The sequence below is a fragment of the Alosa pseudoharengus genome, unplaced genomic scaffold, assembly GCF_046254945.1.
Source record: "Alosa pseudoharengus isolate Yale_2024_CS ecotype anadromous, Long Island Sound unplaced genomic scaffold, YU_APseudo_1.1 YU_APseudo_1.1_scf_10, whole genome shotgun sequence".
Taxonomy (NCBI): Eukaryota; Metazoa; Chordata; class Actinopteri; order Clupeiformes; family Clupeidae; genus Alosa; species Alosa pseudoharengus.
Genome location: NW_027468565.1, coordinates 16,567,909 through 16,639,082, shown reverse-complemented (window position 1 = coordinate 16,639,082; position 71,174 = coordinate 16,567,909). Strand labels below are relative to the sequence as shown.

The following is a 71,174-nucleotide window of genomic DNA, read 5'->3' as shown; positions in this document are numbered from 1 at the left end:
TGGATTTCCTATTGTCCTACGTAATTTAGCACGACCATTAACCGTAGGCTAAGTTATTTGCACACCTATGAAGAAGATCCATTTTTTTGGCCGTATCACACTTATATATTAATTCGCCGAACTCGTTGTGAAGTTTAAATGAACGGCCACGTTGCATCCGAGCTGTAAAATGCAGACGTTCAGAACATGGCAACATTCTAGCATATGACGGAGGTGGCTTTTAGCTAGATGGATGACAGCAGGTTAAAACCATTCAGACCCCACGTCCATTGGAATGGACATGACATATTTTGGGGTCTAAACCAATGAAAATATGTGATTTCACCATTTTTATTATGCTTTGTAACTGATTGGATCCTGATGACCCAATCAGAATGCAGTTAGGGCCTGTAACTTGATCTGAGAGCACTTCAGACATCAGACAAGACAAGCATAGCTCTGAAGCTAGATAGGAACAGGACTAAGCACCTTTTTCCCCTCATAAATATAAATGTATGTTTATGATAGCCTAACCAATTTGCACTCAGTATAATTCTAACCATTGCAGGTGATGATATTTGAAGTTAGTTTGAATATATTTCATAACAGTGTAGTACAGGATTTTTTCAAAGTTTAATGTCCATCCCAATGGACATCAGGTGTTGGGAGATGTTAGCCAACACATTTAATTAGTGTCACCAGGCAAGGTTCTGACATATCCTCAAGACCCAAGCTATAATTTTGAATGCATTTTTTATTTATTTCAGCTATTTTGGATGAATGTGCACTCATTTTACTAAAATGTGTCGTCATTTTTACTAAATCGTGCTCTCATTGTATTAGATTGTGCACTTAATTCAGTCAAATGTGTGCTCGGTTTACTAAATAGTGTGTTCATTTTGCTAAATGGTGGGCTCATTTAGTCAAATTGTGCTATTTTTTGTACAATGAGTGCACATTTTAGTACAATGAGTCCACTATTTATTTGCTCATAGACATATAAACACATTCAGACACATGCAAACATTCAACAGAAAAAAAACAGATCTGAAGGGGCTAAGTAAAATAGCGATGTTTCAAAACTAAGGTTCATCAGAATCTTGGGATACGCCCGCTTGACAACGGGAGAGATAGAGCTAATGACTGGCCTTTGGCCGTAGAACCATCCATTTAGAACTAGTAATGGCAGTTTGTCCTGCAAGTTGAGAAATTAGTTGATATGTGTTGGAAGAAAGTAGTTCTACAAACAAGACAAGTTTTAGCGATCAAACTTTTAAATTGTAACCGGAAATGAGCACAATGCAAGTGGCAACAGTGGAATAAGCGGGATAATGGACTCCACGGTGGTCTGTTCACAGAAGTTAATGCACTTATGAGGTTTAAACGGCCCTCCGCTTCGTGTCGGGGCCGTTTTACAACCTCGACCGTGCATTAACTTCTGTGAACAGACCACCGTGGAGTCCATTATCCCTTATTTAACTTCCAGGAACTATATTTGAGGCTTCCATTAGCTGCCATTGTTGGAAAGAAATGGAACATTAGCGTCAATGGAGTTGTCGCAACTCTCTATGGCTCTGGGAGAAAATAGGAGAAATAAGCAAATGTGGCCAAGAGTAAACACATACCAAATTTCCAAGCTGTAGCTTAACTGGTTCTTGAGTGTAAGTAGTGTAAAAGGCAGAATTTCACAAAACTTGGCTTTTGTCCAAAGGTTGTTGTGATCCTACATGTAAAATTGTCTGCGGTTCACACCTTCTCATCACAAGATACTGGCACCCGATTTTTGCATTTATGTTTTTCACTAGGTGGCACTACACCACAAATGAGTAGTTATGAGCTGGGTTGATGCACCTCATTGAAACCGCACAAATACCACAAAAAATGTGTAATCTCAGGTGCGGTTTTGCGATTATTCCAAGAAAAATACTTTCAATCTTCCTAGCTTTCAGGGGCTAGGGTATGTGGTCCCCAGGACCTGCAGCTTCTATCAGCCTAGTGGGGCTACATGCCCACCGCATTCTATCAGCCTAATGGGGCTACATGCCCACCGCGTACATGCCCACCACGTTCTATCAGCCTAGTGGGGCTACATGCCCACCGCGTACATGCCCACCACGTTCTATCAGCCTAGTGGGGCTACATGCCCACCACGTTCTATCAGCCTAGTGGGGCTACATGCCCACCACGTACATGCCGACCACGTTCTATCAGCCTAGTGGGACTACATGCCCACCACGCTCTATCAGCCTAGTGGGGCTACATGCCCACCACGTACATGCCCACCGCGTTCTATCAGCCTAGTGGGACTACTGTACATGCCCACCACGTTCCCCCGTGTTTCAGTGTCCCAGGCAGGAATCATCAACCAGAATTCAGTGAAAGAAAAAAGAGGGAAAAAAGAAACAAATCTTTATGACATGCATAACTATTTCCCCTGACAATGAAGAGGTAATTAAGACATAGATTCAATGGCAGTGGCACCTCCAATATCAGAAATCACATGAAAAGACACCTGTAGATGCTAGCCACACCTGTTGGACAGGGACTAAGATTTATTGTCAGGATGTCTGTTGTGCTCTCCAAAGAACTGACATGAGGACAGCTCCCCAAAAGCTCAATGTGTACTTCTTTATAGAACACCTGCTGCTGCCAGTTTTCAAAGCTTGGCGATTTATTTATTTATGAAAATATAAATAATGCATTTATTTATTTGCTCTTACTTTTAATACCTGATTTTTTATTTTTTATCAAAGATTCAGACTGTATGTTAAATAATTGACATCCAAGGTTTGCGGTTTTTACCCCACGCTGGTTTAGAGTGAAAACATTGCCCAGGTACTTCTCTTCCTGAAGGCCATCTCCTGAAGTTCCTTGAAGGCCAAGTATAAATGGAACTCTGCGCCTTTGTGGTCTGCCATGTTCTCAGAGAAGCACTTAGCCAAAGCAAGCACACATGGGATTACTTGATAGTTTATGACACACCATTTATTACAGTGTGATCTATGGAAATGATGTGAAATTCAAATCAAGCCCAAAGATAGAGCAGTGGCAGCAGAAGTCTCCCCTCTCTGGCAGGTAATGAGTTCCTGACGTCTTTACAGAGGTTTGCTTCGAGGAAGAGCATGCAGTGTCACGGGCATAAGGACGATTATGTCATGTAAGGACATGACTCCACTCTCTGCCTTTCTATGTGTCCCGAGCTTTGTCATTGACGCTGCTGCTAGGCCTTTGGAGGCGGTAATTTGATTGCGGAGCCCAAAGTTACAGTCATTGTTCGGGTTGATTAACCAAATTCTGTCACACACCTCAGACACAAGCAGCACAGATGAAATATAGAGCTAAGACTTCTGACGCATAGACTCAGCATTAGTCTAGTGTTGCATACATCATTGACACAGGAAGAAAGACATTTAGAAAGAAATTGAAGTTGCGTTTGTTTGTGTTTATGTTTAAATTTATTAGCGTTTTTTGTGCAAAAAAACGTACATAATATTTTAACCAAGGACCAAACAAAACTTCAGTATTGCCAGAGCAATTCCAGGCAGAGTTTTGTTTTTGTTTAGGGGGCAGGCTGTTCCTACTTTGTTTGTTTCCAGTTTTCAGAGCCTGGGCTGCCTACAGAGAGCTGTTTTATTTACAGTGTAATCACGGAATGGGCACCCAGTAGCAGTCGTGAGGAGATGATTGCTGAATATGACAAAAAATGTTATGGACTTGAAATCGCTTAAAATCCCTGACTGCACCTGTAAGGTGGGAGATACAGACATAACAAATGAATATGTGAGGGAGACAGATGGAGACAGATGAAGAGAGAAGGAGGGAGGCATTAGGTGGTCTGTATAGGCAATCACAAGAACAGAGTCCCCACCACAAAGCTGAAGGTGGTGTCATGAAATGTGAGCCTAAAATACAACACAGACTTAGACCTCCATCTGTAACAAATCTCTTCTTCAAAAACTGGCTGGCGCCGGGGGCTGAGGGAGACAGCAGTGGATCCCTGGTGGACAGTGTTTATGAGGGGGATGAGCGACACAGGACAGAGCAGACAGCAGACACGCTTCCTTAACCAGTCTCCCTCTCAGCCTCTTGGTCTCCTGCGGGCTACGCAGTCTGACAGCGACATGACACTGAGCTCAATCCCCTTTTCGTGCCCATTTTTTAATTTCCATGTTTTGACAGTCTTTCCTTTGAAAAGCTCAGTAATATTGATATGCATATTGTGGTCCAATGCAAATTGCAAATGCAATTGTGAACATTGTAGGCTACTGAGTCCTACTCAGAGACTGAGGCAGGCCATTGCTGTGCACCTGCTCAGGCAGATGGGAATGAGTGCCTGTTGCAATGTCTTTGGTCTTAGCCTGTGAGCTTTGACAAGAGGCATCACGTTGCTGTCAGCAGAGGCAGCCATGTGTGGACAGTATCTTAATGCACTGTAATAAGAAGTTCAGATTAGTCTGTGACAGTGGTTCAAAGTCTCTCCTGGGTATTAACCAATTATGTACAGGAAATAGCTTTTCCCAACAACCCCACCACAATCTACAAATAAATTGGATGCTTGATAGCTCATAACTGGCGTCCATGATCAGACATTTGCTTTATGTCTGTTGTGTAGTGGCACATCTCTTAATTTTTTGCTCAGTTTGACAGTGTTCTGGAGGATGTGAGGAAGATTGAACTCACTCAAAGAACTTAAAACTCCAATGGAGAAGTTCAAACAATCACAGATAACAGTATATCAACACACCGCATCTTTCAGATAGCAGAATGAGACATCATTTCACTGGAAAATATTTCTACAATTTCCTTGCTTAATAATAGGGCATTAAGACATCAGCATGTCTCAGAAATAATAACATAAATAGGCTTCCTAGGCTTTCATGTCAAACACCACAAGCATTATTTAATTATGACTTCCGTCACATACGGACATTCCTGAAATGAAAGTGTACATGGTAATAGCCCTACCAAGGGCACTTGATAGTTGATAATGGCATTTTAATGAGTGGAATGGCACTCTTGGTGAACTTTCAGATGGAAGTGATTTACATTAACAATGGAAGCCTGAGAGCTTGAAAAGCAGGTGGGCAGACTGAGCTCTGCTGGGCTCCAGGGAGGCTAGGCGGTTTCAACTCGGTGATAAAAGACTGCATCCGAGGACTACATGAAGAGCCGCTGCTTATGAAAACAAACAAGCCACTTCCTTGCATTTCTTTATTTAGATTAAAGCAATTTGCACAATCGATTAGAGCATGTTCTCAGTACATGCATATCCACGGCTCAGACGTTTAGAAATTGAACTTCATTTGAATTGCTTTGTCTATTTTTGCATATATGTACCACTGGTTTCTGCTTTCAGACGGTGTTGTGACAGGTAGCATTAAGAATGTAAGCATCTTAATAGACCTGCCATTTCCTTTAGACTGGTAAATGAAAGGTCTGTCATCTGTTTTCAGAATGTGAGTAGGAGGTAGATGAAATGTTTCCTATTTCAGCATCCATAGACCAGATGAATCTAGAGGAGAGAAAGATCCTTTATTATCAGGTTTAATTCAAGTATATATACTCTTTTGATCCCGTGAGGGAAATTTCAGAGAGGAAGCAAAGAGATATGATGAGAATATTTTCTATTACAACATAACATGACTGTCCGAGATGTTCTTGATTTGCTCCTGCTGTTCAGGTCACAATGCATGTATGGAGACCTTGGGCCTCTGTGATGTAATCTCCTCTTTTCCTCGCTGGGGCTTAGGAAATGTTTCTCAATTCAACCGAGTGAGCACTCCTGTCAAAAAGCTGTCGGGGTTGATCAGAGGGAATGCGCTTGCACACATGCCTTTCGGAGAGCACAGGCCATGAGAACTCCACCCGGCCAGTGGTGGCCGTGGATAAACAGGAAGCCAGGAGAGGGGGTGAGAGCGGGCACGCGTCCCGGGCAGTGGGGGTCACTGGCGCTTTACGGCTCTAATTGGGAGGAGCAGCGGGGGTCTCCTTGTGCAAAGTCACGGCCTCCGGTTCTGCAGGGGGAAAGGGGAGAGGTGCTGGCTCCGAGCGTGGTTATCAGTGACAGATGGAGCCCTGGGCTGGAACAACAGCCTGGCCGTGGCAGCGCGGCGTTCATTAGGAGCACTCGGAGCTCGAGAGGAGGGATGTGGAGCGGTGGCGACACAGAAGCGCTTCTCAGAAAGCACCACAGAGACTAACAATTAATGGGTAAAAATAGATTTGTTATTCAAGGTTTTATGACAGTTTGTGACAGTCTCTCTTAAGGCATGGCTTCTGATGTGTCTACCTTAGAGCAGGGTAGGGACCTTGTATATCAAGCAGTAGAAATAGAAACAGGTAACAGGCACAAAATGGACACTCTGATGTTTATTATGCAATTCCTTTATGCGTCATGTGTGGGAACGGCAAACAGAATGAGAAAATAATAGTGAGGACATTTCGCCAGTACATTTTATGTTGCTCTGTAAGCCGTGATCTTCTTCAAAAGAGCTAATATTGAATACAATTTCACACTCACCATCATATGATTTAAAGGACATTCACAAAAGAAAAAATGAAAGAGAGGCTTTCACACCCATCAATTTAGTTTGGCTTTCTCTGTTTATCAGAGAAATGGAAACTCTTTCATGTTCTGCACGCCTGACAGAGTTTGTTCACATCTTCTCCAGCTATTTGAGTGGATCAAAATGTTCTATGGCAAAATCCACTTTCAGAGAGCCAGTAAAAAAAACGGAGCACTGAGCAAAATGATATTCTTCGGACAAGGACAAGTGTCATGTAAAGCCTTAATTATATACATAAGAAATGCATATACTGAATAACAAGGTCAAAAGTATAACTCTACAGAGCCCCCTCTCCTTGACAATCTATACTTGCAATAAACACAAGATTCAAACAATTAGCTAAAAAATCATACTTCAATGACATAAATGTGTGTTCTAACATCTATGTTCTAGGAATCAGAATGCAGAATACAGAAAAGAGTTAATAAAAGAGAATCTCCATATGCAAGGAATGCATCTCCATATAGTTGTATGGAGTTATATTATAGTACTGAATCATGTCAATAACGTTGACAAATAAAAGGCCACTTATGAAATTCCACTGTTTTTCTCCCACTTCGTTGTTCCATTTCTAACTCTAATATGATCTCTGGTGGTCACTTACAGACATTTCCAGTTACTGTCTGAGACTTGCTGTCTAGTTCAATAGTATCATGAATACTTTTGTATCGAAAAGTAACCAGTGATGTCAATATGACACTTCCTGCAACATTGTCTGGTGACAACCACCCGGTACCTCCACAAATATGACTCCAACTATCCGTTTTGGGGAATTATGTGGTTGGATAGGGGACACGAGCAGAGGTAACCTGGAGGCAGAAGATAAGCGCACACCTGTCATTCCTAATGACAGCCTCCCACTTTATTCAGAGGATTAAAACTGTCACTACATGCTGCACAGCACAGGAAGGCAACTCTACCAACAAAACAGTTTCATTTTGATTTACTAGACACTAACAGATGTCTTGTCACAGAGCAGGTCTTGATCACATTACAAGACGTATCTTTCTTAAATGAGTTCATGTTGAAACCAGTAGAGCAGTAAAAAAGACTGACCTCATCATCATAACTTCCCTTCCAGTGTCATAATCACATTTTCTTAAAAGCTGCTGGGAAACAGAGCACATTTTGTCCATTTTCAATTCAGTCAAGTCCAAACTTGACCTCTCATCCTTGCACAGAGGCTACTTTGTTAATCCTATTATTGATCAGAGTAATGATTCTAAAAGCATACTTTGCAACACATCTGGGCCTGATAAGCCAATAACTTCTCCTTGATATATTTAGTGTTTGGATCCATTAGAGACCCAGTGGTACAATCCAGGCAAAAAATGTGTACAAACAGGAAAACAAAATGGCTTACAGAACACCATTAGGACTAGTGGAGCCTAGAAGCATGGGGAGCTGCTCCGTAAAGAAGCTACAAAGAATGCACATGTGACATAAACACACACACACACATCCGATGTTGCTATCTAATGTAATATATGTGCGCTATCAAATGTGTATGGCAAACTCACATAAGACCATGTTTGCATTGAGATTTGTGCACATGTATCTTAGTGTGTTAGTTTTATATACAGATTACTAACTACACATTTGCTGTTATCTATGCTATTATTCAGCATGCATCTCCATGTTCTTTTTCACAATGGAAAATTCTAAATTGTCCTCATAGACTAGAACCTTGTCGTTGAAAACACCCATGTACTAAATAAAATAAAATGTTAAACATTTCAAAAGATAATTAAATCCACATACTTTTCTTCCAAAAATAGACTAATAGGTACCTCCTGGGAACAATTCATCAGTGCTTATCAGCGTCTCCCAAACCACCCAGTACCCACCCAGAGGCTGCTGCCGATGTAGCCCAATGAGAGCAGATGTGTGTTGGACTCACTCGGATGTGTGCTACATTCCGCCGCGCAGTGCGTCAGCTGGGCTCAGGTGGGATGGGACCCCACATGTTTGTGCGGTGTGCACATCTCAGTGTGGTTAACTGGGCTGGAAATCCCTGTGAAGCTCCCGCCAGTAGGGTTCCTGGCTCAACGCCAGCTCTCTGGTCTCCCACATCTATGGCTGGGGAAATTGGATGAGTGAGAACTGCCCCTCCCATGTGCTGCCACTGGGCTGTCATCCTCTCTCTGACTGTCTGTCGATCTGCCTTTTATTCTTTGTTGCCTGTCTCTTGTTCCCGCAACAACAGTTGTGGAAGATGCACTGAGGGTGCTAACACACATAAACTGGGAACTTTATTTAATATTTCATTGCTCATGAGATTGGAGATTGTTCCATTTTATTTGCACATCCCCTATGGATTGCATATAGTCTCATGAATGATAGTTGTCATGTCTGTCTGAATCAACTGTGGGCTTTAGTGGTTTAATTCGAACAGAAATATACACACTTTCATTCTTGCCTCTTAGATGTGAAGCAGCAACTGTGGGAAAGATGTTGATCAGAGAGCTCTGTTTTCTGGCCTGCTATACAGTGGCTAATTAACTTTCACTGTTTTGGCACATCAATTGGTCTTTTTATTTTGCTCATGTCTGAGGCCAGCACAGTGAAGGATTGAGGCCCTTAAAAGAATGGGATGTGATTGAAGCTCCTCTGAATGTGGTCGATCACCTTCTCATGGACCGAAAAGCCCCAAAAGTGTACTAATCAATTAAGCAAGCAGCACTGATACTTCAGATGGGATTACCACCGAAAGAGACACTGGGCAATGGTTCGGCCTAATTAGTGGTCGTAGTTTGAGCTTGTAGTTCTTTGAAGGCAGCTCTGACTTAACAGGGTCAGTAGAGCCATGCACACTTGCATCAGGGCTCAGAGTTTGCCATTGTTGCCACAGTCAAAGTCGATTTTTTTAATTCTATTTCAGGGTGTGGGAAGGAACTATCAAGGAGTTCTATCTTGAGATAACATTGGGAACATAGGAATACCAGTAAGCTATTAAAGCTGCCCTAAAGAGGTTTCAGTGAATATGATCAAAACAATCTTGCCAACTGCAGCTTTAAAATAACATTTCCGATATCATTGCATGTCTATGCTACTGGGTCTCTGCAAACAAACTGAACATTTCTCACTTTTCTAAGTGTTTAAAAAAGGCTATAAAAATGACTGTTTACAGTCAGTGCATTACCTTGCTCTTCTTCAGGTCGCTGCCATCTTGTGAGAGGAAAATCTGGAAGTCGATTTTAGCCTATTTAAAGGCTATGCTATATGCTCTTCAGTTGTAAATCCATAGTGTTACTCACTACGCCAATTGACACTGTTATGGTCCCAAATGAAAATATACACTTGTTACCATTCAAAAATATACTAATGTATATACTGATATATATAATATATACTAATATAAAATACCATTCAAAAATATACTAGGACCAGAAATCCCCTTTTTAAAAAACCCAAGGTTATGAAGTAAGACTACTGAGAATGAATAAATGCCCATTTAAATTCTAATCCACTTCTTAATTACAACAAACATTTGTGGTGAAACTGTCAACCGTTTCTACGGTTTTAACAAATAATTTCACTAACTTAATTCATCATTGCTCACTCGGTCTCGGTGCAAATGGTGTGTATAATTTCTCATGGCAGAAGAAAACCACAAAAACAAACTAAAAGTTTGTGTCCACAAGACTAAAGCATTAATCATGTCCACTCTGAATTGGCCATTCCATCAAAGTATCAACACTGCTTTTTTAGTTACCCTACTTTCTGTGAATTTGACTTGTTCTGATGAATTGGTGGACCAATGTGAGTGGTGTTCATTAAACAGGTGACACTACATGATGGATCCTCGAGTGGGGATCATCAATCGACCACACAGTTCTGTCCTTCACCATGCAGTTTGCCACACTCCAATATTGGGGATGCGCTCCTTTAAACAGTCCATGAAAGAGTGCAAAGCCTTCAGGCCCTGTCATAACAGACCTTCTGATTATATTTATGGAATTCAATTATTCTGACACAGACAGATGGTGTGAATGCCATGAAGGACATTCATCATTTGTTTGTGCAGCAGCGGACGTGTCAGGTGGGAGAGGGCCAGTGGGGACTCAGTAGCACAGCGCGGCTAGGAGCACAAAGAGTATGGATGGAGATGAGAGATGGAGGAATGAGACCATAAGACCGAGGAGGAAGAGGGGGAAGGAGGGAGGAATGCAGGGTGATGCAGAGGAGAGGAAGACAACAGGCTGCAAAAAGCCTTTAGAACAAACAAATGGCAAGGTACATGAAGAGAGAGAACAAAAGAATAGAGAACAGTAATTTGTAATAGAAAAAAGGAAAGTTAGACAAAGGAGGGTCTGAGTGCAGGCTACTGTGATGAGCTACTGAGTCACCGTGAATGATGCTCATCCACTGTGTGTCAGTGGTCAGTGTTGAAGGATGAAGAGATCACAATGCTCAGAAAAGTGGGAGAGGAGAGCAAGGACATAGTGTAGAGAGAAAGAAAGAGAGAGAGGGAGAATGAGAGAGATGAAAAAGTATGAACAATAGAAAGTGCACGAGAGTAGGTAGGCAAGGTAAGTAAAGCTTTTTTTTGAAGGAGCTCTCTATTGACAGTGTGCCTCAGTGAAGGAAATCATTTTAATGGTGGCCCACTGACAAGGTTTATGAGCACTGCTCTATTGATGTGCTGATGAATGTGGAACCAAATCTCCCTCTCGTTTTTTTTTCTCCTCGTCAATTACCCACCCACCTGTCCTCTGTCCTCATCCTTCGTTTTCATCTCCCTCTCCCTATTTTCTGTCCACTTGTAGACTATTTCAAATGAACCAAGTGGTAAGTGTAATTGAGGGGTTTCAGCCTGTCAGGTTGGTTGTGGTGTGTTTGGCTGGGTGCTGATTCTGGATGTGAATAATGGATGAGCATTCTCTCTGAAGATGAGAGCGAGCTAGAATTCATCCTGGAATTGCTGACAGTTCGGGTGCACCTTGATCCAAGGGGGAAGAAAGATAATAAGGGGGAAAAAGAGAAGGGAATCTAAACCTTTTCTCTTTAACTCTTTATATGGGTGGAGATGTTCTGTTGCAAGCACAAGGTAAAACGGTTGGGAAGAACTAACACCAGGGTTCTTAAAGGGAAAATGTACACCTTCTTGAAGGCATCATAACATACTTTTCAAAGATTTGGAAACTAACAACAGTAGAGGCAGACACTGTCCACAACAGCAGGAGCTAAGGGGAAGATGATGTAGGATGGCTGAGAGTGGGGTGGGGTGGGAGGGTGTTTATTTTGGAAAGGGTTGAGGAATTTCATAAATTGAGGAATACTCATGTCTCCATACTGTATGAACAGAGCACTAAACAAATCAAACATTGATTTTCTGTTTTTTAAAGAAACAATCATTTGTTGTTCTCAGTGGTATGACTGATAGATGAGAGCTATTATGTGTAAGCAAATGAAAAAATAAATCTTTGTAAACATTACATCACTTCTAAGCCATATATAAACCAACCAAATGTTGCATGTCTTGGCAGCTTGCCTTTGTCTCTGAAACATGGCCAGTTCTTGCAGATGTGCAGACAATATGTCTCTATTATTACCAAGTTATCCATCGCGCTGTTAATGCCCTGCTACCACTAGCTCCAGACTTAATGGTTGAATATTTAGTTTTGGGCCCAAGCTTCACTGCTGAATATAAAATGTTCAGATAAGATGTTTCTTGGGCTTTTAATATGCATGTGCTCTCATAGGTTTTCTCCATAGGCAGTCCCTCGCTGAATGTAAAACCCGTGCTAGCTCCGGGCTCAACGGTGTCTAAAAATAGACTACCTCCCTCCAGAATAATAATGTAACTATACAAAATAAGGTTTTATGACGCCATTACTTCAAACTGTAATATGCCTAATTACCCAGTGCAGTATCAGTCATTTAGCCATCAGTTTATGCTCTCATCACGTACGGTGCAGCCACATGGCCTCTGAAGGGGGGTCAATTGCTGGTTTAATTATTCTAATTACGCCTACCTCTAATTTACCTTCTGATGACTGCTGAGCTGAGGCTGATGATGCTTTTGTTGGCATGTGGTCCCTCACCTGCCAGTACCCGGAATGCTTCAGGGTCTGTTTTCCATATTTAGGTGTGTATGTGTTTAGTGGGTTTCCTGATACATGGAAAACTTTTCTCTTTAGACTCATTGGTTCTACCCTATGCATTTGGACACAGTTCCAAATAAATGAGAGAGAGAGAGAGAGAAAGAGAGAGAGAGAGAGAGAGAGAGAGAAAGAAAGAGAGTGTAAGATTCTATTGGGAGATTTTTTTTGTAAAAGGTCTCCCATGACCTGAGCTCTTTTCTGAAGACTTCTATGTAAGTGGCGGGCGTACATTATGAGAGTCTTAAGAGCGCTGTGACCTCGGAGAGCTGTTTTTGGGAGAAGAACATTGTTTGCCCTCTTGTTGCCTGTGTGGCCGAGACCCAAGACGAACACTGCCAGAGAGGATGCACTCCACACAAACGTCCCTAATCCGCCGTAAACGAACTTAGAGAGCTGGGAGGACGCATGCCAAGTGTGAGTGCTCTCCAAACAACAGGGGACATCAAATAAACATTATTGCTTTTTCATAACAAGATCTTCACTAGATTTACATGTCCAAAAAGTCTCCTCAAAGCCAGGAAACACAAGCAGCACTTCGTACTGATCAAACACATGGCAGGAACATGTGCAGCACATGCAGGCTCCTGGGGAGACATCACAGCATGGTGCCTCATCCTGGTGTGTTCAAATGGCACTCCAGCAGCTTTCCCAAGTTTTAACTGCAACGTCAATAGCTTTCCTTTTCACGGCAGTCTCGGCGACCTTTTTTGTGATCGATGTTTCCTTGGAGGATTGAGGTCTTTAAGCATAATACTGATCATTTTCTCCCTGTTGTTTGCTGCTAAGTTATGGCAAACGCATGCACACACACAGACACACACACACACACACACACACACACACACCTCAGCCTTAACAAACAAAACTCAGAACCAACAGTTTCTTCCTGTGTGACTTTCTGTTGTCAGCAAATGTTAGTTTTCTGGATGAATCTTTGTAATGTTATGGAATGGTTAGACCAGGGGTCTCAAACTCAAATGAGCTGGGGGCCAAATCTGCCAACGTCATCTGATTGGAGGGCCGGCCATTTCTGAAAATGCAATGTTCTTTTTTTCAAATACCACACAAAACTGCAAACAGAAAGTGCAAGTGTTTTTATCTAGTTTTAGACACCTGTGCAAGCAACCTTAGCTTATAAATAAAAATATTTTAACATTTTTAAACCTGGCAAACTAAGAAAGCAACACCATTGGATTTTTATAACAAAATTTCAAAAGCCCATTGCTTGAAAGTGGTCAGAGATAAGGTCCTACTGTAAATGTAAAAATCTTTGAGTAAAACTAAATTTACCCATCTAATTTGCCACTGGATGGCAAGCACCTCAAATTATGCACCTTTCAGTAAATACTGGATGAACATATTTGAGCAGGTTTACTTTCCTTTTTTCATATTACCCACATAACAAATTAACAGGAAAACATCTAAGATGTATACCAACACCTAAGATGTATATGGTTTCTTAACCACAAGGCCTACAATAAAGTATTCTGGTCAAATCAGTTCCTATCGCGGGTAATCTGAGTACCCAGAAGTTCGCATCATATTGCGGGTGACTTTGTAGTTTAGAGCCCTATTTCTACTAGCCCTGCTGTCTGTACCACGTCCATTACGGACACTATCCTCACGATTACCACTGCAACCTCCAAGCTATGTTGGGCAGAGGGTCGAAATAAGCATGAATGCTTAGTGGACACCGTCGTATAGGCTACACGCAGACGCACCTCCATTCAATAGACGATGGATTATGTAATCTCCAAAAGGATATTCTTCTTCAGATTTAAAATAGGTGAATAACATAGCATACCTAAGACTTCATCACACGTAAACGTTTTTCAGCATTTGGTGTAGGCCTATTTCTGCTTAATTTCTGCTTCAATTTATGCAACACTATGGCCTGCATCGCTTCCGCGTCATTACAAATGCACGTCTTTGTGTTTCTCGCGTGTAGCCTAAGTGTTTCCTGAAAACTTTGCGCAGCGATTTTGGGTTTGAATGAGGCTCTGGATGTCTAGCACATAGTGGAGCAGAGTACAAATGAGATTTGTCACCGTACTTGGAACTATCGTCTATTTTAATCAGTATCGTTGTTTGTCGCAATTAAAAATAGTCTCAAGGGCCGGATTACGTTATTATTTTGACATACGTCGCGGGCCGGAATTGGGCCGGGCGCGGGCCGGATTTGGCCCGCGGGCCGGGTGTTTGAGACCACTGGGTTAGACTAATGTGATGAGCTAACGATGCTAAATGGGAGGATCCAAGAGAGATGAAGTTAGCTAGGGCCTCCTGTCTGTGTATGTGAAAGTTAGTGTTAGATATTAGCTCAGGAGATGTTTGCCCTCTCTGCACACTGGGTATCCAAACAAATGAGGACTAGCTCTGAGATTTCTTTTAGATCAATTTGGTTTTAGTTTCTAGTTGGACAACCCATCCATAAACAGTATTCAGTAACAGTAACATGTCATAGCTCATTGGACTTGTGAATGATAAAATCAGGGCCACTAAAGAAGCAACTCACACACATGATTTGTCCCATCAGTTCCTCTGTGTAGGGACAGTCATGTGCCAGAGGGGGAGAGTGCTGAGAGGGCAAGATGGGAGAGGGACTGGACATGGAGCCACGAGCAGTGAGCAGGGTGGCTGAGTCAGGACTCTGCCTCCGAGTGTGTTTGTGTGTGTGTGTGTGTGTGTGTGTCAGGCACAGGCCGGGCTGGGGGAAGAAAAAAAAACAATGAAACCCCTTTCATCAGGCGTCATAAACTCTGCTTTATTGCCAGTTTGTGTAGCCTTGCAGATTAAGTTCAAAGAAAGATGGCTCCCGTTTCTCTGCCTGTCTTAAATCCTACTTCTATTGAGTTTCCTCCGTAGATAGATTCTCCTGGCCAGCGTGGAATATCCCCCGAGTCAGCAGCCGTGGGCTGGAGAGTGATTGGACAGCCAGCAGATTATCCCCACCGGCCCTCGATTTAACCCTTTCAGCACTGGCGGGGAAGTACACAAACCACAGGCTTAATGAGCTTGTAGGGGTGATCAATGGGGCATCCTTCCTTTCAAATGCTGGACTCAAAGCACAGACCTTGAGACTCATAATGCTTCCAGTACCATGGATTGCTCAATGTAATGGTGAGTAACGAAGCAACAGAGCTGAGCTGGGACATGTCTCTTTCTCTTGATAACATTTCATATTGTTTTATGGTGTGGAAGATTTTAAACATGCCTATATCTTATGGGGTTGATTTTGAAATGCATTGGCCTGTGAGAATTGCAAAAACTGTAATTTCTCCAGCTGTCATTGTTCAACTGCAGGAAGAGGCTGGGAGTGGTGGACATTTTCACAGATCGTATTTCACCAGTGGTTCTGTGAGGCCAAGAATGTCAAAGCTGGACTAAAGATTTACTCCATGACTGTCAATGCAGGGAATTAGGTTTAGCTGATAAAATGGCAAGGCTGCATAGGATGAGTCTCTGTTTCTCCTCTACTCCAACGCCTCCCCCAGCCCATGTCTCACAGAGATTTTCATTTATTCATCATTCATATTTCTGCTCTCAAATTGCTTTTGTAACCTTGGAAACGAAAGCTTGGAAACTAGTCCTACCACTTGCACTGGAAGTACCCACCCAATTATGAACACCATTTGGAGACTGGATCTGCCTCCGACTAGTCTTTAGGTGTCAAAGGCAGTTACACGACGATGTTATTGCTCTCCCTAATTTTATGTGATATGTTCCCACATCGTCCCACTTCAATTTCACCCGCCTTAAAATCTCACCTCTCCCATGGGCTCCAAGACGTAAGTGCTTGTTTTCATTTCCACATCAACAAAGAAAATCTGGGGGCTTTTGTTAGAGGGCTGTCCCAGATCAACTGGAATGCATTCAAATCTAGTCACTGAATTAGGACAACAGCTTTGGTTCCCAGATGCATTTAAAAAGACAAACACGATTATCGTTTGCCCATCTGTTTTGTTTTATGGCACATTTATTTGTTTTTCCAAGTATAAAGACACTGCAGAAGTACACACACTCCCACTTGACAAACCCACTCAACATGTCGAGACATGTCCTATGACACAAATCACAAAGACTCTTGAGGTTGCAAAAGAAATTGATTTTGACATTCAATTGCCAGTCTTCACCCCTTAACAAAATGCTACACTGTTCTTGATTTGGATCATATAACGCAGTTCTGATTTAATTATACAGTTTGAGCTTGGAATGTTTATTGGATGATGGTGTTATATTGATCAATCAGTCTTTTCCCAAACAAAATTGCATGCATTGTGTGTTCCACCAATTGTTTCCCTTCAACCAATTCAATTTCATTAGCCTGCCAGCGGATTCACTGAGCACACAATACATATGACCTGGCTTTAGAAGCGGCTTGTTCAATGCTGGCAGTGCACAGGGGAGAGATGTTGTCAAGCACTGGCAGCGTCTACACACAATGACAGCGCGGCAATCAGAGTGAGAAGAAAGCATCCATTAGGATTAAGACATGGCCAGAGTGGCCTGCAGCCAATTCACTTTTCCAATAAGCCATTCATTCCCGCACCCACCTGCCTGCCTCCCCCCACCCCACCCTCTGATGCTGGACCTATCTCTGCCCCCAACCACCCAACCACCAGCCACCCCCACCTCCCACTGATGCTGCACCCATCTCATCCTCCAAACCCCCCCCCCCCCCAGCTGTCCTTTGTTTCCTTCTGTAAACACTCAAAACGGATAGACAACATGAAAACAAATGAGATACAGCTTCAAGCTGTATGGCCATTATCTGCGTCTGATCTTGGCTTTGATGCACGTTTTTATGCTGACGTTCAGGTTTGCAGCATACAGTACATGAGAAACGGTCAGCACTTCACCCATAACTCCCAGCTCAGCACAACAAGCCCGCTGGGTCTTGGAGGATGAAATACAACATTCAACCCCTGACCACAACGATCCTGAGACTCTCCCCTTCGCCTTCTTAAACATGTCAGCAGAAAAAGAATAAATAAATAAATAAATACATAAATAAACAAACAAATCATGAACGTACAACAAATAAATTTAACAAATCGTTGAACGGCTTTGTCAACCCCTTTTAAGGGAGAATAAAACAGCATCTTTGAAAAGATTCACGGTTGTGTAAACAGGCAGACTATTTCAATAGTTCCACACTGTGCTCCTTCAAAGCTCATCTTAAATGCAGATCATTGAATTACAGACTACATGAAACACAAGACACAAAGCTTCCCGCATGTCGATTCCTTGCAATCACGACTCCCGTCAGCTGCGTGGGTGTTTCACGCCCCTGAGCTGTCTAATTTGTTGTTTAGCTCACGATCATTAAAACTTACCCCGGGCACAGACACCGACTGAAGCTAAATCACAGACAAATTAGCCAGAGCCTTTGCCTTCAGCACCTTTACCAGCAAATTAAAACAAGCTTTATGGATAAACCTTAACCTATCAACTGACTTACACTGAGGCACAGTGTCTTTTCGATGCTTAATCACTAGGTATGAAACATTTGCGATGACTAAATAAATTCTGAATCTGAACTTGAGTAAAAACATGGGAATGACTAAAAGAAATAGTCAGTATATCTTTTCTGTTTTAACTTTCAGTTCCTTGGCAATGATATTTGTTCATGTTTTGGTTTGTAGCCAAGCCCAACACTGCTCAAAAGTAACGTGACAAGTCTTGTGTTCCGAACAATCAATCAACTGTGGAGGACTCCCGCCCAGTGCCAGAGCAGCAGCTGGGATCAAAGGGCCGGCTGAAAAGTCCTGGGCTCCACCAGGCTGTGGGAGAGGTTCCTGAGCTCCTCCACGCTCTGCACCTGCTTGTAGCCCAGCAGGGCCAGTGTGCTGTTGCACAGGCTTTGCACCGCCTGCACGATGCTGAAGTGCAGCCGCAGCCTCCAGCTCTCGGCCGCCGCCTTGGAGTCGCGCGCCGTCGAGTACTTGTAGTGCCACTCGGCGGGCGCGTTGGTCACGTTGGTGTTGTGGGCGATCCAGCGGAGGACGCGCGGGTGCACGCCGTCCAGGCCCAGGAAGCGGTAGATGTCGCGGGCCTTGTCCTCGGGCCGCAGGGCCAGGTCCTCGTAGCGCAGCAGCAGGTAGCGGCCGCGCAGCCAGCCTGGACGCTGCAGCAGGCCCGTGTCGGCCGACGCCTCCATGTCGCGGCACGTGTGGCCGATCTGGGCCAGGTCCACATAGCGCGGCTGGCGGCCCGTGGCGTTCCAGATGCGCCAGGCGCGGAACCCCGAGAACACGCCCATGCGGGAGGCGAGGACGGCACGGGGGTCGCGTACCAGATGGACAATGCGAAGGTCCAGCCGCGGGTCCTCGCTCAGGGTGCGCAGGTCGGCCACGCGCGGCACGCGCACCGCCTTAATGGCCACGTGCCCACGCTGCCGACACGCCTCCGACGCCACTGTCAGGTTGAGCGCGCGGCACTTCTTGTGGCACCAGGCCTCCTCCGGCTGGCTCGCCGAGAGGCTCAAGTCGACCCCGCCCGCCTCAGGACAGACGGGTGGCGAGCACAGGGCGAGGCTGGAGCTGCTTCGGAAGAGGGCGGCCGTCACGTGGTCCTGCGGCGGCGGGTGGATGTAGCTCTCCAGGAAGCCGAGGCGGCAGGTGAAGAGGTTGAGCAGGAGGTCGCGGTAGGCCCCCAGCAGCTCGCGCCTCTCCGGCGCCCTCCGGTGGCAGCAGCTGCCGTTGGTGAAGGACTGCCACACGTGGAAGAGCGGCTCGTAGACGTAGAAGATGTCCGGGTGCTGGTTGAGGAGCTGGCCCGTGAACGAGGAGCCGCTGCGCGTGGCCGCAAACAGCAAGATGTGCCGGCGTCCCGGGACCGCGCCCGTCCCCACTGTCTCCACGGGAACCGAACTCTCATCGCACGCGGATCTCCACCAGGACTCTGGGGAGGGGGACAGAGAAGGAGACACGCTGACACAATGGGACCAGGCCTCAGTGGGCGGACATACTGGACCCAAACCACCCAATTAGTATCTGTCTGCTGGGCACATGTGCTGCCACCATTACCGGAGCTCTGCTTGATCAGCTCTCGTGATAGACAGACCCAAGGCTCAAGCATCACAGTGGCCCAACACAAGGTCACATCTGAGGTCTTTGTTTGGAAGAAGAAATCACCCCCTCACCGCAACACACACAACAGGCTCGTACATTCACTCATAATTACACATCTATTATTCATGACTCACTTACATTAGGAATTTTCATTTTTTCATTCCTCTCAAAAAAACAAAAAACAAATTAAACTGGCAACATAAAAGCCCGGGAAATCAGTTTGCAGGCAACCCCTGAGAATAAACATAATCTGTTTACATGCAAAGTAACGGAGTGTGTAAGCATGCATGAGAAATGGGGGGAGGGGTCAGTCTCATCCCACAACAGAGCAGCTCTTAAACATTAATCACCTCTACATTGAGTGCAGAGAGAGAAACATATCTAGTGCAATTACTGCTGATGAGCATTTGATTGCACATGGGATATTAGGGTGTGTTTTACTGTGTCTCTCTGTGTGTGTGTGTGTGTGTGTGTGTGTGTGTGTGTGTGTGTGTGTGTGTGTGAAAGGCGGGGGTTTGGGAGAGAGATTGCCTTTTCCACGCAGATCCGTCGGTTGAAATTGCTAACAGCTGCTCTATGAGACCTGAACCCTCCAGATAAATGATCCCATCTCTTCCTTTGGCTCTCCACAGTGAGGAGGGGTATTCCCCAGCTGAGTGGTTATCAATCCTCACCGCAATCTCCGTTGCCCGAGCACTGCCTAATGCACCGCCTTTTCAACACAATTAACCTGCTGGAGGACCACTTACAGGAAGATTAGAATATCTGCACACATATATGGAGTCGGATATTCCGTATCTGATTCGGTGCCTGGTGTATTGGCTCTCTGATGGAATTTTAGATACCGTGTGCAGACCTGTTCCTGAAATCGTGGCGCTTCTTTACAACTCACTCCACTGCACCCTCTACTGTCTGATTCACACAAGAAGTGAATCTTCCGTCTGCATGTGTGATGGTCAACAGATCTCATGTAAAGCCTTCAGACATGACCAGACATGTAATATGAGGATATAATCAACAAGCCCTTCCAAATGCTGAGGATTACAGCCATGGAACCAATTTCCAAGGCAATGCATCCGTGTGTCTTGATAGGAATTCTTCCTTCGAATTCTTCCTTTTTGTTCAATCCTTTGTTCATTTTAATGGACTGCTTATTATTATGTCCTCATTACAAAATGATTATTTATTGTGTACAGATGTACAACAGGTGGGCACTGGTGTGGGTGAGAGCTGGAGGCGGCACCAACCTTTAGCCTGGCGCTCCAGGCAGTGGGAGTTCCCCTGGCAGGAGCTGGGCAGGGACTCCCTGAAGGAGCGGATGGCGATGTACTGCACCACCAGCGACGCACACACCAGGAGCAGCAGGGTCTTCCAGGAGCACTCCATCCCTCTGCACCAGCCTACATCCTCAACACCGCACACACTGAGAGGAGAGACACCAGACAGACAGTCACAGAGAGAAAGAGTGTCGTTATTTCTGTCATTTCTATAATTCTGAATGCTGATTTGCACAGTAAAGCTGATTAATGTTGAGTTATTTTTTCTCTTTCAAGTGGACATTGCTTTAATTTACTCAGACATATGGAAACACAGTGTGTGTATGCAACGTACTGCACAACTACACACTACACTACACTCTTCTCACACACAAGCACACACACATACACACATTTGCATTATCCCTCTCCCATTTCTGTCTCTTGGGAACACAGTCAACCTAATTTGATCAGACCTGACCTATAGGGGAGTTTAACGGATAGCTGCACCAATTAAATGACTGTAAATGATGTCTTGTTGGGCACTGCATGAGTACTGCATCAGATGTAAAGACAGTTGAATGCATCTGATTGCAATGTAGTCTCCAATGAAAACAAATCAAAGACTGTGGGCCAACTCCGAACAACAAACATGATATAAATTGACAATAAAAGAATAAAATAAGAACAGATAAAATGTCTGCCATCAGTCTGCACCGACATGCCATGGACCAACATATATTATAGCTAACAACGGAACCTTCACACACACATACACACATTGCCACAAACTATACAAACCATATGTCATCCAGCCTTGACCCTGAATCTCTCACCTCTCTCTCTCTTTCTCTCCCTTTCACACACAGGCACAGACACACACAAGAAAGTAATGCATCAGAACATCACCTGGCACACACACAATGAGCTCTCTGCCCGTCGCCCCCTGCCTTATTTCCTAAAGGGGCTCCAGCCACCTGTCTCTAAGCAGACCTGAGAGGAAGCGCTGTGCCGCCTACATATGAGCGACTTCTGCATCCACTAAATACAGCTGATTTAGAGCGGATTCAGACACAGGTGGCTGGAGAGCCCCTATTACTGGCCCTCATCAGCCATCACGCACTGACTGCAGGCAGCAGAGAGGCAGCTCTCCTCCTGGCTTTGTCCCCGAAATAAGTGCAGGAAAATGGACCGCTGCAATCAGAGCTCCAGTTGTGTCAGACCTGTTACAAATTACAGAGTGAGACTACTGTCGACTCGTTCACAGCGCATCGCTTCACTATTCGTGGCCTGTCTCTGTTCCGCTCTGAATTCACACCGGCCTTTCAGCCCTGTTCACACATGGAGTGCAGCACTTAAGTAGTGGCAGGTCAATATCCCAGGAGATGTAAGTGACAGCTGAATGACTTTTCTCCCCTTCACAACTCTAAACAGAAAGGCCCCATTCATGCAATGGAAACAGTGAGTAGAAAGAGAAGCCGCACATCACCCGTGTCCAGTGCACTGTTCCAAGGCAACACTCTGTTGCACTGGTTGTTGTGATTACAATTGCACACAATTGTTGTGGTCCACAGTGGGAGTCTGCTTTCATTGTGGAGTAATAATCACCATCACCACCATTTCCCCTACCCCCCGCCACCACCGTCTCGGAAAAAGCAGCAGATGCCAAATCTGTGGATTAGAGCCATTAGATTTGGAGCCGTGCATCTTCTTCCTTACCTTTCCTATTCCGGGAACGGTCCCAAAGGTTCAATATCTCAGCCACCAGATGGAATCAGCCTCAAATTGTTCTCGGAGCATGCCGCCTATCCTTTATTATTTAAGCAAGTTAAAGAGCACAGATTGCTTTGGAATTTGCCATGAAATAAATCCCCCTTGTGCTGCTTGAAGAGTGGGTGCGCTCAACTTTAGAGAGAAATGGTGTGCAGACTTCCATCACACACACTCAGAGGAGATGAAAGGCAAAGTTGTACTTCCCTGACACTTAAATCTATTTCAATTTTTGACATTTGTGAAGAAAAATGTCTGAATAAAATCAAGCAGGAACACTTATTTAGGGCAGCCTCTGTCTCCCTCTCTTTCTCTCATTCCCCTCACTCCTCTCATTTGCCCTTTTACAAGGCTTACATCTATATTTTAGCGAGTGAAAGTTTAAACACCGCTAATCACATTTCCCTTTTGTATAACCCTCCATAGTTGTCAGGTTCTTTTCTCCTTTGTCTGTCCATGTATTCCTCTCCTCCTTTGTGCCGCTCCATATCTAACTAGTGACCTGGGCAACAGAACACAGCAAAGCACCCCACAGCGAGACAGATAAGCAGACAAGGAGAAGGAGACATGTAGGATGTAAATGTTCACAGTGAGGAAGACAAAACTGCTGTTTTTGCCCTTACTGCCTCTTCTATTCCTGAGGAGATGCACTTATCTGTGTGTCTTTCCTTTACCGTCACTTTCACATAAGAGGAGCCAGCTTTTTGTAAACGGAATGGTCAGTGCTTTCCACATCTACACAAGTCTAAAACAACTTGGCTGTCATGTTTCAGGTGCGTTTTATAGCATTTTTTGAGTTCTGTTAGAGGACAAAATGTAGCCAAAAATGTGGACAAAACAGATTTGTTCAACAAGTAAAACGTGCAATATCCACAAGAATTAGAAGTTATGTTTACATAATTTTATCAGTTAAAACATAGAACGACAGTACAGAAGCATCTTTGTTAAATGTCAGACAATGCGATGAAAAAATCTTTCCACTCTTTATGACAAAATTTCGCCGTTCGTGTCTAATGTCCCCAGTTTACACTCATTTGACGTTACCATTTCTACGACTGAACAATGAGTATTTTGAGTTGTAACATCGATATTGCATAAGACAGAACAAAACACTACTCTATTACTTGTTTCAGCCAAGAGCAAAGCGATACGACGAATGCGTTTAATGACCACCGGACAACATGCAACATGAATATCTTACCCTGAACACACGATGAGCAACGGTCTTTCCAAATTGTCACGATAGGTCAAAACACAACCTCATTCTACCTCAGAGGCGAGGACAAACACCGGGCTTTCTCCGACGGCAGTAGAGAGGGATAAGCATCCCTCCCGTGTCTGTTCATACAGCCCTCCACCGAGTCAGGAGTGAGGGACCAACAGTGGGCACTGTGCTTTGGGAGTCAGTGGGCAGGCACTCTCTGTGGTCTCGCTTTACCTGAGTAGCCTACTTCACATGGCTCGAGACGCGTACTCGCGTACGGTTTGCACGCAAGCGCATAACTTAAACACAAATTAAGTTATTCATTTTTTTTATCACTACAGTGTCTTATAGATACTTGGTGTGTTCATGGGTATTTGCATGCAATTGAACTTTGACAATATTAGGAACAACAGTTATATTAGTAGTCTATAATAATATGTAGCCTAATGGATAACGTGGTGGTCCAACACCTTCTGCACAACAGCCTATTGTCAAAGCAACTTATTTTTTGTGCAGAATGTCTGTGTATGACCTACATGAATCTGATCTATAATTTCACTATAGCGCCAGCACCTCAGAAAGAAGCACTGATCCATAACAAAGGATCTCCAAAAAAGATGAATTATCTCTCCACAGCAGAAAATTTGACTAACGAACCAAATCCAGATTAAATATTAGAATGCTGCCAGGTCTTGGGAAGATAACCAAACTGTGTTTATTTTTTACAAGCTCATAAAAAATATATATCTAAGCGTGAGTGCTACAGAATATGCATGAAAGGCAGTTGATGAAAAGCAGATCACTTGGCTTGGAAATCAAGACACTGGCGAATAGAATTTCTGGATCAAGGTTTTACTAAAAGCTGACGAGGTTTAAACCTATTTCAATTTATGAGAAATATTAGCCAGGATGAGTGCATCAGAAAACCCAATGATTTTAACTGTCACATTTTAATCTCTGTTAAAACTGTCACGGTGAGATGAGATCTCATGAAGAATGCAACTGGTTATTGGAATCTGTTGTCCTCACTAAATCAGTAAAATATCAATTCTGATCAAGACTTTTGAAACCCATCCATCAAGGTTAATATATGTACAGTATGGCACAAGACTTTTATCAGCCCAAGATTTAAACCTGTAATTCTGTGTTTCAAATCTGTAAACCTCTGAAGTAGGCTACATCATTTGTCTTGCTAGGGTCTTTTTTTACTTTCTCGAGGTCAAAACACATTCAGCCCTAATTTGAATGGTGCAAGGTGCAAAGTCTGTCAACAAGTGTCTTGTGCATGAAGTACTGCTATTGTGTGCCATTTGGGAGCACTGACCTGGTTCATCGATTTTTGTGCCTGACTTTACCCAAGCTGTTAAATTTAGTGCATTTATTTAGTCTGCTTATGAAATTCGCTGTGGTTACACTTACATTCAAATTAGGCCTGAGGATCTCTGGAGTCCTCATACAACCACAATTTCCTTCATTCTGGAGAAAAGCACCCGGTCACCTGTTTTGTTTCTCAACATTGTCAAATTACCGACGTCCTGCACTGGCTCAAACTTGCATCCTTCAACATAAAGGATAAACAGTTTCATTATTTTATTTGAGATAAGACATAATACCTTTGTATCTGGTGACAGAAGGATGAAATGGTCAAACAATTTCTGTAAAGCCTGTTGAATCATTCACATGTTAACCTTTGATGTTGTGATTAAACAAATATAATGTTAATGTAGAATTTCACAGTGCATTTTTCCATAATCTTTGAGTTTATGTCACCATACTTAACACAGTCAAATATTTAAAGACAGGAGAACTGTCAGTATACAGGAGACCTGGGAGAAACCTTTCTACCTTATACATAGTGCCTCTGCTCTGCATTAATACTGAAAGCAATTTAATGCTAATAGCTGACCTTGGAGCCCAAATCAGCCAACCAAAGCAAGGTACAAGTCAGTGTACCAAAATATTTTTCAAGAGTAGTGCCTGCCTCACCTTGTACGCAGGGGCACACATTAAAGGAGAATTCCGGTGTGATATTGACCTAAAGTGTATTGAAACATGATACCGAGTGTGAACTTATGTCTCATAGCCCATCTCGGCTTGTCCCCTGCACTACAAAATCTGGCGCTAGTTAGCCGATGCTACCAACAGCTTTTTCAATGGTGGTGCTTCGGCATCGGGCTAGTCATGCAAATAAATCACTGTTTTACACCATTTACGAGGCTCAATGTATCTCCACACTTCATTGGTAGACTTCAGAGGGCCCTGACATTTAAAACGAGACATTGAGAACTTTGAAAAAGCACTGGTAGTTTACTTACAAGACGATTTATACAGACAGTATCTTCACGAAGTTTAGCGTTTGCAGCCATCTTGAATTTAGTCACGATAAGTCGAGCGTCGAGTAAGAATGAACAGGTATGATAAGGGATCAGATTCCAAAAATAATTCAGTGGAAATGCATGGATTCAGTTGCTTCCAGTAGCAGCAACTAGAATCCATGCATGTTTACGGAATTATTTTTGGAATCTGATCCCTTATCAGACCTGTTTGTTCGTACTCGTCGCTCGACTTATCGTGACTTAATTCAAGATGGCGTCGAACGGTAAAATTCCTTAAGGTACTGTCTGTATAAATCGTCTTGTAAATAAACTACCAGTGCTTTTTCAAAGTTCTCCATGTCTCGTTTTAAATGTCAAGGCCCTCGGAAGTCTACCAATGAAGAATGGAGCTACTTTGAGCCTCGTAAATGGTGTAAAACAGTGATTTATTTGCATGGCTAGGCCGATGCCTGAGGCACCACAACGAAACACTATGTTGGTAGCATTGGCTAACTAGCGCCAGATTTCTGAGTGCAGGGGACAAGCCGAGGTGAGCTATGAGACATACGTTCACACTCGGTATCATGTTTCAACACACTTTAGGTCCAAATCACAACGGAATTATCCTTTAAGTCATATGTAAATTCAAACCTATAAATAAAATTGAAAACAAGGCCTTCTATGCTAGAATGTTAGAATGCTAAATTATGTAAAACGGGCAAAACTACTATATAAAGTAGGATGACTGAGTGGTGTCAGAATTGAAGGAGTCAAAATGAGATGCTACCTTGCTTTTATTCATGGCATGGACTCATGGGAATTTAGTGCTCTCCTCATGGTGCTGTGCAGCTATCTAAATCATATTGCAACGGAGAGGGACCCCTTACCGAAAATTGTTGAAGTAAGTTGAAGTATGGTCTTGTCAGAAGAAGAGGATGCTGGCAGTGGATCCAAGAGGAAGGAAATATACAGTGTACATCAGCAGTCGAGACTTCACCTAATAAAACAATCTGGAAAGATAAAAAGACAAGCCACTCTACCATGAGAACTGAATGTGAAGTGTATTTCCATACCACAAATCTGTAAGCCACAGTTTGCAATGCTTGAACTGCAGTTTTATAAAACCATTGTTATTACCCTTTTATCTTTAGTGTAAGTGAGGAATAAAGTTGTTACATTATGTGCTGTGAACACTCAAAGGGACCAATGCATTCTTCTTTCCTTCTTTTAGAGAAACCTTGCGCACAGACATGTCATCTATTTAAGAGAACACAGCCACTGACTACATTCCTTACAGCATGTAGATCAATGCATTGACCCTATTTTTAAGACAATTATTTTGGGAAGTGGCATGAAATCAGTTTTAGGGAATTCTGTCCCAACAACTGCAACTCTCCAACAAGTGAGTTACAGTATTTCATGGTCAAAAAGTCACTAAAATCAAAAATTATATAAAATGATGGTAATGTATAGTTTTGTGAAGATTTTCCATTGATTTAAGAAGTGCATTCAACACCATACAACCCCACCTGCGGGTGGGCAAACTGGTGGATCTTGGAATAAATCCGAGGCTTATTTTACAGATTAATGACTTTCTCCTAGACCAGACCAGTCAGATTTAATTCAGCTACTTCTACCCCCAAGTCTATAAACACTGGGACCCCACAGGGAACCGTTCTGTCTCCCATACTGTACTGTATACACTCCAAACTGATGAGTGTCGAGCTCTTGCTCCCACACACACACGTTTTTTAGTATGCAGAGGTTGGTTTCGAGAAAGAAGATGGGAACTTAATTAAATGGTGCTTAGACAACTTCCTGGCTGTTAATGCGACCGAAGCAAAATAAACAGTCATCGATTTTAGATGTAGCAGGGAAGAAGCAGGCTACCTACTCTATTGTTAGCAACAGATGCATAGAAAGAGTTAACAGTACTTAGGAATTGAAATTGACCATCAGCTGAAGTCTGATAAATGAGCTACTGCTATGGTTAGAAAGCTGCAACAGCTAATGGTTTTGCTGAGGAAACTGAATAGCTTTTATGTCGACCATCATGTCTTACAGCTGTTTTTATAAAGGTGTCCTTCAGATCATCCTGTGCTTTGGTTTGATTTGTGTTTTTGGTAATATACACAAGCAAGACCGCAGAAAAAAGCTGCAGCGCATGAAGATGGCAAGTAGAGGCATCGGATGCAAATCAGACGTCAGCAGCTCAGTTGTGAAAATATCTTCTTTTGAGCAAGACTGAGCGCATCCTCTGTGACCCTATTCATCCTCTACACAATGGTTCCAAAGTGGCATGGGAAAGATAGTCCAAAGAAAAAAAAAACCTGCATGTTTATTCCCTGAGCAATTAGATTTTTAGATTAAAGAGACAAACCTGCTAGAGACCGTTCAAAACAAAGGATTTGATGCCCTATTTCTATGCAATATCGGGATGAATCCTTTTTGGGATAATAAAGTTGACTTTGACCTTGATGACTGGCTGACATTCTAAGAGGCCTTTCTGGATGAATGGAAAGGTTTTCTGGGTGGATTAGATCATCACTTAACTTGAACCTTGATCATCAGATTTTGCAAATGGATTCAACAGTTTCATGTCCAGTGTGTTAGGTAATTGCATCCAGCTTGGCTGAAGCTATTTTGTTTTCAAATCTACACAGGAAATTACACCTTTAATGAGAGTTAAAAAGCAACACCTTTCTACCTTGGTGGCCGAGACTATCTCCAGGAGTACCCACCTATTCAAACATTTCACATCTATGCAACTGCTGGAAGCATTGATTGAGTATGAATGTGGACTGCTACTGTTACTAAAATGTTGACACTATAAGTCTTATGAGTGTTCAGGGGCTTCAGAAAAGATTAAAGGGGAGATGTTACCTTATGTTAAAAAGCCTAATGCCCAGATGTTTTGATAATGTACTGCAAAGGGCCACCACAGCTTGTGGAGCCAGGATGCATGTATGATGCTAACCCAAAAAGATGGGATAAATGTATTCAGTGGAGCCAGGATGCATGTATGATGCTAACCCAAAAAGATGGGATAAATGTATTCAGTCCAGCTGCAGAAAGTGTGGGACGGTCTGAGGGGGAGCAGACAGGATGCTATGCTTCAGCAGGATTGGAAACAGAGCAGGGTGGGCAGATTGCACAACTGTGTACCTGTTTGATCTCATCACCACCAATTCACTCAGCACCAGAAAGGTTTCCAGCTGCTGGGAAGACGTTTCTGAAGCACACACTTTATTTCCTTCATTTCCTGGGTTTCAAAATCCTGCTGGCAGCACAAGTGATTTCTCAAGCCCAGAAAGGGCTCTCCGCTCCAGATGGGATAGGACCAAGAGGATCTCCACCATACTCACACAAGCCACCATCTCATTACTCATGTGCTCATGGAAGTGCTTAAAAGCATAATGTCAAGAGTAGACAAGAGCCATATATGTGTGACATCATGTGAGGAAAACATGCCAGAGAACGTCCAAATGGGTTCAACCTAATTCAACTACTGAAGTTCAACATCGAAATGAGTCACCAGTCAGGATTGTATCTGCACAAAGCTAGAAACATGAACTGAGAAGAGAAGTGACTGCTGGTGGGGACAGGATGATATCCCATGGTGTCATCGTAGTGTCATCATCATGTCATCATCACTTGTGAGCCGGCTTATACATGGAGGTTGATAGAACGATTGGGATGCTCAGGGTATTGGACCTGACAGGCTAATCCTGCTGAAGAAACTAGTGACCCTCTGGTTCAGCCTTGTCACTCATCAGATGAAGTACTGCCTATATATTATTAAAAAAAAACTTTACAGAGACCTATGGGGGTGATGAAGTGCTTGCCTTTTTTCCTCAGACATCTGTCAACACCAAGTTCTGTGAGAGAGCCAACCATGCCAAGCCCATTCAGTGGTATTCCAGTTATCAAAGGATGATGTCTGTAAATCTGTACATGGTACAACTGTTTAAGTTCAGCCTAACTATTAATCAATTTCCAATTGCAAAATAGGCATTCCATGAGTAGGGATATCCTTTACTAACATTTACTAACCTTGCTTAAATATCTTGTATATATTGAGGATGTATACCAAGATGGCGACGGGGGAAAGGAACACTTGGTCTTTAACAGGAAGAGACCTTGAGCAGAACAAACAGAACAGTATCCCACGGGACGGTGTGTGTGTATGTATGTGGGTGTGTGTGTGTGTGGGGGGGGGGGGGGGGGGGGGGCAAAGAATATCAATCATACACACAAGGAAAGGGAGACAATGAGAATAACAGGTAATGAGGTCACCTCATCAGTATCATTGGCTTAGCATAATATGATATGTAAAGACAAGGGAGAGGCTATCTGGCATGGTGTGTATGGATGTTAGTTATACAAGAATAGAAAGGGTAGCAGGATACAACAATTTGCAACTGACTGGTGAGAGATGCACACCACACACACACCACATGTTGGATCCTTAAAGACGCTCCTTTTGTGATACATGTGCTATCTATAGCATGTAGCCACAACTGCTTGACATGACAGGCATTAAATATGGGCTGAAGGGTGCTGGGTTTGATGTATTATTCTTATCTATAGAGTCTGCTAAAGAAGAATGCTAGATTTAAAGATGGAATGGTGCATGGAGGCAGAAAGATTGTTCCATGGGCTCAGTAGTAGAAGGCTCTACCTGCTATTGTGCTTTTTGATATTCTTTGAATGGTAAGAAAAGGACTTTTCAAACAAAATTAAATCAAGAACATTAAATTCTCAAGAAACATTCCCTGAGGATTATCTAAGACCTCATGACCTCTACCGTCTCCAGAGGGCAAACACAGGGCCTGCCATTCCCACAGGCTGTCAGCCTAACCATTGTTTCTCCCTCTCTCTCTCTCTCTGTGTGTGTGTGTGTGTGTGTGAGAGAGAGAGAGAGGGGGGGGAGAGAGAGAGAGAGCAAGAGAGAGAGAATGAGAGAGAGAGAGATCAGCTGACACTGTTTATACTTTTACTCTTGGTTGTTTATCCCTGCTAATGCGATTTTTTCCTTCAATATCAATTCATATCTGTAATCCTGACATTAAATATGTACATTCAATGAATGGACAACTATCAGTTTCAAGGGTTTCAAGGTTGTTAATCTGTCTTGTGCACAAATGTCTTAAAATATTAGTCCCTCTTAAATGGAATCACTTAAATTTGGCAAGTTAACACTGAGCCTACACACTTGAATCAAATGCAGTCATCTCTCTAGTATTGTTAGCCTAGAAATCTAGACGCACCTGCTGCCAGGGCTAGTCTAACAACTCTCCGTTGGCTTGTGAGCTCGAAAAATTAAACTTCTATCAGGCCAATCAAATTGTGTATAGAGTCGTTAGGCGGGCTTAACATAATGATTGATGGCAGAGTTGCAACAGTTTGGCTTGAATTCCCTGCTACTTGAAAACAAATAAGATGGATGTTGCTGTTGGTGAACAGTGTGACACGAGTTAAGCTTTTATTAAGTTGGCAAAAGTTTGAACTAGCCAACTAGCTCCACATAGGACTCATAGCGCTGTCCTATTGCGTGCAGAAGGAATTTGAAAGACAACCGAATATCCCGCCCCTCGGACTGAGCACTGCGAACGGTAAGCGCCCAGACCCTACATTTTAATGTGGGTCTAGCTCGTCAGGCTATAGTATTGTTGCTGTAGCCTACCTCTTAAAAATAATTAAATGCTAATTTGTCAGACCTGACAAATTGACAACTTTCCCTATTGATCGCAATTTCTCTTCATCTTGTCAATTAATTTCAATTATATCATGTTCACATCCTCCATCCACAGGGAGACTTTATTCATTCTAGTGGTTTCATGGCTCTCACGTGGACTGCTGAATTCAGTGAGTTCTAGAAGGCTGAGTGAGTGACAGGTCTGAGAGTCCCAGTGCCCGCTGGCTCCTGTCTCGCGATTAATGCACAATGTGGATGCACCATATACCCTTCATCTGTGCACAGGAAATATTCTTCTCTCAGGTTCAGATATTCAAGGTTACCATCAAACGGGGCTTTGGAAAAACCAGCAACCGAAAAACCCTCAGCTGTCACAGATTTGTAGTTCAGGTTTGAGACTCCAGGTGCCACTGTGTGCCACTGTAAATTCGACCGCAATTACTGGAGTATTGAGGCTGAGTCACTATCACTGGCATAGTGAACCATTAACAGAGCGGGGCGATGAACTGTTTTTCTCCCAGCAGCAATCGAAAGTCTCAACCTGCATGTTCACAACATGAAAGGTATAACCATGACTAGGGTGCCTTTGTGAGACCTTGCTGTCATAATCCAGAAAGAGATTAAAAGACAGAGGAGCTCCATTATCATCTAGTCTGGTGCTTTTTATGCCACTAGGACAGAGGCTAACACAAGGATTAGCCATTTTTCTTTCGGAGGCACCTGCTAGACACTATACCTTCAAGTCCTTACATGGGAACATGATATAGCTACGCAGCATTCAACATGCTTGTGTTTTGCCTGTCAGATGTGACAAGAGAAGAAAGTCTTGTTCTTCGCATTATGACAGATGCCCCAGGGCGACAGAACCACCCTGGCAGTTACGGGTGTCTGATGACAGCGGTTATAGGTGGGCAGAGGCGTGCTCTTGTCAGCGCCTCTGCCCCAGCAGACTTATCGTCATTCTCGCGTTCGCGGATTTGATTAAGTGATCTTTAATGACTCATCGCGCCTCACACAATAGGAAAGAAAAACATTTGGCACCTTCACCAGCTTTGGCATTTCTGCAGCACCGTTGTCTCGTGTCACGCCATGTCACGCTAACGAGTGCACACGCAATGTACACATGCACTATCCAGAGATAAACAATTCTCAAGAATGAAAAGAACTGGTCATGCAGGCAAGAGGGAGATTTTCCAAAACGTTCTTTGAAGTGTGAAGATATAGGTGTGAAACCTTTATCAGTGTTTGGTGTCAGTACGTGGCATACAGAAAGCTTCATGAGCTGTGAGAAATGCAGGTTGTGGTCTGTGTGACTGCCCACATATCTGCTGAGCTGAGCTCCCCAGTGGCTGAGGCGAATTTGTGAAGTTGGGGCAATTTCTATGTCTGTCAGTGCTCCTCTCTCACATGGCACAGAGGGACTGTTTTTCGTGCATAATTTGGCCCATCAGGGCTATGAGTTGCTCTCCAAATACCAACGAGTGGAGCTCTCCCTCACCCTTCCCTTCCCTTCCCACACACTGCCTTGTTTATCTGTCCCCCTGTCTCAACATGAAAAGATCTAAACCTGCTATAAGACTTCGTCTAAACTTTATCTGCCCACACAGTACGTCATAACTGTTTCTAGTCAAAACGCAGGCACAAACACGTTGAAGTCAGACCACCACGTGCAGATGTGCATATCCCACTCCTCATCTCTTCTCTAACCATCTCTTGCTCAATTCACTCCTATTTTCTCTCCCCTGTGCATGGCTGGACTGCTACGCCTTCAAAACAGCCAGACTGCTCAGAATAATGGGTCTGGTGCACAGCACCGCTCTACCAAATCACCAGGGAGACAGCTAAACTGTAAATATTGTTCACCAGTAAATATTGAAGGGTCATAAATGCAAGGGCAAAGTGGCCAAGGAAGTGAAGGCCATTCTCATGATACGGTCCATTTTGGAGTGGTGAGTCATGAGAAGGGATGTTTGAATACTGGTGTTCTGGTCATGCTCAGTCTCTCTGCAGATCAGCGATAGGGGCAGTTGGGGGGAGAACGGAGACTGGGGATAGGCGTAAAGTTGCCCCAGGGTTCAATTCAGCTTAGTGTTTAGGTACAGTTGATAGCAGTTCACAGCAGGTCATGCACAGCGCCTCATTCATTTACTGCTTTAAAGCACTAATAAAGCAGCACAACATATCAACGTGTTATCAGCAGAACCGTTTACCTTGATTACCTCAGGTTACACTATTACTATGAAGAGAAAACAACAGCAACTAACATTGTGTTAATTACACTTCTACTTCTAATACCCCTCCCACTAGTATTATTGATGATAACATTATTTACAGCTGACTGTAAGAAAAAAATAACATTCTTAAGAAGAATCTTTTATTGGTTTTGATGTACGAACACCACCCTTTACAAGCATGAATCAAAGATTTGACAGTGAAGAAAATCCAGCTGGTTCAGTCATCACTCTCGGAGGCAGTGTGGCAAAAAGCCAGGAGCTGTTTCTCATTACTTTCATATTATCCTTTACATGCTGTGTGTGACTAGAGTTCAAATCTCTCTCGGATACCGTCTATGCCCCAGATAGCTTCTAAACATAAAAGATTAATAAACACAGCGTGGGAAAAAGGCATTAAACGATTGGTTTGTTTATATGTGGCTTCGATTTTGTTTTAGTTTTAGGTTTCTCACAACATTGTCATGAGTGCACCTCTCTGGGAGTTATGCCTCTGTTACAGTGCATAGCAAAGATCCACTCTGGTCAACCTTTATTATTATTTCCTCATTCCAACACTGTTCTTTGTCTCCCAGAAACTATTTGCAGTTGATAGGTTCATGGGCAAAGTGGAAAGTATGCAGGTTGTCCTGTGCTGTACTTTGGTATAAAAGTACACCACCTCAGATGTCCTTAAGCAGTGCAAACAGTGCTAAAAACAGAAAAAAATGTGTCTTTACAGTCAAGGTCTGTTCTTCTCGGGCGCAAGCCCAGCGACCTCCCCCTTTTCTATTGAGCATTCCACTTTCCCAGCCTGCTCATGCTTCTTCTTTGCACGCATTTTAAACACTATCGCAATGACAGCCCCCACAATGATCAAGCCAATGACTCCACCTGCAACGGCGAACACGAGTGGGTTGGTGGTGGCCTCTGGCTCTGGCTCTGGACCAGGCTGAAAAGGATCAGGACCAGGACTAGGCAATGACCTGCCCTTGTCAGGCCCATCCTTGTCAAAGCCCTTGCCAGAGCCACCCTTGCCAGAGCCGCCGGTGGGGTCTAGAGAGGCCTTGTATACCAAGTGGATCACTCGCCTTGAGAGGCATTTATCCTCCTCTTCCAACGTGTTGCCAAACTCGCCAGATTCTCCAGCAACGTAGTCATCACTATCAACTTCAGTATCAACTTCAGCATCATCCTCATTGCCCTCAACGCTGACATCAGTGTAGTCTTCGTCCGGAAATACTATCTCTTCCAGAACAACGCACCAGTATGTCCTGTTATCCTTAGGGGTGAGGCGGGAAATTGTGAGTGTGAATTTTTCCTCCGAAAAAGCGGCCCTATCCTGCAGGTCTTGAGGGAAATCGATGGATGGATCGCCCGAGTCCGATAACAAGGTCTCCTCGTGAGACCCATTCTGTCGATACCACTGGACACTGAATTGCCCCTCCTGCAGCATACATTCCAGCACCACCTCACCCCCCTCAGAAAACTCCACTTCAGTGGTTTCGTGCTTTGGGCAAACCGTCACAGCATAATCTGCCACCAGCAAGGGAGCGAAGCATTTATAATCCCCCGCGGAATTCTCAGTGAGTATGGATATGAGCAGTGAGTACTCCCCTGCCCTCTGCCCCTCCAGCACGCTGATGTGATTCCCCTCCGTCGTCTCCATGGGGACGCTTGACTCCACCATGCCGAACGGCGTCTCCCAGAACCTCTTCTTCTGCTCAGGGTGCTTCATGGGGCAGGTCAGCTGCACGCTCTCCCCCTCCGAGCGGAAGACGGTCTTCACGTCAGGTTCCTCGCTCTCGGGGAGCTCGATGTTCTGGAAGGCCAAGCACTGACCGCTCCGCAGCACCAGGCAGTGGAAGTTGCGGCTGTCCTTCATGACCTCAGATGGGATGTGGAGGCTCGCGCCCCCGTCTCTCACCTGGATCTGGTCCTTGAGCTCCGGCTGGACAGGGGTCAGCGACTGCTCTGTGTCCAGGAACAGCGTCGCCTTGTATTTGGGGTAAACTTCACGGAACCACAGTATGCTGGAGCCTGGGAGTCCGGTGCTGCTGGTGTTGCAGGCGAAATCTGCCCCTCCGTCTGGGGACACAAAGATCTCTTGAACGCCGGCCTCCTCCCCGCACACGTACAGGTAGTGCTTCTGCTGGTTCATCAGCTGGTGGTCCCTCCAGCACTCCCTCAAGTAGACCCCGGAGTCGGCCGACGTCAGGTTGGTGATCTCCAAACCCAGGAGGGACGCCAGGTGGTTGGTGACGCTCACCCGTCCGCTCAGCAGTCCCCTGGGCGACTCGCTGGAGGAGTTCCCCACCAGTTGCCGCTTCTCGCCCACCAACTTGTAGCCCACGATGTAATCCACCCCGAAGCAGAAGCCCATCTCCATGGAGTCGCCCACGGCCTTGAGCACCGGCTCCAGCTCCTCAGCGCAGCGGGCAGAACCGAGGAGGAGCAGGGCCAACAGAAGCGCCAGGTCCCTGAGTGTGTCCATGCCTGTTCCTGTGCCTGTGGAGCAGCAGCAGCAGCAGCAGCAGCAGCACTTCTTCCTGGAGGCTCTATTGCATACTGCGGCTGTTGTGTGTGTGCTCCGCTTGCATTGCCGTCGTCTGACACTAACCTGTTTCTGGATGGGCCGGCACTGCGGGTCCGCCCCCTTTCTCACCCTCCTGTGCACTTTCGCTCGTACCTTCTCTCGCTCTCAAGATACAAATCCCACTCTTACAGCGAGAGCCAGCAGTGGAAATGGGTGAATACTTTTTGTTTTTTTCTTTCTGCAGAGGAAGAAAATATGCAAAGAAAGTTTATATCTCTGGGAGAATCCAAACAAATACAGAAAGTAACAGTCATGATATGCATGTGACTGTGCTGTGGTGCTGTGAAAATGTGTGGTTTGACTAGTTTCCTTGCCAACAGTGCTGAAGTAAGTGGCTTGTGTGTGTGCGTATGTGCGTGCTTCTAATAGAATGATCTACTCAGTGGAAATGTGTCTGTGAGTAGCAGAGAATGTTTGCCTCTGTGTGTGTGTGTGTGTGTGTGTGTGTGTTTGAAAGTGCACAATCACATGGCCACAAACTTTCTTATTGTGCAAGCCAGAAGTATCACTGTTGTAACTCATCAGCCTAGAATGTGTCTCAATCTTGGTCTCAATCTTGTCCCAGCTGAATGAAGATCCTTTGTGTTTGTGTAGATCTCTCACATCATATTTCCACTGTATGGTAAATCTAAGACACAGAAGGCACAAGGAATTATTTCCCTGTGCAATGGGAATGTATTTCCTGTTAAAAAAAACAATAACAATAGTGTTTAAAATTCCCCTTTGCTAAACACGCAAACAATGTTATGTATGTGACGTCAGAAGCCATGCTTCATTCCCTCTGACTAGGTAAAAGTGTACCTAGGAGTCCAAGTAAACATCCTTCTTCAGCGTAACTTGAGTATGCCGGGGCAAAGTCTAATATTACCAGGAGGAAGAACAGAAATGCTGATAAGAATTTAACAAAATTATACCACTCCCTTTGCACATTTTACAAGTCATCAAAATACATATAAAAGACCATGTTTTCATCTAGGCTTTAGTTTCTTTTCTTTGTGTTGTTGCAGTCTTGATGTGGATTTCAGTGGGCTGGTGCTGTTTTTGAAGCCCATGCAAAACGCTGCCAGCACATGTGTGCAGTCATCTCTGGAGGAATAAAGAACAACTGAATTCAAAATTCTTCCCAACCCTGCCTCAATTTTTCAAATCCCAAAGCAAGAAGTGCATCATGGGTATGAAATATGTAAAATATCATCTGACTGCTGACCCTTCTCTCACTCTCTCTCTCTGACTTTGAATTGGGAAACTAGATGCACCCCACTGTGAAATACACACTTAGGGTCATGGCCATAATACGCTTGGACTAGAACATTTTTGGAGTCCATCCTCAGTTTTGTTCTCTGCATTTTTGTTGTATAATAGCCAAGGCAGCGCTAGAATCAAATCCTCACTCTGAATAAGACGTCCTTGGAGCCATACAATTGGAAAGCAACACATTCTGTCCAAACTCACTGTGTAATTGTGTTAATTGGAGTTAAGTTCATTCTTTAAGAGGACCAAGCACGCACTTTCTCATCGGTGGTTAACATAGAGTTCTAATGGGCTCTGGCAGAAGAAACTCTCACTGGGAACACAGCACACTTTTCAGACACTTTTCTGTGCCTTAAAGACTTAATTTGACCAATTGAAAGTCATTGACTAGGATAAGAATCAAATGAGATGTAATTGGCCTCAATGAGACAACAGCCTGATAGCCACCACACCCGGCCCATCCACTCCCCCACAACAGTATGCACTGTACTGTGTACATACAGCACATCATTTGACTATACGGATTCAACCTAAACAACATTACTGTCACACAGGGCACACACTGTCTTCTGTTCTACCCTGAGCATTGTGTATTCAGCATTTTGAACACATAAACGGAAGTGAGCAATGGAGTTTGATGGAGGTCATTGGCCAAAACAATGGTGCACTAGTGTAGTGACAGACTTCCGTTTTTGTCTTGTGGTGGGCAAACCCATTTCCTGGTTGTTGTCGCTGTTAAAAAGCACCTGAAGATGAGTGCTTTACCAAAACGTGCACTCAGACACCGAAAATCATGCCCTCCTTATTTTGTGCCGCCACTGTGTACGTAGGCTGGCATTTTTAGGAAAAAGCTAAAATCGTTTTTTATATCGACTGGAAACCGAGCAGTAGCACACAGCAGTGCTCCCTAGAGCCGCCCACGGTTTTAAGAAGCTTAAAACACTTGCATACATTGTATTTCTTTCGGTACAACTTACTTTTGGTACAACTTCATCTTTAGGTGCTTGTTGTCAACAAACAGGAAACTGGTTTGCCAACCTCAAGACAGAAGTGGAAGTACATCACAACGCTAGTGCACAGAGCCAATAGGCTTGAGACAGTACTGAGCGTGTACGGGGTGAAGAGGCAGCTGGCTGTGTGAGCAGCTTTAAGGAGGCAAGATGGGAGCCAAAGCTGCCAATAGGCTCCCACTCAGGGGCCATTTTCCACCTCATACTAAACTAATTACAACCCACACTGATTACTGTGCTCACAGCCACTTGCACATGGTCGGTCTGGTTGGATTTGGCAAAGTATTGCAATTACATTAAGTGTAAGTACACACACACACACACACACACACACACACACACACACACACACACACACACACACAGAGTTGGTGTGGGATAGCCAATAAGAAACATCCAAGCTCAGGTAACTTATAGAAAACAGATGTTAGATATTAACTTTAAGACATGACATGAGACATTTTAAAATGTTTCTCTCTGTTGCTCATGTGAATACGGAGCCCAGGAGGTGTCATTGCAAGATATTTTGTGTATCGATAGAATGTGCGCTCATTTTACTAAATCATGCACACGTTTTACTAAATTGTGCACTCATTTTACGAAATTGTGCTCTCAATTTAGTAAAACGTGGGCACGATTTAGTAAATTGTGTGCACGTTTTATTATATTGTGCGCATGTTTTACTAAATTGTGCACTCAATTTACAACAATTAAAATGAGAGCACAATTTAGTAAAAATGAGTGCACTATTTAGTAAAACGTGCGTACAATTTACTAAATCGTGTGCACGTTTTACTAAATCGTGAGGACGATTTACTAAATTGACAGCACAATTTAGTAAAATGAGTGCACCATTTAGGAAAATGTGTGCACGATTTAGTAAAACATGCGCACGATTTAGTAAAATGCACACAATTTAGAAAAATGAGCGCACGTTTTCTGGATATATATATATATATATATAAACAAATCGAGCATCTATTTTATATATCTATCTATTTTATATATCTATATCTATATATCTATATATATATCCACTGGCAGCACAGCAGTTGTTCAACATGCAGATAAAATAGATGCTCGATCTATATATATATATATATATCCACTGGCAGCACAGCAGTTGTTCAACATGCAGATAAAATAAATGCTCAATTTGTTTTCATGCAGTTAGGTTTCTTTGAAAATATGAACTATATCAGATAGCGTTCTTTTGTCATGATTTCCCCCTACTCCTATTCTGGTTCGATCTGTTCATGTTCACTCCTCTACTCGCGAGGGCAGTAGAGAGTAGGATAAGACATTTGCAAATTATTCAATTTGAGAGAAGAAGACCATCTTGCCAGTTTCATAACATGACATGAAGTTGACCGCTAATCTTTGAAGGTAATGTCTCACCAAACTATATTATTTATGTTGTGTTTTAGGATTTGCAACTTCCGTGTTCATTATGATGAAATTGCTATGTGCACCTCGTTGACACATTTATTATAACCTAGTTAAACTGAATCAAATGTGCAAATGCTATCCGCTAATGCTAACAGTGTACAAGTGCGTTCCCGAATCCCGAAAAAACATTGCGTGCAATATGTATCTATAACAACCAAAGATTCTAGAGCGGAGCAGGAGCTGTTCTAGAATCTTTGATAACAACAATGCTGTCTATGCAAAATCGGATATTTATCTAGTTTTCACACTCATCCAGTTCTTCTTACTTTTGTGCATAAAGGAAATATTTGAAAGACTCATTGATTAATTGACCATGGCATGTTTTAAATGTTAGATTGGGGGTTGAAAGATTTACATTTCGGTTCGTTCTGAGCAAAAAACATTATTTTTTCATTCCTGTACCAGTGTTCCAAGGCCTCTCCTTAGAGCTTTTAAACACAAATTATGACTATCAACTGGTCTTTGCAATGCATTTCTGCACAGAATTACTCGCATCAAGGGGGGGAAATCCCTTCTATTTTCTAGCTGGGTCACTGTTGCAGTGTGGTTCAAGCCTGAGAGACCTGAAAGACTTGATGCTAATATTGACAATACTAATTTTAAATCCTCAAATATCGAACTCGGTATCGGTCCTTAAAATCCCATATCGTTCAGCCTGTACTACATACAAAGACAATGAGATAGTGTTGGATATGAAAATCCTTTTTTTTATCAATTAGTAGTTCTAGCCTATTATATAGGGGGGACACTGATTCATACAATTAGACTAAATTCATCCTATATAATATAATCATCCTAATTCATCCTAATATAATATTCATCCTATATAATATTCAAACAAAGGTTAATAGCAATGATAAATACTATTATTAACCGGTTATCTAAAATGTAATAACGTTTTCACTCTGAAACAAGTGAAATTGCTTTTGTTCCCGTTTTCGGTTACGTTCATCCAAAAATTGTGTTCGTTTTCGTTCTTTGAACCCTTTCTAATTCCTGGGTATTATTATAACTTTTTACTAAAATAGGTTTTTTTTATATGTGTATGTCCATTTCCTAGGCAACAGCCATTGTTTGAGTGTGACAACATGTTGCGACTCATTGCAGCTTCGTGTTTTTATTGCCGGCGGGGACAGATGATCCCTCCTCTCCAGGCCAGGCCCTGTTCCAGCCTCACGCAGAAGGAGAATCAGCAGACAGTGGACGCCCTCTACAACCTGTCCGTGGACATCCGCAAAGTGCGCAAGCTGAAGGGCTGGGTGCTTCACCAGAATCCGGCGTACGTGAGCGAAGCGGAGTCGCTCCTGCGCGGCCTGGGGGCCGAGGGCCCAGCGATCGCTCGTATCCTGGAGCAGCACCCTGAGGCGGTGCTGTGTAGCCCAGATCAGATGCACGCTCAGAGGGAGCTGTGGGGCTCCATCTGCCCCAACAACCGCGACCTGGTGGGCATCATCGAGAAGTTCCCGGCCTCCTTCTTCACGTCGGCCTGCCACCACAACAACCAGCGCGAGAACATCCTATTCTTCCAGAGCCTGCGCCTCAACAAGCGCATCATCAGCAAGCTGATGGCCGGTGCCCCACAGAGCTTCAGCCGGCCTGTAGAGGACAACCGGCGTATGGTCCAGACGCTGCAGGAGGCCTACCTCAGCCTGGGCGGCCAGGAGGACAACATGAAGATCTGGCTTCAGAAGCTGCTCAGCCAGAACCCCTACGTGCTGCTCAAGTCGCCCGAGGCCCTGCGGGAGAACCTGCTGTTCCTGCGCGACCAGGGCTTCACCAGCGCCCAGCTCCTCCAGCTGCTGGCCAAGCTCAGGGGCTTTGTGACGGAGCTGAACCCCGCGAGCATGCGCCTCACACTGGACTACTCGCGCGAGACCATGGGCTGCTCGCAGGGCCAGCTGCTGGAGATGGTGCTCAAGTGCCCGGCGCTGCTCTACTACTCCGTGGCCGTGCTCAGCGAGCGGCTCCAGGGCCTGCGCTCGGCTGGCGTGGGCCTGGAGCAGATCGTGGAGACGCCCACCGTGCTGGAGCTCACCACGCAGATCGTCAGCTACCGCATCCAGAGACTGAGAGCCTACGGCTACGACATCCGGACTGGCAGCCTGGACGCCCTCAACGGCACCAAGAAGGACTTTGAGGCTAGCCACGGGAAGCTGCAGCTGCGGAGAGAGCGGCCACTCTTCAACCCCGTGGCTCCGCTAAAGGCAGAGGAGTGAGTGCGAAGCTGGTAATGTTGATTAACCTGTTGACCAGTGAGACCAGTGGGACTACAGTGGAACAGTACAGTACAGTGAATAAATGTTGTAAGAGTGGTTTTTGTTTAAGATGTGTCCACTGGTGGAAGCCTAGGTAACTGTGGAACCACCTAGGTAGCCATGGAGCCAGCTAGCTATGCTTCTGTTGGTATTATATGATGGAACTGATGGCTGCTGCACAACAACGATTATTTTTGTGGGTCGTTGATACAGATATGCAGCAGCATTCTCTAGATTTATCATGTGCAGCCTATTCAACCAAGGCTAAAACAAATCTGCAATCAGCTTAGCCTGATTTCTTAACTTTGGGGCCATGCCCAACAAATCTCCATCTGGGCACAGACTATTACATTGTAACATACTGAGTATCAGTGAGCAACAACTTGTTTTTGTGAACGCAGATAACCCCAACCCTTGCACATAGTTAGCACAGTAACTATAGTATCAATATGCTGTGATTCAACATCACTCAGTATGTTACATTGTTCTGAAGAATGCAATTGTTTTTCAGAGAGGGCCCTCATGGGGAGAGTTTCTCCCATACAGGTCTAAGCTAAAGGGCCCTAATTGTAATGGTGGGAAAATGTCTAATGTCTAACTTATTTAATTCAATAATGAGGCAAAGTAATGTCTAACTTGTTTGATTTAATAACGAGGCAAAATCTATTCGCTAATTTAATAGCATGAGCAAGATCCTAAGCTGAAACATTGGTGGATCAGCTCAGTGCTCTCACAAGCCACACAATGGCTTTACGTCATGCATTCACTTTGCACAGTGAGTGACTTTACTATTTGCCTCTCGTTTAAATTAGGGCCCAAAGTCTTAAAGTGTAAAGGTGCCAAAACAGAGCTTTATGCTTGTTTTTGAACTGTATGCATTTAATGGCACTGCACAGCAGAATTGGATTTCAATATAATCAACAGTATTGCACAGACGTGGCATTACTTGAAAACAATGGAATGGGACTTTTAAAATGGTGATGAAATTGTATTCTGATTTTTCCTGATGTGAAATGAGGTAACTCCCAGTCAAACCGTGGAACAGCACTCCTCAGTTCCCTCGAAGCTGTTCCCTCGTGCTTGCTAGGGAGTTGCACTGTAAAAAAATTTCTCCCCCAAGCCATTTGGTGCCAGTCTTGGGTGGAACATTTTGTTACAGGTATTTCATATCACAGGCTGTCTTGACACTTGAAAGGCTGCTATTGTGTGAATGAGGGCACTGAAGGAATACCTGAGCATGGACTGAGCCAAAGCAAAGGCTCCACTGAATATAAATGGAGCGAGAGACTGGTGTATATTACAAATCATTTTGTGTTCTATTTATTAAATTATTCACACACATTTCACTGTGGAATCAGCAGATTTGTGCAGTTTCATTTCTTGGAGTGTCTATTCTGCAAACTGAATAGTCACTATAGATCAGAGCCCTAAGTTGGTCTCAGTTTCAATAATAGCCTTAATTAGCATGTCGGCTGGTGTAATGTTGATTGAGTGAGATTTTCATAATGTTCAGGCCAACAGGGGCCCTTAGACAGGGTGTGTGCACCAGGCTCTTGAAAACCACTGAGCTTAAACTGTCTGCTGAAACCTTCTCGCCCCAAGCGTCATGTTGTGGGGAATATCTGATGAAAACAAAACACCAACTGTGAACGCTTAGCCACTAACAACCCAGCTCCCCACCAGCCGCACAGCTCAGCGCTGTGGACTCCTTCAGTGCTTTATCAACCATGACTGAAAACAGCTGTAGGGCAAATCAAAATGCAAAACATCATACAGGGTGATGGGCACCACAGATGAAGGGGATTTGAAGTCTGGTGGAAAGCAGAACACATGGCTCTATGTTTAAAAGATTTCACCATTTTGCTATTAGACAGAGAATTTAGCTTTCAATCAAATAATCACAGATATATTAATATCTAAATATATAAATATCTTGATATATTACATTACAAATAATATCATAATGCAAAATTGCCAAACAGAAAACCCTTTTAATGGATTGATACACTTGACAGCAGAGGTAGGACCAAGTCACTGTTTGGCAAGTCACAAGTAAAGTCAAGTCTAAGTCCCAATCTTTTTCAAGTCATCATGTACTCTTCACTTAATAATGCCATTATTGGACTATCGATCATAATTTTTCACATATCAATTTAATCTACAATATTTTTTTATAAATACAGATTAAAAGATGTTGAATGTTTCTGTCTTGAAATCTTTTACGATATACGCATGCACCCACCTTAAAAGGATCGTGTGTTGTCTCAAAGAAGAAGTGAGAGTGAATGGGGGGGGGTAATTGTATTAGCACGGAAAGCACCACTGTGACCCTAAAATTGGTAAAGCGCCTTGACTAGTATGAGCATGAGCTGTGTGGATGCCTGAAAGCAGTGCTTGAGTGGATGTCAGTTAGGCTACAGTATGTTACCTTTAATCACAATGAGACTTAATATTTCAATAAAACAATGTTTAATATGTATTACAAAACTACATTACAAAAACAGCAGAGTTGAAAGAAAAATAGGGGCAGTTATTTTACATTTTGCAGCGTTCACAACGGGACATGCAACTTTGCAAATAACGTGACTGGGAAAGGCTGGCAAGCAAGCCGCAGACAGATCAAGGGATTCACTTCCCTGTTTGGTAGGCCTAGGCTAAGCCAGCAACACGCGCTGGAGAGATGCGTGTAGACATCAAACCATGGAATGAATACAAGTTTACCCTACTGCTGTTCCCGCTGTTCATTCTCATGAGGTTTCTTCCGTTTTACATGCCCTAAATGCTAGTTCGGTTTCATGTTCATCTTCCTAATGTATGAGGCACTGTCGCTATAACTGTATGTCTGTTTTTGACTCGAGACATGTCAAGTCATTACAAGTCAAAGAGGCAAAGTCCGAGTCAAGTCTCGCGTGAATAGTATTCAAGTCCAAGCCGAGTCGCAAGTCATGCCGAATTTTATCAAGTCGAGTCTGAAGTCATTAAAATCATGACTCGAATCTGACTCAAGTCCAAGTCATGTGACTCGAGTCCACATGTCTGATTGACAGGTAGGCTACTCGCTATTGTTATGGACAGCTTTTAGAGGACCTTGGCCAACTCCTTACAAAACGCTGATTACTTTGTACTTAGGTGCCTACACTCAAAACAGTGACCCCCACGCTTGGGCAGTTGTCCATGAGGCTCTATAGAATCAGCGTGTTTGGCTCAGAACTGTTTAGCTGGTGGCCTCCTCTCTGCTACTTCTGTCCTCAACTCTTTCGCCTGCTCTGCCTGGTTGTGTGGAGGTGATGGGCAGTGACTGGGCCTGGTGGGGCGGACGGATCAGGATAAGTGTCCCGGTGACGTCCCCCACACCTGCAGCTGGCTGATGAAAGCAGTGTGAGTTATACCCCAACGCGGTGCAGGTTAATGAGAAGGGATATAAATAGGGCTGTTTTATTTGAAATGTGACACTGGGTATTATTAGCCTGCGCTACATGCTGGTGTTATGGGACATAACTCAGGGAATGTAGGAAAATAGATGACATGCAATCAAAGGCTTTAAAGTCCAGCTGCGACACCAGGAGGAGGGCACATGAGGCCATTAATACCCCATGCCCAGAGATCATACGGAGCATGGAATGGAAAAATGGCTTGGGGGTGAGAGATTGTTTATTTCTTTATTTAATAAAATAATGTTGCCGATTTGGGACGCACAAGGAGAATTCAATCAAGCACAAAGGTCTTGGCATCACATTCAGCAACTGGGGCAGGATGGTAAAACATTAAGCCCTGTCCTTTCGTAATGTTTGATTCAATTCACCAAAACAGGTTTATTATTATTTTATAATTTTCCCTAGGATACAACCTACAGAGCACTGGGATAAATTTGTGTGTAGTTGTCCTCACACAAAAACAACAAAAGGAGTGAGGAGAAGACTATGCCTTTACATGATCTTAAGTCCTTCATGAATTAATTCAGTAGACTCATGCTTCTCCGTGCTATTCTTAGCTCAAATTCACTCTTGTGTGAAATATGCTTTTCTAATGACACCTTCACCCAACCTCTGGCTACTTTTACAGAGGAAGTCTTACCCTCCCACTCCCCCTAGTGGACCAACACAAGCCCTACAGGATGAACTTGAGAAGGCCTTCCTCTTTGATCATCATTCTAGGACACAGAGTATCCTGCCTTATTAGTGTACAGCTCTTGTCCTCTGGCAAGCCTGTTAGCCTCTGATTGACTCAGTGTTCCCATGGCCTGGCAGAAACAGGAGCGGCATCTGCCGTGTGGGAAAACAGAACACCCCCCTACGCCTCCCTTCTCCCAGCATGAGTCACGGCGCCCAGCGCTTACTCGCTACAGTAGCCTGTGTGACTCAACCAGCGATGGCGTCCGACGGAGAAGGGACATGGCAGACCAGGATAGGGAGGCACATGAGACATGAGGTGCTGCCTTCGCACCGCACCATCCATCTGCCGATTGCCTCCGCGGCGCCTGCGAGAATCTTACGCATGCTGGCTGGCCGCCGGCTCACGCTGTCCCCACGCTGTCAGTGGTCCTCAGCCGCAGTGACAGTACGGAAGGGGAAACTCTGATGACTGAGTGCGGTAGCCTTGCTATGGTCGTGCCCAGCTTATTCTGTCGTGCTATGTAATCACCAGCATTGGTGCTGCTGCTGATGAGTCATGTGCTGAGGTGAGGCAGATGGCCTCTGGTACTTGAATCATTTCAAATAATAATGAGACAACTGACTGATGCCTTTGCTTTCTCTGTGTGTACAGGTGCAGGTTTCTTTTGGAATTACTATCAAATCTTTACTTCGATCATACATTTATAAAGATATTCATGTACAAAGGCAGTAAAACAATTTGTGATATTTCATTTCATTTGGGATTTCATTAGGGTCCAGGTTTATAGTCCCACAGGGTGGCCTGTGTGGTGGGTAAATGTAGGATATCATACATCACGTCCAGTTTTTATTAGGTGGTCCACTGTCCTCCATCTTACAGGTCAGGTCTTCTTGAAAACTTGGAACTGAAACTTCACACCATTCTCCTCTTGAATTTCACGTCCAGTTTTTATTAGGTGGTCCACTGTCCTCCATCTTACAGGTCAGGTCTTCTTGAAAACTTGGAACTGAAACTTCACACCATTCTCCTCTTGAATTTCATGTGGCACGCCAGGAAATCTGATTTTCAAACACAAAGAGGAGTGGCGTTTTCAGACCCTTAAGGACGGTTAGGGTTACAGCAGTGTAGACTAGGGTGCATGATCTAAATATATGGATTAATCTATTGTCCATTAGGGGAGATGCATTATCTGCCAATTAGGCTACTACATCATCTATGGCTCGTTTCCACTGAGTGGTACGGTTCAGTTCGGTACAGTACGGTATGCAATTATTTGCGTTTCCATGGTCAGAATTTGTGAAGGGTACCGAAAAATCGTATCATACCAGTTTTCTGGCACACTTCCGTTGGGGTACCAACAATGATGGTACGGTATGGGTGGAGCTAGACCAGGCTGGATCCACTGCAGACGTGAATGGTTGACAGAAAATGTCCTAGCATTTCCTAGCGTTTTCCTATGACATTGACATTAGCTTTGTGTTGTAGCCTAAACATGGTTATTAATTATCCTAAATCAGTAGCCCGTACAAAACCTACCGAAACCTTGTGATCAGTGCTGGATGGTAGATAATTGCATCCGTTTTTGATTCTGATTCCATACCTGACTTGTTTCCTATACACATTGCGGTCAAAATCGGGGAAAAAAACATCACAGTCAAACTCAGCCATGATGTCTGTGAGGTAGATCAAGTCACACCAGGGGTGCTCCATGGCCTCCTGTTCAGAGATAAAAAAAAGAATGGCTGAACATCCAGTATTCAGAATGCTCATGCTTTAGCCAAAGTGATTCAGGCCAAATGTTTGACACATCTTGACAGTATCCTGTTTTTGAAATGCAGTTCCCTCTCCTTCAAACAAGCAGTGACGCCTAATTCCCTGAAATCCTGTGCTCTGAAGGTAGAATGAATGAGGATCCTACGTTTCATGCAGGTTTGAGCTCGGCCTGGGACATTTCACAACCTACTCTAGATGACCCTGAACATTGAGCATGGGCCGATGCAAACGTACAGTATGTCATCTCTACGCCAGGGCTGCACAATTCATCACATGAAATCACACATTTGAACTATTGCAATCAAAGGCTGCAATTAATCGCGCAACTCTGTCTCAATGGTTCATGTTGTGACATCTATGATTTTTGTGCTGTGTGTGCCTTTCTTGCACTTGGCATGCTCACCAGTCAGAAGTGGTCCAACTTTATTTGGAATATTGAACTGAAGCTTGACTTTGAAGAAGTCTATCAAAAATGAAATCACAATATCTGTCACAATTAAATATTTTCCCAAAATTGTGCAGCCCTGGTTTACGCTGTGTCAGTTGCACTGCTCTGAAACAAATTGGAGGTCATTCTATCCTAGTGAAGTGAAACTTATGTCTTGTGAGAGAGTATCTTTTGAGAGAAAGCATTGTAGACAGCCTCACCCTGTAAACAGAGGGTCCTCCCAGGATCCAGATGGTCTCCACCAGATCAGCCACAGTGCCCTGCGAGGCCAGCTGCATGGCGCTGCCGAAGTCATGGCACAGGTAGTGTGCTCCCTCTGGCACAGAGCTACAAGTCAACAGAACAGGGACACAGTAGCCTGAACAATGCCTACTGCTGCAAGAAAAGAGTCCAATAGCACTGCTGGTTGCATAGCCTACGTATCATTCATTCGCCCATTGTTTAGTATATTTCTCTATTTCTAATACATTTCTCTCTATTCGCCTATAAAAAAGTATTCACCCCTTGAATATTTCACCTTTTACTGTTTTTATAAACGGAATCTTGATCAACTTAATTCTGCCTTTTTTTATACAATTATTTACAAAACGCCCCTCTTTAATGTGAAAGTAAAAGCAAATTTCTACAATGTAGTGTTAATTAATTAAAAACATGTAATGCAAAATAAGTGATTGCATAGGCACTGTAATGTAACACAACAGTGAACAGCTAATCTTTTATATATTTGCACAGTAGTCTAGTTCTCCATTGACCTTTTGTAATCTTCTAAAAAGCCAAAGACCAAAGGTGAGCTCACCTCAGTACTCTGCTCAGTACCACGTGAATGGTGTTGGGAATAGGGAACACTTTCTCTGGGCAGGAGAACCAGCATACTCTACCCCAAATCAACATATTCTTCTTCCCTGTAATCCAAAAATTATCTAGGCTTAGTTTACTGATATTTATTGTGACATATATATTTCCTATTATGGCTGCAGTAACCTAATCTTGAACTAATCACATTAGTATGGTTCTGCGTTCTATGTTTCATGGATTTGGGTAGCCTAAGAAGAATTCACAATTACCTGGTGTAGAAACAGTTGAAATTGTGTCCAACAAAAACTGAAATTCTTTCCTAGAGAAACAGAGTCCACTGATGCATTAAATTTGCCTCTAAGGGTTACAGTTTACTCTTAACTGCATATTTAGCACGAATAGCCTATAACAGCAAAAAAGATAGTAGGCTAATCATGGGCTGCATTATTATGGGACCAGTAATGTCGTGCGTGCACAACCCCACAAACCAACCGAAGATAGATGCCTTACTGTAAATCCCACGGAAGATGTCCGTCTTTTCCTATACCCATGTCACTGCACGCTGCCGCTATCAGGCGTATGGGTTTCATCTGGATTTGCGTTCTTGTTTTCATCGTTTTCAACCACACCTCGTCTCTTAATAGGTACGCACTCCCTAAAGACACTGAGCTGAACATATAATTAGCCGATTCTTCGAAATGATCACAATCTAAAATAGGCTATATCAGATTGATATATGTTTACACGGATTGCTATCGATTCGCTCAATGATGACTGAAAAAACCTGGAAACGATTATCATGGTATAGCACGTGAGAAGTCTTTCCAGCCAATTCCAGGCAAAACGTGACCATCTCACCGAAACGACAAATAAACATCCTCTCTCCTGTAAGAAAGACCTATGCGTACATCAGACCACTGGTTTACAGTTTTCAATCGCTAAGCGCTTAACCATAGCCTACTTCAGATACTTTTTCTAAACTCTTAACACAGACTCACACCTACAAAACACAATTGGCCAAATGGATAATTTTCTTCTCAAAAACACATTTAGTTAAATATATAGCCTGCTAACTCTTCATTTCAAAACAACACATCTTTCTCTGCACACATTAACTTTACCAAAACACTGGAATGATTATTCTGTCAAAGAATAACACTTGTTTTCACTTCACAAGGTAGGCTACATGCAGTCAATCAATGTACACCAGGTTTCAAAATACTGGCTATTGTTGACATTACAAAAACTGCATAGACTTTTATGTTTCAGTTTTACAGGTATTTGAATGCAAAACATGCTATCCACCGTTTTTACACTAAATGTCTTGGTTGGGAACTGTAGGCTATGTCCACATGTTCACATTCAAAAGCATTCCAGTAAAAAGTTTTTTTCCCTTTACTGTTTACTACAGGAGGTAAAGTAGAAATACTGTTTACAGTATGATAGAACAAAAAAAGTTTTATTGCTTACAGTGAACAAAATATCCATGAAACACACAAGAGTATTCTGAACAAAAAACAACAGCAAAAAGCCTAGATAAAAAAAAAAAGGGGGGGGGGGGCTAAAAAAGCACAAAATTACTGTACATCTAATCTCTGCAATCTTCAGAGTTAGGCCACATGTTTTCATCAACATCGCATCTGATATTACAGTATCCAAGGCACCTGGGATAAAACCATTTGGTAGAAGAAGCAGACCTGAAGCAGAGGTTTTTATACTGTATCTAAGGTTTGGAATTTTGTGTTTGCACAAAATGTTGGATGTTGTGGGATGTTGTGTGTTAACATTCGTAAATACTACAAAAACAATCCATAGTTTTGTTGGGAGGTATAGCTTGTCTGTTAAGAAAATGTAAGCATTGTGGAAATGTGTTCACTGACTGCATATTGTGTGAAAACAATATGAAATATGTGAATGGTATGGCCACAAAAGACCGATGCTGTGCTAATTGTGTTTTGAAAATGTGACAACTGGTTAGACAAATGCTTGTTAGCGACAGATATGTGGCAGGACTTTTAGGCTACTTCCTGAAGCTGGAGTTTTCCACCTCTGGCGTAGGCTCCTGGGTGAACGAACGAGTTGTTAGAAATGTAACAACTCTATTAATCGGAAAATGGGTTAAATGAAATGCAATAAATAGTGTCATTAATAATTTCATGAGTTTCTTTATTTTCAAAAATGCAGCTATTGGCTGTAGTAATAACATTACATTTTAGGGGCATATTACACAAATATCAGCTTCTGCAATACAAAAAATTGGCAGATAATGCAGCAGGTCAAACTACAGCAAATCACAGAGAGATATTTGAAATATACAGTTGAACAGATATTGTTTATATATACATATATTGATATAGATGAAATTTATTTTACTTATGTACACTTTAGGATGTGTTTCCCGTCACAGTTAAGAACAGTTAACTACAATATAATAAAAAAATGTTTTCAGTCATATACAAAGCTGTAAAAAAAGTCAACATCAAACTAATCTAGGAAAAAAACAATAACTTTTTTCATAGAAAAACTGCTGGTTGTCTGCACTTGTCCTTAAGTCCTGGTCAAGCAAATCCTACTTTTTTTTTCCAACCAATGTCATCGATTCAACATGAGAATTATAACCATCAATCCCTTCCCCCAAACATCTAAAAACACAGAGAAGGTTTAGATTTGTTATGAAAAACAAAAATGTTTCTAGACCTACAACAGAGGAGCAATTTAGTGGAACAGAGTTGTCCATTATACTCCTACCCATTTTGTGCATCCTGAGTTTTTGCTGTGTATTGTTCAGGCAATTTTCCAGAGCCATAACAATACAAAGACATACAACACAAGGCCAAAAACTGATGAACAACAAACATAAAATGCACAGGAATATTGGAAAAAGCTTCCTTTACCAAACCTTAATAATGATATTTTGTAGGTCGACACATTTTTATTTCTAAAAGAAACGACTTCCTCTGCACTTTTACTTCAGAATCAAATCTATAATTTCAGAATGAATTGTACAAAACATACAGGACTAAGTTCCCTGACAGAGAACAGGGCCAGTACTGAACAATAGTACTTTCTGAAGAAGCCCCTCAGGAGACTGATTGCGTGTAAGATCAGAACTAGGGTTAACCACCATTATGGATACACATGTACAATAATTACATGGTCATAAATACAGTATTTTCTCATATGTACGGTGGATTCTGTGTTAATGTTAGGGATGACTCAATAATTGTACCAAAGTGACAGAGAGACACTTGCACTGTGTGGGTGTGGTGGTGTGGTTAGTGGCTGTTCTGCCTCTGGACCTTCGACCTGCTGGAGGCAAAGTCCTCATTGCGTCTTTTTATTGTGCCCGTGGTGCCCCGCCCTGCAGAAACAGGCAAGAGATTACAAAAACAGTCTTAGAAACTTTTCAAAATAGCTGAACAATGAGAATAATAAGTTATGATGTGCACCAGGTAGGAACTATGAGGACCATTTACCTCTTTGTAATGTTGCAAGTTGGGCCTGTTGTCTGTGAGATGTAGTGGCTTCTCCCATTGTAAACCCTTCAAAAACAATACACTTGTTGTGAGTGGACACTAAGGCACATGAACTTCACAATCAACTATAGGCACTCATTAATCTGACACATTCTGAATATCAACTGGCATAAACCAGGAACAGTTACCAGAGTAAGAAGAGATAATGCAACTGCAACAATCAAAGGTGACATTTTATTCCTGTTGATCAAATTCGAGCAACAAATTTCATTAATAGCTCTGGTTGAGCAGTAGGCAGACATTTCTGGCATGGATGTCATAATAACAGGAGATGTGCTGTACAATTCAGAATACTGGCTTTAGTGTGGGTGATAATTACGGGAACGATGGCTGTGTGTGGCATCAGCGATGGTGTTCAATAGCGTGTAGGTTTGGGTTGTGCATGGGAAGCTTGTGCATGGGATGCTGAGTGCACTGGGTTAGTGGGTGTTGCGGGGGTGTGATGGCTAATTGTGATCCTCATTGAGTCACTGAGCAGCAGATCTGTTGGTCTGGTGTCTGATGTAACTGGTCTAAGCGTGTGTTGGTATGCGTGTGTTGGCGACCGTGTGGTGAGTAACGGGGGGGGAGAGAGCCAGCACTCACCCTGCTGCTGCTGGTGGTGGTGGTGGTGGTGGTGGCTTGTCTCAGCATGGCACGGTTCGCCATGGGCACCCGCTGGTGTGCCCACCTGCCCCTCCCTTTGGTGCGCCATCAGAGATCCACCTGTGTAACGCCACACCACTAATCAGTCTTAACTCAACCAAGATAAATGAAGGCTGTAACAGAACAATAGAGTACTGAGACCATGACGTGGCGTTGCCAAGGTAGTAATTTTACTGGATCTAAACAAATCAATCTAACCATAGTGGCGACCATAGCGGTGGATTTCTTAATCTATTTAAATTATTTGACAACGTTTCTATGACGTTTGTGTTTATAATCCTTAAATTCACTGACGTGTCTTGGCTTTAGTTTTGAGACAGAAATCGTCAGGCATAACAGCTGCAAGCCTTTGATAAGACGTGAGATATCCACTGGGATTTTGTTTCTTAGTATTACACCTGACAGGGAATCTGTATTATGTGGCTAAACTGCTTCCTAACAGGTAAAACATGTGTAAACGGCTATAAGCTACATTTATTGTAACATCATGTACCTGATGTTGACGCGCCCTCTTGAGTGCCGTCTCCAGAGGATGGTCCTGCTGCCATGCCCTCTGCAGCATTGCTGGAGTTGGATGGCACTGTGGCAAGCAGTCCTGTGGGAAACACATGGTGCAAGAGATGTAGAAGATTACTCTCTGTTCTTACCATTCCGATTGCTGGGTGACCGATGGGAAACAGTCAAATCACGAGTGGGCAGCCGTGGCCTACTGGTTAGCACTTCGGAATTGTAACCGGAGGGTTGTCGGTTTGAACCCCGACCAGTAGGCACGGCAGAAGTGTCCTTGAGCAAGGCACCTCACCCCTCACTGCTCCCCAAGCGCCGCTGTTGTTGCAGGCAGCTCACTGCGCCGGGATTAGTGTATGCTTCACCTCACTGTGTGTTCACTGTGTGCTGAGTGTGTTTCACTAATTCACGGATTGGGATAAATGCAGAGACCAAATTTCCCTCACTGGATCAAAAGAGTATATATACTATATACATACTATACTTATACTATATATATATATACGATGCATCACAATATCTCTTTAATGCTACAAGCTTTGTGTTGATGTGTAAAAAGAGCCTATTGTTTCCTGCAGAGTCCAACAGTACTGACCTAGTCCCCTGTAGCAGGACAGCTGCTGGTAGATCTGCTTCATGCGCTCAATGTTGACCCTGCTGGCCTCCGCGTGGTTGACCATTGGCTTGGGGTAGTGCACGCCGATGATACACTTAGCTGCCTTTTGCACTCCCTCTGGAGCGTTCCAGGGCTCATAGATGTATTTGGCTGGAAAACCCCTGAGTATTGGTAAGTAGCGCCTGAGAGGGGAGAAGAGGGGCACACCAAGTGAGTCAGAGACTGGGATAAGGGTAGTAGGAATAGAGTTGTTTGATTATATATTACAACACTGTATATAAATATATAATGGAATATATAACAATATATACAATATATAACATAATAAACCACCAGGTGTAGATCTTAAAGTAAACCAGGGAAGTCATCCAGAAATGAACTGAACCTATTCAAGAACTAAGCATCTACGCAGCCTCCAAAGCCTACTGAGAGAAAATGGAATTGAACATTATGTCCAATACTTTAATATGTTGGTTTAATGTGCAGCATTGGGCCCAATATTCAGTATGTGGTTTAATGTTCTGCATTTCTCACTAGTGGGTCATTTTGACACTAAAAGTATGATTCTACGTCTGCATCATGACCCTGTGTGATATCTGTAATGTTCTTTTAAACATGATAATGTAAGGCGCCAGAGTGGATATCACTTGCTGTTGTCTATTCTGCGTCAACAGTCATTTCTCCTGGCGTTGCCACATTCACTGTATGATTATCTATTTCTTACTGTTGGGTACTTAAACCCTGGATGATTCTGTGTCAAGGCAGAGACGCATATTCTGGAGTACGCTGTGCTACGGGTGTGCCTCTCTCCTGTATACAGCCTAATAAACCTTGCATCTTGATTTGTACTTCTACGTGACTGGATCTCATATTTCACTTCGGTACATAATATTTTTACCAACACTACGAAGCCTCATTAAAGCCAAAATATCTGGTAAAAGATGTGCTCCTCCAACGTGTATGAGGGAGGAGGAGTGAGGAGTGGAGCTCTGTGTTAACCCATTTACTCCTGAAATGCCTGCTAAAAACGCCTATAGAATCCTATGGCATTCTAGACTAAATAACCTTATTTCCTGAGGGTTTTCTGAAAACATACAAAAAATTGTCAACGTCTACCAAAATGTAATATCTAAGCCTCTGTAGCACCTAGAAACATGAAATAAAAAGCATGCTGCGCTACGCAGCATCCAGCGGGAGGGTCAATGTTGCGTCATGCAGCATCCAGCGCGAATGGGTTAAGGTGTGTACCTGATGTAGTCTCCGTTGGGGTCGGTGCGGCGGCCGAAGCCCACGGGGCAGTAGCAGTGGAAGAACTGCTGGAAGAAGGAGCTGCAGGAGAGCCACATCCAGCTGCCCGCGTTCACACTCCAGTCAGCGTCCAGCAGCAGCTCCTCAAACACCTGCAGAGTGACACAGAAACACACACACACACACACACACTGTTTAATACAGAAACAGAGGTATGGGATTATGTGCTCATAATATGAAACCCATGTTCTAGACTTGTGGAGCCATGAAAATGAAATGTAGTCACTCTCCTTTGTTTACACCAAACTGTATATTAAGGATCTTTGACCAAACCCACTTCCCAAAGTTCTCACCAATCATATTCTACAATAAGTACAATACACAGGAGTTCCTTTAAGTTGACCCATGTTCCTTGAGTTTAAACATGAGCTAACCTTCATTCCCTCCTCCCAGCTGATCCACAGGTCTCCTCTGGTCAGGAAGCAGGCCACGGCGTGCCGGGCCAGGTGGTGGATCCAGCCCTCCTGGCGCAGCTGGGTCATGATGGCGTCGATCCAGGGGAAGCCCGTCCGGCCCTCGGCCCACTTGGCCAGCGCCTCTGGGTTCCTGTCCCAGGGGATCTGCACGCAGATGGGGTTGCCCTCCATCTTGTCGAACCGTGGGTTATTGGTGGCCGTCGTGTAGAAGAACTCCCGCCACAGCAGCTGGCCGTAGAGAGAGAGCGGAGGAGCGCTGTTCTTCTTCACCTGTAGTCAGACACAGGGCAAGTCTAGAGCATGAGCAGTCTGTGGGTGGCAAGCCTTACAAGTCCTCTGTGAGGAATATTGAATGCCAATGCTGTAAAAGCCACTAAGTCAAGAATTAAAGTCCATTTAAATGTCACCATGGCTTGTTGGTGAAAATCAATCCTTCTAAATCGCACAAGACAGTTGTGTCCCCTTAAACTTCTACAAGTACATGTCTAAGCATAAATATGACCTTTCTTTGATTTTTGAGTATATATATTCATCTTTCAGAGACATTGTAGAGGTGTCAATGTAAACCTCTATCCAGCCATGCTGGTAAACCTTTCTGTAGCATTATGGGCTGAAAGCTCACCTTTCTGTAGAGGTCTGTGAGTTTGGAGTAGAAGAGGCGACAGGAGAGGCATCCGAAGCGCAGGTAGGGACTCAGGCCCGTGGGACTGGCCAGGAGGGAGTTGGCGTTCATCCTGGGCCGCTCAAAGTTGGCAACCCACGCCTGCACACAAGAGACCACACCATCAAGATGACGTGACACTATGGAGCTACTAAAAAGCCCGGAGGAGAGTGGCTGGGCACCACTTCCATTCATGTCTATGGCCAACGCTATGCAAATCACTGGAGCCTTTGAATATGTAAATGACCATCAACAGGTCACCAACATCAACTTACCACCATTTTTTCATGGTGGTAAGATATGAAAATATAAAGATGAGGAAGTATGAAGAGCCAATAGGTGTGTGTGACTCCATACACCACCAACTGTGTTGACTTAAAATGGTGTATCCTGGACTTAATACAATACATGTGGGTTAGAAATTTTGTCTGACTGCTGAATGTCAACATGACAGAAAACATTAAAGCCTTGCAGGAGCGAGGCCCCTTCTGTAAAGTGCTGCAACCCAGTGCTAGAGCTAGAACACACCCTTATGGCTTCAAAGCATTGCTGACATGTTGAATGTATCCCAACAATTATTAAATAAGTCAAATCAGTAATCATGTTCAGTATAATGACAAGGAAAGGTGTTCATTACTAACAAAAATAAGGAACAGAATTGTACAACACCTTCTGTTGGTCACGTCAATTGCAAACTTCAAAGGAAAGGAGAAACTGCTTGGGCTTGTCTGCGGTCTTTTTTTGCTCATCAGACAGGCATATCACACCAGACCATCAAGTCAGACACAGTCAATCTCCAATGAGGCTAATTACCTGAATTCCAAATGCCACATGACTAATAATAACCAGAGTGAACTGAGCCCTACTCTGATAAACTGGGCTCTTGCATGACTGAATCCAGTATATAGAAAATAGCCAGTGCTAACTAACTGAAGCTAACACCTAACAGGCTGATCTCCAGGCGTTACCATGGGGACACTGGGGATGGGTGCAGTCTCACCTTCCGCTCCAGGTGTCTCTCCAGTCGAGTGAGGGCTTCAGACTCTCCCCCCGGCCACACCGCAGTGCTCAGACCGTCAGTCTCAAAACCTGCAGATTCACATTGCAAACTGGGAATCAGTATGGTAAGAGCGTGTGCGCGCACACACACACCACACACACACACACACACACACACACTCACAGGACTCCACAAAAAGCATTTACATACACACATAAATAATTAATATACCAAACCAGTATAATACACAAAATAGTTATGCCACCCTAAAACACTGTCACGCAGACATGCTCAAACTCACCCAGCTCCTCCAGGGAAGGCACGCCTAACTTGTCGTCATGGTCGTCGCTGATGGGCGTGACACAGTGCCCCATGAGCTCTGGGGTGATGGTGTCCACCGGCTCCTCCACCACGTCCATGCGACTGATCAGCGTCTGGAAACGCTTGTAGGTGAGCGGAGACTGACCGCCATTCAGTTCACTGATCCTTCAGATGGCAGCAGCAGAGAGGGAATTGAAGAGCAGGCTATCAGAATAGGACACTTAGCATGTACTTATAATAACTAAATAAATTGTAATGATATGAAGTATGATTGTATTAATAAAATTACACGTCATTTATGTTGGTATTGAGTGAGTAAATGACTATGAGTGTGCATGTGCTATAGGTCATTTGGTCACTTCAGAGTTCTGAGGATTTTTTTGCTATGCCTCCTCTCTCCATGTATTAACAGAATACTGCTCTTAATATCCCTCATCATTCTCTTTCAGGCCAGTGAATGAAGGTGTTTCAGTGTTTATATTGCTTATCCAGAGAATACCAGCTCCCCAAGCTGCTAAAGATGAGAAGAAAGGATCTCCAATTATGACCTAATTTTTTACAAATAACAATCAGATTTCAGAGTACCGGTATGTCTCCTCTCAATCCATACAAAATAGCAGCAGATAAAGGCACAAGTAGAACACCTGGACAAGTTATACAGAGCCCACACTTTAGAACTACTACAAAAATGTCAAATACACTTGTAATCTCAAGCATCACAAGGCCCAACTTTTCCAGGAATTATATTTATGTTGTCATTATGCCATTTTCAAATGGGCCGTTCCAGATTTTCCACCCACTGTCATAATGTTGCTGAAACTGATCCAAATATCTGGCATATGGGCTGTCTTATGCAAGCACATGTCAGATGACTAACTTATGCTGTAGCTTGCTTGCCTATGTGTGTGTGTGTGTGTGTGTGTGGGTAATGGTGGGCTTGTGACTCAAACCACATGACTCCACTCACTTGTCCAGTTCGTAGAGTGTGTGGGAGATCCGCACCGTCACTTCCACCCCGGCCTCACTGGCCAGCTTCTGAATGGCGGCATCACGCTCCTTCCCGAAGGGCTCCGAGTCGTACTCGTACGAGAGACGGGAGATGTTCCACTCCTGCGGTGCACACAAGTGCATGGGGTTAACCGAATGAACTCAGGCATTGGTCAGGGAAGACAAGTCTTGTATTTCAAGTAAGACTACTGTCTATTTCAGTCTTGACAAACATGCCCCATTGTAACATTCAACTAGAGCGGAACACTTTTACATGTCTGTCCAGCGTCTCTTTTAGGAGGGTAAACAGCTTAGAGCTGAACTCAGAATGACCTCTGAGTTGCAACAACACCCATGCTGAAAGCCGAGTGCTACTCATAATCAACCAGAGCTCATTTCTAGCAGTATCCCCACCACTCTCAGGGCACAGGTCAGACTGGGGAGCACGGGGCACTGTACCTTGAATAGCCTGGGGAAGACATCCGTGGGCTGCCCCCTGATGACAAAGAGCCGCGAGTTCAGCTTGCGGAGGCTGGCGTCCAGATCCTCCAGGCACTGAAGCAGGAACCTACAACACAGACAGGGACCATGTACTGTATGTAAATGCAGTGTTCAGCAATTGTTTTCAACGTGAAGTGTTGTTACAGAGAATGACTCTTCACTATTGGGTCATTTTACTGATCAAAAGAGCTACACCAGCTGTGTTTTCAGTTAGTCTATTATTTCACCATAATTGCCAGTCATTTGCTTGCTTGCACAAACAGTAACCACCCTGCTATTAGTTGAGGTTGAATGGTATGCCTCTGTAAGAACTGAGCGCATCGTTGTTTATTCTGCAGATTACTCAGGTGAATATGAGGTATGTTGGTAAACAGTGATCACCTGAAAGGAACCCCAAACAAGTCATAAGTGCAACAATAACACTGAAAAAGTTTATTTCATGATGAGATGTTTGAGTGTATACCTTCCATTAAATCCCACTAATTAAGAGAAACAGTATCCTCTTGCTTTCTTTGACACAATGTTACCTGTTACAATTGTTAAAGTGTCTTCTACTACTAATCCTACTAAGCACTAGGATTTGTGGTTTAGTCTCAGCCATAGAAAAGTTCTTGTCAAAAGTCACCACTTGAGGGCACTCATATTCCAGCCAAGAACATGAGTTGGTATTACCAAAGTCCTTTTAGGCAAGTCCCTCCACACAGCAGCCATGTTGCAACGCTTTTTGGGCACTTATCGGGCATCTATTTCGGCAGAAATGCGCGTGCGCATGGCTTCACGACACCAAGCTCCAGTGGCAAGATCACAACACATGATTGGCACGATGTCTTCACAACACACCACATGATTGGCTCAATGTATTCAGAACACAACACATGATTGGCTCAATGTATTCACATGTTGACGTTTTGCCGCGGAAGGGGTGGGATATATGTAGACAACTGCCATATTGGCGTTTCAAACTAAGCCCATGCATTTCTATGGAGGATTTTTTGAGTGTTGTGTCTCCTCATTAGAAAGTGTCTGGTATTACGGCATCCATTGTTGTGACTAACAGCTTCTCCTGTCAGAATCATCTCTTATTCTAAGTACAATTTCATGTTTTCAATTCAGCAATACAAGAGGGTCCAGTATTTCTTATGTAACAAAATGATGAAGACTATGCTGTTAAATCAGTCGAACTCTCTGAGACAGCTATGCCATTTGAAGCTTGGCATATACTTTCAATTAAATTAAACTTTTTGGGCATGGTTGACCTAGCAGGATGGTCTCATGCCTGAACTTAATGAAGGCTTGCTAAATTGTGGATTGCATGGTGTCTGCATCCATGCCAAGTGTTGAGAAGTGTCTTAGAAGAATGCAGAGTGAAGGGCATCTGGCTAGTTGGAAGGCCCATGGGCATCAGATGAGCAGGCCTGGCTCAAATCAAACTCTGACCGATAACAGGGTGGTGCAGACACAAGAGGATTACACCAGAAATGTCTGGTTACAGCTCGATTCCCTGTGCCAAGTCTATGGTTATAACATTTGTGTTACTCCATTCTCTGGTAGTTAATCTACAATGTAGGTTTAGAGCTCCACACTGTAAAACATATGTCCATATGTAAAACACAGGCCCAACTCCATCAACAATAGGCTGATGTAATGTGATATCTATGCCTTTATATAGTATCAATTTGATTTTATTATCAAATGTGAGCCATTTTCACCTAGTTTTAGCATTTGTCACCGTTTCACCATTAGTTTTATTTTAGCACCAAGTACAAAGTCATCACTTTTGATCCGAGTAGACTGCTCCTTTACAATGACCTGTAAAGTTGTTGAAAGCTGGACTTGCATTCCAACATTTTTGGTATATGAACACCAATTACATGAGTTTCCAGGCAGTGTTTTAAAGAGTGTGCAGTGCCTATGACTTTTAGTACAACTGATGAAAACAAAATGAGTCTGGATTATGGTTGTATCAGAAGTGAGGGCTCTCCAGTGACCAGTGGTCACAACCTCACAGCCCACAAGACAGTTGCCCCCTTGGTTGATTTAGATTTGTGATGACATTTGGTCTGCATATCAAATTTGTGTTTCGTTCTATTCGAGTAAGCTTCATTAGAACACTCAACTAGCTTCAGCTTAGGGACTGTAGTTGCATTGACTAACACCAACTGTGTCATTTAACACTGCTGTAGGTCACCCCATCAAAACAACTTACTGCGAACTATAGAGCTATTCCTTGCAAATATGTTGTCACATAACTATAAATGTAATCAAACATGTCTTTTTGAAGCTAAAGGAAATGATCTAGGGCATTAACAGTATCAAGAAAAGTGCACAATGTGATTCTTAATATCATACTCAGACTGTATAGTCAGTCATAGAGTCATTGAGTCATATTCAATCATTCATATTGAGGCAACCTGTCTGCCTTCCGCAAAGAGAAACAAAAATAAAGCTCCATTACACCACCAAGCATGCAAGAGTAGCCTATGAGAGGGTGATAACTTTTGAGACACATCTTTCAGTAGAAGTTTTCCCATTAGCCAGAAAACAATGTAATGCAGCCACAAAGCTAGTTGGCCAGAAAAGGCATGCTATTTACAAGGTAAATGTCAGTCTCAAATACAATTAAAAATGGCAGAACACAAACATTGATGGACAGGTGTGCCCTAAAGCAAGAGTTGTTAATATCCATTCCCTTGGCAAAAGCGAGGACATTTGCTAATGTTAAATGATAATGTGCAACTAGCTATATGTATCGGGAGTTTTAATGAAGATTGTCTTCTTGCCCTATTGCATTGACCCCCGACAAAACCACCTGGCAAGTGGCCCATAGGTCATTTGAGTTTTAGACCCCTGCTTGGTGAAGAATTTCCATACTTAACCTGATTTAACCAGGAGATAGCAATAGCATAGAGAGACTGTGCTCCTGGTCAAAAGAGATAATACTTAAAATGTCTCCTGCTATAATATCAAAACTTACAAAGATTTCTGATCTGAAAGGGATTCTAATATATTCTAAAAGATTATCTCAGCATATATAAAATGTCTTCTTCACAGGATTTTTCTATAAAGCAGTAATGAAACAGATTAATCTCATAAGATCACAGCCTGCCAAGGTGACAGATACCACACGACAATTAATCTGTGGGGAAGACCTCCAGTCAGCAATGTACCACTTAAGGTTTTAAAAAAAAGCTCAGGTGACCAGTGACTGTCTGGCCTTAACTGGCTCCAGGAGTTGCCACTTGCCACTGACCTGCCGTGCAACGTTGGTACCCATGTGGGAAATCTGCTATGAGAGCTGATTACAGCAATCCTGTCTGAGCTCTGGTGCCCCTCCAGGGGCAAACCGCCGCGACTGGGTCAGTCAGACGGGACGCCGCCGGCGCTCACTGTCGAGGGGCATTCGTCTCCACCTGAGCACCAGGAGGGGGTGGCTCTGGGGACAAAACCACTCTCTCAGGTGGATGTACACGGGTTGGAATCTCGCCTTCTGTGGGTCTCATTAGTGTGTGCTTCACCTCACTGTGTGTACACTGTGTGCTCTATGTGTTTCACTAATTCACGGATTGGGATAAATGCAGAGACCAAATTTCCCTCACGGGATCAAAAGAGTATATATACTTATACTTATATATACTTATACTTAACATTATTTTGGCAATGCAAGCCACTGACATTTGACGGTTCACGAGGCATAATTAACCCAACATGATGAGAGGTGAGGAAAGGCAACCCCGAGGACAGTCTGTACGCTATGTGACTGCTGAGCCTCTCAATACTTTCCAGCGGGGGCCCTGACTGCAGCCGCCACAGTTACCATAAGAGGAAAGTGTGTGTGCGCGGGGCTAGTAGAAAAGTAGGTCAGAGTCGCAGAGCGCCGCAGTGCTGTAACAGGCTGTTTTGACACACTGCCCTACTTCCAGTTCTTGGACACCGTGTACACCAAATTCTTGCCCCTTTGAAATCTCAAACTTAAATGCTTAAGTTGTGTACACACTATGTATACAAACACTACACCCAGCCACCCACACACATACTCAATTTTCGCAAAAATCACAGGATGTACTTTGAGCACGGACACGGTCACACTGCACACAAACGGCTCAGATGCTGACATAAGAGAACAACTAAAGTCAATGAAACATTTCCAGAGAATGAATATGCTATTCCTGATGTGGGTTTTAACCAATACTGCGGAATGATCCAAGAATGAAAATGCCGATGGATGATAACTACAGTAAAGAGCTTGCAACACTAGTTCACAGGCCTGTGACCTACATGTCACGCACGCGGGACTGACAACACGGAAACACCGTAGCCTACTCGCATTGCTGTCGAGGGCCAAAGATCAATGACCTTTTAACCTTTAACTATCATCCATACATTAATAACGTCAGAATATTACACAAATTAATTAATTATTAAATACGATGCATGGAGTTTTATTTAGCAGTAACAACTGGTTAATTAACTCCCACACCATCACCACTGCTTTTCTTCAGGAACAAAATGTTTCCAACTTACCTCCATCTGCTAATGCCAACGTTGGAAGACCCTGCGAACCAGGGATCAAGAATGTAAACACAACGCAAGGTGTCTGCTCCTCTTATTGAGTCCCTTAACGAGGGATTGTCATGGAGCCGCAGTCCCTTCCTGAACCAGTGCACTGTATTCACCACCATAACTCCTCGGATGATAACCGAATATCACTGCAGTTAGAGTCCACTGGATGCCAATGACAACTTTGGACACAAGTACAAACCAAGACTTGTGTGGAAATTGTAAGATGAAAACAAGCAAGAAATGATGACTGGATTCAACCTTGCTCAATAACTTTTCCCATGGCTGCAAGGAACCTCCGTTGGCTGTTTATCCACGATGAAAATAGAGAAATGATCACAGATGTTGCAGCCTACGTCCTTTAATGCCTTTCTTTTTCTGCAGGTTAAATGTAACAAAATTGTAACTACGTTGCAAAATTGTCCTTCAGATTACGCACGGATGATGAGTAGGCTAACACCTGTAACAATGGTCTCGCCCGAGTCACCAACGTTCGATAAAAATCCAATGCCCTGGCGAGGAGAGCGCTATAAGTAGGCTATGTCACCCTAATTGTCGAAAACGTGATAGTTTCCCACGACAAAAGCTAGTTGAACTGAAATGTTCATCCACTGCGTCAGTCATCCATAAAATCCCAGTCGCTTTCCCTATGCGTCTTGGATGTTGTTATTATGAAAGAAGGGTTTATGTAATTCACTACAAGGGCTCCCAGCTATGGCTTCGGCTCCACCCACACGAGCGGAACAGGACATCCAGTTGGTCAATAAGCCGCCCATACGTAAGCATTCACAGTCACGTTTTTGTGGCGTGGCAAGTCTTCAAATCATAAATTTAACAGTATGGTTAAATAAGGAGGGTAATCTACGAAAAATGTAAACGTACCAAACAGACAATTAATCGTGATGTCGTTCGAGTATATTAGGACGTAAATAGCTTGAATATAGCCCCTTGGTTGCCTTGTCGGTGATTGGTTGGTGTACAATGTCCCGGATGAGCACATGCAGTAGGTGAGCTTTGTGTTAAGGGACGTGGGCAGAACAGGGTAAACTCATGTGCTTGTGGCTGTGTGGTAGTGTGGCACAGTCATGTCCAATTGAAAGTGTGAGCTGTGCAAGTCAAAAGGAGCGAAAAAGAGGGACATAATAGAAGAGAAGCATACATACATGATACTAGGCCTACATATAACATAGTCTACAGACCTACATACAAATAGGCTACATACAACTATGCACTCAGTGACACAATATACTTTCTTATTTTGGAAACACTAGTGTATTTGTGTGTGTGTGTTTGTACTTTTTATGTATCACATCTGGACTTTGAGTCTGTAAATAAAGTTAGATAGACAGACCGACAGGTACACTGTAGATGCACATTTTCTTGAAATAAAATGATCTGAAACCCTTTTGGACTACAGCCTAGCAGGTAAAGCAATAGGTATACGATTGTAACTAGGGCCGCACAATTAATCGAAATTGCAATTTGATGTAAAGAAAGAAATGGCTAAAGAAATGTGTAGGCCTATTTGTGTGTGTTTCATTGTCTGTGTTCTGCGAATTAAAAGTGGACATTCTTCTAGGGAAGAGTTCTGAACAGCTGTGGGATCAAAACTTTAGATTGTCAGGATAACGTTTATGGAAACAGGTAGAATTAAACTGTGTCCATCAACTTTAATCACATTGGGGGGAATTCTCCCATGTGCGTAAGGGTGTGTCAGTCAAAAAAAGCGGGCAACTACACTACAGTACGTGCAGCTTTTTTACGCACTTCAGTTACGCACTTCTGTATACGCATATTCTCCCATTCCTACTTTTGTCACACCCACAGTGCGCAAGTTCAAAATCAAAGTAACCTTGTGAAAGAGGTTTGATTTATTTAAAATAGAACCAGACGGATCCACCACCTCGTTAATTTAGGTTAATATGAAAACGTGGAACGTGGACTTTTTTGCCATTTAAATCCAGAAAGAACACAAACCAGTCTTTGATTTTGAAAACGTAAGCATGGTGAACTGAATAGCAAAGGCCTACAGTAAATGGTGTGTCATCACATAGCCTAACAAAAAATTGACTTGTTATCTATGCTAACGAAACTGTAGACTGACACCTGCAGTTTTGAATAGAGACTGGCATAACAATACCAGCCTCTATCACAAACGAATCAAGAGACAGGTGAATATAAACGCTGCTCGACAATAGTGCAGACGTCTGTGCAAATGTATGGATGACTTCGGTCAAATTGGAAAGAAATGAAGTAGGCTATGGGATTATAGCCTGGATACCAGACTCTATGACTTCACAGAGAGTCTGGCCTAGATCCATAGGCAAACGTTTATTTCCGGGTGGGAGGGCACAGTTTGAGTTTTTTTTTTACAATTTTTTTTAAAATATTTTTTTGGGCTTTTTATGCCTTTAATGATAGGACAGTTGAAAGTGACAGGAAGCGAATGGGAGAGAGAACAGGGGTGGGATCCGGAAAGGACCACCGGGCAGGCTTTTCCCAAATCACGGAAGTAACGTAGACGCAGCGGTATAGTAGCAGATAGTAGCATCCATCAGGCAAGTATTATTTAAATAAACTCCTGGTGTATTTACAAACTTTTCAATGCCTCGTTTTATGACGAAAGAACATAGTTGTACTACTGTAGAAGTTTCGTACCATTCAGGGCATTATTAGTGGGGTAATTTACGAGATAAAAGTTGGTACCATTACGACTGCAGAAACTCATTAGTTTCTGACAGCGCTACTCCACCAGGGTTCGACCAAGGGAAAACAGGTTCTGGGAGGGTGTTTGGCTCGGGGTCATGATGCAAAGGACCCTATAGGGTGAAATTACTCCGAACCATCGCTTTAACTGTGGAACTTCCTTATAACCAAAGATCCTTGATTGCTCTGCTTTAACCCTCTCTGGTATAGAATAGCCAAGTGTGTCATCTTGGTAGGGAATACGTTCGTATTTCAAGTGACAGAATTAAGGTATGACTTAAGTTTAGCTGACGTTATAACGTGTAAGGTTAAGCTTGCCAACCCCACAGGCAGGAGGCTCGACTGTGACTTCGCTCGTGACACTTCTGTAGTAGCTAAACTAGAAAGAGCTAAAAATAGAAATGGAATGGTCGCTTAAATCCAACATACACACAGATAACTCACACCAACTCATGAAAACGCACAGTCTGGACATTTTATCTGGACATTTTATCATAACTCGGTTGCCGCTTTGGGTCGAATCAGTGACGCATGCACGTCAGGTCAAAACCAGGCCATTTTCGTGGGTCTATCACTAGGTGGCAGTCTCGCCAGGTCTCGCTGATAACTTCCCGGAAAGTTTACACAAGTAAGTAACAGGCAACACTTCATATTTCATGAAAGACGTTATATCTCCATTTCTAGAAAAAAACAGCGATTTTGATGAAAACTAGCCACTGTTTAGCTTGGGATTTCTCAGGAACAGAGGCGTGTAGAAATACACCCCACCCACCGAGAGCTTAAAGTCTCACCTTTTAATCGAGCTATTGTATGTGTTCATAGCTATAACACAGAATATGCTGTGGCTGTACAAAAATCATCAACAATGGTCTAGATTGCTGGCACTCTAAGACAAAGCTCCCGAAAACAGCTTGGCATTCAATGAGTTAACATTCTCTAACCATCGTGATTTCGAATTGGTGCAGTTTTCAGCACAAAAACTCATTTTATTCTTTTCATGGAGAGCATTGCTCTATGCTGTTCTATGGTGCTTTCTGCCTCTTAGTTGCGCACGCATGTTTTCGTGACGTTGCATAGAAATCCATGTATACGTCATCACTCACTCTTGCTCTCATGCCACACGCACACTCAGGCAATACAAAAACAGTATACCTAAAATAAAACCCCCACGTTATGACAGTTACTCTTCCTAAAACGTAGCCTGACGTAGCCATACTCAATTCTAGTCAGAATATGAGTCTGATACTGATCCATTGGGACGTAATTATGGGGCGTGTTTCAACCGATACAGGGGGGGAATGCCTCTGCACTCAATTGGATAGACCTAACCAATCAGAGCAACGAAATAGCTTACCGTGAGGTGTAGGAAGAACACACGAACCATCCTTCTTTTCTACAAATGCCTTAACATTGTTTTCTGGTCTTTTGTAAAAGTTATTGTGCCGTCAATATCTCCTACAACACTCATTAGCGAAATCAAAGAGATACGTAGTAGGGTAGGCTATTAGGAAAAAACTGATAGCCTATATCCCCTCCGTTTTTAAAAATAATTCTGTTGAACACTGATATGCTACAAACATGTTATAAACAGCTGGGAAAGGCTGTCACAAATCCCTCAAACAGGTGGTCAATCAGAGATTTCAAACAAACGAGGGAACAACATGTCACAATGCAACATGCTGTTTTCCCTTGATGAAAGTGAAATCATGAGTTTTCCCACATCTCAACTTTGGCCAAAGTTTTTAGAAATAATCGTTTCCAGTGATAAAACCTCATTAAATAATATGCATTTTCCATATGGGGTAAAAGCCATGTCTCCCATGTCTAGCCACAGCGTTTTTGTTGCAAACATAGGCCTAATCTAAGCGTGCTCAGATGACGTGATAGACGAGGCGTGGTTGCTCACCTGTCCATCATCGTAAAGCCTGATTTGATTGGTCCATCAGATCTAGGGCGAGCATAGTTGCTCCATAACGGAGCAATGCCAGACCGAACTTCCCAACCTCAAATGTTGTGGGCTGGATTAAGTTCGGCTGGCACCCAGGCTACCTAAAACGCGTAACTCCCTCTATCGCGCGTAAATTACAGATTTAAGTGAAGGGGAGAATTTGCGCAGAGTGAAATGCACATAGTTATTGCGCTTTTTTAACTTACACACCTTTATGCACATGGGAGAATTCCCTCGTAAATGAATAGAGTTAGAGCAATCAGTTTCTGGGTTTTCAGGTACTGGACTCCCTCTACAGTTGCGGACTATTTGTATTTCACACAATTGTTTGGGACATTCGGTCAGGACTAGAACCATTTATGCCAGCACCAGAGTGGGTTGCGCCTATCACATCATCTGGAGAGGCTTTATATTATAATGGACTTTTTTCACAGCAGCCATTTTGAAATAAAATATAGGGCAGGCCCAGGTGTTTTAAATTACATTAATTAAGGTTATCGGTCTGCTACATGTACATTTAACAGGCTTAATTGACATAATTACTAACACCTGTGCTTGCCCTACTATAGTGCCTATACAAAGTCTTCAGTTGACTAAAAAGAGGAATAAAAAAATCATCTTTTAGAAATGGATCTTAATGCCTTAATTAAAAAATGAGAAAAAATCCAACCTTTAAGGACACCAATTTTCTTTGTGAATGAATAATGTATCATAAATAAATACATATTCTTCATTAAAATACAGGGTGCATAGGTATTCATACCCCTATGTTAAACCTAGGTTGAATTCCCATAGAGGCAGGCAGATTTTTATTTTTAAAGTTATTTCATGGATCCAGGGTATACATCCTGATAAAGTTCCCTTGGCCTTTGGAATTAAAATAACCCCACATCATGACATACCCTTTACCATATCTCACGATTGGTATGGGGTACTTTCCATAAGATAATCTCTGAATGCAACCGAATTTTAGAATTGGTCTCCATTCAATTCATGACTTGGAATTTGAATTGGCTCCACCCCACAGGAAGTTGAATTTGAATTTGAATTGGAATGACAGGAAGTGGAATTAAATGCATGGCAATTCAAAGAAATTCCACACAGTCACACAACAGAAGGAATGTGTTGAATCTCCAGACCTATTTCTGTAAAGAAAATCATTGTATGGGCTCAGGAAAACATCTGATAACCATTGTCTATGTGCACCGTTTGATACTTAATTCAAAAACTTTAAACATGCAACAGCCAAAATTGTATTGAGACATGATACAGAAAATACCATGGCCTTATCTGTGCCTGAGCTTGTTTATAATGGACTGAGGTAATGTGTAAAGAGGTCCTGTAGTTAGACCAATCAAAATGTGCAATTCTCTTTGGAAATCATAGACACATCTGTGGCCTTTACAACACATCTGGGCTAAAGAGGAGAGGGCCTATACTTATCTAACCTATCCAACTTGTTTTAGTGCTCAGTTTGAAACCCAAAATCTATTACAGTGTGGAAGTGCATTAGTGCGTACAACATTGGCATATTGCACATCTGGAAAGGCACAATCAATTCTGAATGATGTATACAAGTTTTGAGCAACATACTGCC

The 71,174-nt window shown here is 43.3% G+C and overlaps 5 protein-coding genes across 8 annotated transcripts; 1 reads left to right on the top strand and 4 right to left on the bottom strand.

Moving 5' to 3' along the window:
• Positions 1-18,398: 18,398 nt before the first annotated feature.
• On the bottom strand, positions 18,399-21,111 carry LOC143139928 (carbohydrate sulfotransferase 1). Its single transcript, XM_076300778.1, has 2 exons — positions 20,973-21,111; positions 18,399-19,555 (listed from the first exon to the last, which is right to left on the bottom strand). The coding sequence occupies exons 1-2, from the start codon at positions 21,109-21,111 to the stop codon at positions 18,399-18,401; spliced, it is 1,296 nt and encodes a 431-aa protein (XP_076156893.1).
• A 13,214-nt stretch (positions 21,112-34,325) lies between these two features.
• On the bottom strand, positions 34,326-37,628 carry LOC143102213 (uncharacterized). Of its 2 annotated transcripts, XM_076265682.1 has the most exons (3): positions 37,576-37,628; positions 37,255-37,402; positions 34,326-36,952 (listed from the first exon to the last, which is right to left on the bottom strand). In XM_076265682.1, the coding sequence occupies exon 3, from the start codon at positions 36,670-36,672 to the stop codon at positions 34,921-34,923; it is 1,752 nt and encodes a 583-aa protein (XP_076121797.1). In that variant the 5' UTR covers positions 36,673-36,952; positions 37,255-37,402; positions 37,576-37,628; the 3' UTR covers positions 34,326-34,920. The 2 variants fall into 2 exon arrangements, with proteins under 2 accessions (XP_076121797.1, XP_076121803.1); XM_076265688.1 differs by lacking the exon at positions 37,576-37,628 and having other exon boundaries at positions 37,255-37,509.
• Positions 37,629-40,349: 2,721 nt separating this feature from the next.
• On the top strand, positions 40,350-44,099 carry mterf2 (mitochondrial transcription termination factor 2). 2 transcript variants are annotated; one of them, XM_076265642.1, is made up of 2 exons: positions 40,350-40,421; positions 41,545-44,099. In XM_076265642.1, the coding sequence occupies exon 2, from the start codon at positions 41,573-41,575 to the stop codon at positions 42,698-42,700; it is 1,128 nt and encodes a 375-aa protein (XP_076121757.1). In that variant the 5' UTR covers positions 40,350-40,421; positions 41,545-41,572; the 3' UTR covers positions 42,701-44,099. The 2 variants fall into 2 exon arrangements, with proteins under 2 accessions (XP_076121757.1, XP_076121767.1); XM_076265652.1 differs by having other exon boundaries at positions 40,365-40,421; positions 41,592-44,099.
• Positions 44,100-47,417: 3,318 nt separating this feature from the next.
• Positions 47,418-50,708, bottom strand: LOC143102197 (dihydrofolate reductase). Of its 2 annotated transcripts, XM_076265669.1 has the most exons (6): positions 50,379-50,708; positions 50,138-50,187; positions 49,870-49,975; positions 49,274-49,400; positions 48,453-48,568; positions 47,418-47,910 (listed from the first exon to the last, which is right to left on the bottom strand). In XM_076265669.1, the coding sequence occupies exons 1-6, from the start codon at positions 50,543-50,545 to the stop codon at positions 47,835-47,837; spliced, it is 642 nt and encodes a 213-aa protein (XP_076121784.1). In that variant the 5' UTR covers positions 50,546-50,708; the 3' UTR covers positions 47,418-47,834. The 2 variants fall into 2 exon arrangements, with proteins under 2 accessions (XP_076121784.1, XP_076121776.1); XM_076265661.1 differs by having other exon boundaries at positions 47,825-48,568.
• Positions 50,709-52,020: 1,312 nt separating this feature from the next.
• Positions 52,021-65,628, bottom strand: cry1b (cryptochrome circadian regulator 1b). The gene is made up of 13 exons (XM_076265629.1): positions 64,888-65,628; positions 60,325-60,433; positions 59,846-59,988; positions 58,859-59,043; positions 58,558-58,646; positions 57,519-57,659; positions 56,855-57,166; positions 56,421-56,572; positions 55,152-55,354; positions 54,543-54,644; positions 53,990-54,109; positions 53,345-53,410; positions 52,021-53,229 (listed from the first exon to the last, which is right to left on the bottom strand). The coding sequence occupies exons 1-13, from the start codon at positions 65,043-65,045 to the stop codon at positions 53,144-53,146; spliced, it is 1,866 nt and encodes a 621-aa protein (XP_076121744.1). The 5' UTR covers positions 65,046-65,628; the 3' UTR covers positions 52,021-53,143.
• Between the last annotated feature and the right edge of the window lie 5,546 nt (positions 65,629-71,174).

What these genes read in the sequence shown, in the direction of transcription:
- LOC143139928 (XM_076300778.1), bottom strand. Translation starts at nt 21,111, where the DNA reads ATGGAGTGCTCCTGGAAGACCCTGCTGCTCCTGGTGTGTGCGTCGCTG. An exon ending in CCTGGAGCGCCAGGCTAAAG is followed by an intron (nt 19,556 to 20,972) that starts GTTGGTGCCGCC and finishes CCCCCTCCCCAG; the next exon opens with AGTCCTGGTGGAGATCCGCG.
- LOC143102197 (XM_076265661.1), bottom strand. Translation starts at nt 50,545, where the DNA reads ATGTTCAGCTCAGTGTCTTTAGGGAGTGCGTACCTATTAAGAGACGAG. An exon ending in CATCTTCCGTGGGATTTACA is followed by an intron (nt 50,188 to 50,378) that starts GTAAGGCATCTA and finishes CTGTTTCTCTAG; the next exon opens with GAAAGAATTTCAGTTTTTGT. An exon ending in GTACTGAGCAGAGTACTGAG is followed by an intron (nt 49,401 to 49,869) that starts GTGAGCTCACCT and finishes GTTGACTTGTAG; the next exon opens with CTCTGTGCCAGAGGGAGCAC.
- cry1b (XM_076265629.1), bottom strand. Translation starts at nt 65,045, where the DNA reads ATGGTGGTGAATACAGTGCACTGGTTCAGGAAGGGACTGCGGCTCCAT. An exon ending in AGAGGGCGCGTCAACATCAG is followed by an intron (nt 54,110 to 54,542) that starts GTACATGATGTT and finishes GGCGTTACACAG; the next exon opens with GTGGATCTCTGATGGCGCAC. An exon ending in ACTTGCAACATTACAAAGAG is followed by an intron (nt 53,230 to 53,344) that starts GTAAATGGTCCT and finishes CTGTTTCTGCAG; the next exon opens with GGCGGGGCACCACGGGCACA.
- LOC143102213 (XM_076265682.1), bottom strand. Translation starts at nt 36,672, where the DNA reads ATGGACACACTCAGGGACCTGGCGCTTCTGTTGGCCCTGCTCCTCCTC.
- mterf2 (XM_076265642.1), top strand. Translation starts at nt 41,573, where the DNA reads ATGTTGCGACTCATTGCAGCTTCGTGTTTTTATTGCCGGCGGGGACAG.